General features: G+C 47.3%; 1 protein-coding gene across 1 annotated transcript; it reads left to right on the top strand.

The window, feature by feature from the left end:
- Positions 1–27,574: 27,574 nt before the first annotated feature.
- RBM38 (RNA binding motif protein 38) lies at positions 27,575–57,121 on the top strand. Its single transcript, XM_069651099.1, has 4 exons — positions 27,575–27,954; positions 29,698–29,821; positions 30,218–30,272; positions 55,493–57,121. Exons 1-4 carry the CDS (start codon positions 27,745–27,747, stop codon positions 55,800–55,802), a joined length of 699 nt encoding a protein of 232 aa, XP_069507200.1. The 5' UTR covers positions 27,575–27,744; the 3' UTR covers positions 55,803–57,121.
- Positions 57,122–72,089: the final 14,968 nt, after the last annotated feature.

Raw genomic sequence — 72,089 nt, 5'->3', positions numbered from 1 at the left:
AAAGAAACTGCAAAGTAGAAAAGAGATCTTAGAACTGCGGAAAATGGTGGAGGATATTGAGGACACCAATGAGTGTAAGTCCCAGTGTGACATCAGCACAGACTCGAGTGTAGCTAAATCAGCAGCACCTGAGGGAACACAGTCATCCCCACCTCAAATAGGGCTTTACCCAACCCTTCCCGCTACAGGATATATGAACCAAACATATGTACCCTCACCCGCCACAGCCCCGCCCCTACCAATACTGCCACCCCCATACCAAATAAAAACGAACACTACAGTGCCATCAGGTAGAAAACCCCACAAGGAATTAGAAGAAGCTTTACAGGCTGAGGAAGCGGATTTGGCATGGCTGAAAGCCCTACGGGAAGAAGGGAGTAAAAACGTGAGGTGGGCTGGATGAGTGGAGAGCAGGAGATATTTTGTTGAGGCTAGATAGCACGGCAATCAGGAATGTACATATCGAAAAGGAGAAGAGTGATGAGCAAGGAGCGAGGAGCGTAGGTTATGAAAAGTGAGGTCAGGTGGAGATACAAATACAGAGTTGCGGGAGGAAGAGTGGGACACAATGGATGTATTGGACGATGAGGAGGAGGTGCCAGCAGTTATCCCATGGGTAGAAAGCTTGTGGGGTCATTGTGGAACAGGTTTGAGCAAGCAGCAGCGGCCAGGAAAAAGGGAAGTGACAGCATGAAGAGAAGAAGTTGCCATTACTGCATAAAGGCCCAGAGAGGGCACAATATGTGCCCTGGGCTCCGATGGATAAAAACAATTTGATTAAATTGCTCCCCCCCCACCTCGGGGGCCAGGAAGTGGAAATACACTTTTGAAAAACAGACGGCGGGAATACCCTTAGCGGTGGGAGACATGAAACATTTGTTTATAGCAATTGTAGGAGAACAGGCAGGAGATGTTGGGGTTAAGACTGGATACTCGTGCATGAAAATAGATGACGCACATGATGGGGCACCTTTTAAAAATATTAGAGTACAGATATGGGATGCACTGCAGCAAGCGTATCCTGACACGCTGGATTTGCAGTCCATAATGCAATATGCAATATATGATGGGGGATGATGAAGACCCTGCTCAGTACATTTTAAATGTGCAGGCGATATGGCGAGACGAGATAGGAGACCAGTGGGACCAATCAGTTCTGCTTTTCTATTTTGTTATTAAAAGGGGATTACCCATGGAAGTACAGAAAGCTCTTGATAAGATTGCAGGCTTAGAAGCAAAAGGATGGGCCAAAATACAGACTATAATAATACACCATTGTAAACGAATAAAAAGAGAGAGAAAAGTAAACATCTGTTAGACATTCCCTCAGGCATCCACACGAACATCAGAACACAGCTAGCATTCCGACAACACCTCCCTCCTGTTCGCACACTACTCCCAGGTTACGAGACTCACGTGATTTGGTTGCCCCGCAGGACCGATTGCGCCGTACCAGGTGTAATGTTCGAACCCGGTTGCAGCCTTTCCTGCACTGGCAGTTACCATGGAGAGCACACGCCAGAAGGATCGGCAGAACGCTTCCGCATCGCGCAGTTGTCCGCTCACATGACCCATGGCGGCGTCCGTCACATGATGACAGAGCGCAATACGTGACTAACAAGCGCCCATTACAAAACTCTTGATGCGCAAAGCAGTCACCACTTCTCAGCTGTCTTGCGGACCCTGTTTGGCGCTACGTTTGGACTTTGCTTTTGTTGGTTTACCTTGACTTCGGATTACTCACCTGGACTCCCTCGGATTACCCTTTTGTCCTTCTGCTTGGAACTGCTTACTCGTCGCTGAACCTCGGACCGTCCTACGCTTGCATTTGGATTTACCCTTTGGAACTTTGTGTGTTTCCTCTACGTCCTTGTCTCTTGGGACTCACGCTACGCATCCAGTCCTTGGCTCAGGTGGGCCGACCTGCTTTCACGTGCGACTCTGGTCCCCGTTGATCTGGGGGCTACCTTTCATCTGAGTCTCGAACCTCCTGCACCTAGGTCTCCCGTATTTCCCTACCACCGGATAGGTAAGCTTTTCCAGACTTTGTGATTCGTGTTATACTGTCATTGCCTGGTACTTAACCTCGTTCTTTTTGCAGCAGCATGGGTGTTCTTGAGGTTCCGTGGATCCGGGAAGCGACATCTCCCACCTGTTGCCCCAAAGGTCGCACAGGGTGTTCTTCAGATTCCCCTGTGCGTCACTTGGGGACCGAGGTATCAACGGTCTACACGACACTCAAGTCAGAACAACAGCACAAAGGCTCCAGGGCAAGGAAGCAAAAACTGGTACAGAAAAAAATCACTAAAATGACAGGTGAAGGCTGGTTGCAGCAGTGACACAAACATATCCCACAGAACAAGCAGCAGTGCAAATGGGTACAAGAATAGCAGCGCTCTGGCCAGGTCGAGGACAGGGGCAATTGAGTGGTGAACCTCAGCTGCAGTATCTAGAGTCGTATCAAGGAGGTCAGCAACGTGGATGAGGGGGATTTCAAGGAGGTAGAGGGGTGGATTTAGAGTGAGGGGACCGAGAGGGGAAGCAGTACCAGTGCAGTGCTGGGGATGAGGGAAGTGGGGTCATTTTGTAAGGGAATGTAGAAGCAGAATGGGAGCAGGGTACAAACCCCCTCAGGCTCTGTTCAACAACAGCAGCACTTCCCTACACCCCAAAGCCCATGTCCAACCCATATGAGATACACCAAGCACACACAACTACCACCACGGCCCCCACAGGTGCAACTGCTGGCCCCACCCAGCGCCCCAGTACAAGTGGCACCACAGAACCAATCATACGGTGGTCCAATGTCCAGAAGTAATGCCATCCTGAATGGGACAGTGACACCTTTTTGGGGGGTGAGTGTCTTGGGAGGTAACCCTTTCATGTCCCCAGGTACCAATATGTACCCTGATTTAGATAGCCCACAGAAAGCTCTTGCATTCCTGGTCCTGTCCGTCAACACCCACCCTGATGAGGAACACTTGGTGGATGCTGAGATAGGAAACAAGCAATTAATCTTTATGGTCGACACAGGTGCCATTAAATCATGCTTTAGTGAGGGAGACTTCCCACCATCGGGTGAAACTCTCGACACACAATGCTTCTCTGGGGCGGTCGCCATGGTTCAGTACACGAAAGCGGTAGATGCAAAAATAGGAGGAAAAGTGGTGCGTGCCCTCTTATTGTATTCATAAACCTCCTAAGAAAATGTACTAAGGCATGACCTCCTGAGCAAATTGAACATGACCATCTCCTTCACAGATCGAGGAATATTATGTGCCACCCCAGGGATGTGTGCTATGAGGGCAATGGTGATAATACAGGCCAGAGGAGGGTAGGTGGTGGTTCATGGCATTTCTGTTGACATGTTTGTGTATGGGATTACAGTTCTACTTGATGCTGTTCCCCAAATTGGTTAGGCATGTTGGCGGGTACCATCCGATTTTATTTTTAGGCCCGCTATGACCCCAGAACTTGTGGCAGGGATGATACTATCACTGGATCTGTAGGGATTGGTGATTTCCACAAAAAGGATTGTTGTAGTTGGAACAGACTCAGATGGTTGTGAGTGGTGCACTGTATTGTGTATCGAGCGGACAGTACCCCTAAAAGAGGTAATAGATGCAGAATTTTTTGATGATCGGGCTGATGATGGAGAAATAGTGTGCCCTATTTGTATCCCCTGTGAGATTATGGTGCAAGATGCAGTGTTCCTTGATATCCCTTGTCACCTCATCCTCATTCACTGACAAAGACTTAGAGCAGGTCCCTGAGAGATTATGGACAATCAGTACCCATGATGTAGGGCTGTTGCAGGGAGTGGCACCCATAAGAATAACACTCAGACCAGGCGCAGTGTTGCCCCAAGTGAAACAATATCCACTCTCCAAAGAAGCAGAGGAGGGAATACGAGATACCATTACTGCACTCATAAATCAAGGGATTATTGTACCCTCCAATTTCCCATGCAACACAGCTATATATCTGATACAAAATTTAAAAGGCAGAGGGGGGGGGGAGTTGGGGAATGATTCAGGATCTCTGCCATCTGAATGATATTGCAGAAGTAGAATTTCCTGTAGTTCCCAACCCTTTGACCATTTTGTGCAGCATCCTGAAACAAGCAACACATTTCACCATGGTGGAGTCGAAAAATGCCTTCTTTTCCATTCCTCTGTATCCAGACTCAAGATATCCACTGCGTTCACGCCTGTCTGAATGTGGTTCAGGCACATGAGATTACCACAAGGGTACTACGACTCCCCTCTATCGCCCTCTTGCAGCTGTAAGCTTACAAATACAAGGTAGACAAAGCAACGTTACAATATTGCCTCCAGGAAGTACTTTACTTGGGCCAACTGATATCAGTCCATGGCAAGAAAATTATCCCAGAACATGCTGCATCTGTGCGCAGCGCTCCCCAGCCCAAAACTGTCAAGGAAATTAAGACGTTCCTCGGGTTGTGCAATTACTGTAGGGCATGGATTCTCGATTATGCAGCACAAACCAGGCCTTTGTTGCAGGCCCTTAAAGAGGCACAAAAAAAGGATTAAAAGATTTTTTGGACAGAGGACATGATCACCAGCTTTAATGAATTGGAAGAGGTTATTTCGACCACCCCATTGTTAGCAACCACTAGCTACACACAAGAGTTCTACTTGTTCTCCCATTCAAATGGCCAGATGATGACGGCAGTACTCACCCAAAAAAGCATGATGGGCCACAAGCCACTGGCCTATTACAGAGGGGTGTTGGATTCAGTAATGCAGGGACAATTCCGTTGCGAGCAGGCGCTTGCCACTGCTGCATTCATAATTGAAAAAAGCTCCATTATCACTCTGGGGTGCTCCATAACACTGTATTTGTATTTGTATGTATTTTATTTATAAAGCTCTCCTGGCCCTGCAGCATCTGGGCGCGTGTTTAGGAGAACAAAGTGTTACACGGCATATACAGTATTTACAAAGGTTACATAGTCTGGACAGGCAATACATAGTATTGAGTAGGGCAATACAGTATGTGGAGCATGCAGTGTTTGTCATTTTGGAGGGGTCAAAATCAACTCTGACCACTCAGCGGGCATCTGCACATGAGGCCGTTTTGTCCAGCCCAAACATTCATACAGTGAGGTGCAAGACAGTGAATCCCGCTACCTTCTTGACAGAAATGTGTACAGAAGAAGATCTGATTAAACATGACTGTGTGTCTTTTGAGGGAGAGGAGAACATACTGAAAACAAAAGACAGCCTGCTCGAAGGGGGGTGGGTCAGCAACTTTTGACAAGGGGACAGGCCTGAGACATACTGGTGCGGCAGTGATCCACCTGGTGGACGGAGAGTATGAGGTGGTGGTGCAAAAAATGTTGCCAATGAATTTTTCCACCCAGGCAGCAGAGCTCATAGTGCTCATTAAAGTGCTTTTTGCGTCCCAGGGGTGTCAAGTGACTATCTATTCTGACTCGGCCTATGTTATCACGACGGTGCATTCGGGCTTAGCACAGTGGAAAAGGAGAGGGTTCAGAAGAGCTGACGGTCCCCAGTACAACATGCAGCACTGTTGGATAAATTGATTGATGCACTTTCCCAGACTTCTATGACACTGGTGGTTAAATGCACTGCCCATACGAATGACACAGACACAGTTTCCCTCTGCAATGCTGCCACACATGCGGCAGCCAAGCTAGCTGTGTATCTTCCCTGGTCTGTCATTTCCGAGTACCCAGTAACACACAGAGAGGAACAGTTGCCAGCCCTGTACACTTCCCTCCCCATAGCACAAATAATTGAGTTACAGACACAGGCACCACATAAGGGAAAAGAGTTGAGGAGTAACAGAGGATGCATACAGTCACATACAGATTTTTTATGGTGGCAGGATAGCACAGGCAAAGTTGTTATGCCGCACTGACTTGTTGATCGCATTCGACCATTTTCACCATCCTGCACACTTGTCAAAACAACACATTGCTGCAGACATACAGGAGGCCTTGTTTGTTCCTAATCTCCAGGAGATTCTTTCTAATATGGTGATCAATTGAAAAACTTGCCAAACCCACAGCACAGGTCTCATGCTGAGAACTATACTAGGGACCTTTCCCCGCCCTACTGGGCCATTCAAAGAACTCCACATGGATTATGCAGATATTGTCACAATCACACTAACTGGAAGGAAGAGAGATCGACACTCTCCTCCGAACCACGGAAGCCGAATGAACTCGACCCTCCCTCCATGGTTGGCACAGGCACCTGATTTAGAAAACAGGTCGCCACGTGGCAGCCAATGGGGGGAAGAGGGGTTAGGGAGAGGTTGTGGATAGGGAGGGGAAGTTAGGAACACCGGAAAGAGGATAAGGAAACTCCTAATGTGGATGGGACTAGGGAAACACCAGGAAAAACCCTACTCTATCTAACATAGAATGAACAGAAATACCACCTGCACTATTAACATGTACCTGATTCCTGAATAGCACACCTTAGTATGTGTACTGAATCCTGCTCTGACATATCATGCTCTTACAACACATAAGCAAGCAATATGACCACACATAAGGGAAAGCTTCCCAAAATGATTAGACAATACACATGACCCTTTGGGCAGCGTTAGCATCATACGACATAAATGCATTTCCCTTAGTTCCTGGCACTAGTGAAATGTCGTTGTCCATATGCAGCACTTCCTGCATTAACCCAACACAAGGTTTGCAAAATTCCTGTAACATACGAGTAACAAACACACTTTGTTTTTTCCCACTGATTGAATTCAAAGAGATAAGGGCGTTACTTATCTCAGGTCTGGGGAGCCCGCAGGACTTCCCAGACAAATATTGAAACAGCGGTAAATCATTCCAAGTAGTTCAGAAATATATTGCCCCCACGAGTACTTATCTTGAGTCTGGGGAGCCCCGTGGGACTTCCCAGACGAAGAACAGCAAGCGTTGTCTCTGCCAGTTACTCAGCGCCCCCCCATGCTCCTTCCACACCATGAACACGAGAGATCAAGCGTTTATCCCCTGCAACTCTTTTCGTCGCACGCGGACGCCTTCCTCCTGTTGCCGAACGCGGCCGCCTGCCTCCTGCTCCAAAATCAACAATAAGCCACACCTGCCCGCAGCCGTTGCCTGCCTTTAAGCTGCCTTGATTCTTGATGCAGTACATCTGGCAAGGCGCGCACGGGCCAAACTACAAAATAACACAAAGGATGCTGGAAGCTGTAGTTTCCATGTCCTTCCAGCACATAATGTCTCAATAGGCGTATTTTAGCACTCCACGCCTGTGCCAACCCTGATTCCTGACATTACCTTCTCTTCCAGGGCTCCTCCCAGGATCTGGTTTACTTGGGTTGCGTAAATGAAATTGTTTCACTAACCTGGGAGCATGAACCTCTCTAGCTGGTTCCCAAGAACAATCCTCAGGGCCGTAACCTTCCCAGTGGATCAAATACCATAGTTGTCGATATCTTCTTCTGGAATCCACAATGCGTTTTACTTCGTATTCCATGTTCCCATCTTTCACTATGGCTGGGGGTTTCTTCGTAGTTGTCCCTGAAGCTGCGGGTTTAAGCAAAGAAACATGGAATACCGGGTGTATCTTTAGAGTTTTAGGCAAACGCAGTTTCATAGCTGTTGGTGAGACACCTGCAATCATTTCATAAGGTCCAATAAATCTAGGCATACATTTACGAGATCCAAATATGGAGAGGTTTCTGGTTCATAACCAAACCCTGTCTCCTGCTTTATAACGCGGACTCTCCTGTCTGTGTTTATCAGCATGTCTTTTATAGGCTTTCTTAGCCTGTTCCAAATTGGTGTGCGCATTCTGTCGGATCTTGAGAAGCAATTGTTTTCGATCTTGCAACACAGGTAGATTCTCCACTTCAGGTAAATGTTCTGGTATCATATTTTGCTCATACCCAAATAAGCATTTGTTAGGAGACATACCCAATGACGTGTGCAGTGTATTGTTATATGTAAATTCAGCCAACCAGAGTGCCTGTACCCAAGACTCCCGGCCATCACCTAAATAGCCTCTCAAATATTGTTGGAGTGTTTGGTTGACCCGTTCTGTCTGACCATCAGTTTGGGGGTGATAACTCGTAGAGAGAGCACAGTTGATTCCCAACATGCGACAGAAAGCTCGCCAAAACCGTGAAGTGAATTGAGGTCCTCTGTCCGAGACAATACTTTTTGGCAAACGATGTAGTCTAACCACATGTTGAAGAAACAACTCCGCTAACTTGCCTGCTCCAGGTATTCCTTCACAAGGAATGAAATGCGCTTGTTTGGACAAGAAATCCACCACTACCCAAATAGTGTCAAACTGCTTATCAGGTGGAAGGTCGGTAATGAAATCCATTGATATATGGGTCCATACCTTCTCAGGAGTGGGTAATGGTTGGAGTAACCCTCTTTTCTTTACATGATCTGCTTTGTTTCTCATACAATTCTCACATTTTAGTAGATATTTGCTCACATCCTATCTCAATGTAGGCCACCAAAAATACTTTTCTAGCATAGTTTGCATTTTCCTTTGACCAGCATGTCCCGCTAATGGAGAATTATGACACCAATATAATGCTTTTTTCTGTACTTCTTTAGTGGGTAGAAATAATCGGTCATGATGGTACGGCAACCCCTGCCGCACCTTTCTTTCTGGATGACTGTCCCGCCACTTCTGGAGTTGCCGAGGTGGTAATGCCCTCTTGACCTCCCCAATTAAGTTGGTGGTTATTGCTCCAATGACTTTCTCTGAGGGAATAATTGCTCTTACTTCACTCCCCACACTCTCCAAATTTTGCTGCCTAGACAGTGCATCTGCTTTGCCATTATTCTTTCCTGGCCTGAAGGTTACTACGAAATCAAATTCATTGAAATACTGAGACCAGCGGAGTTGTCTGGGACTACGTTTGTGAGCAGTCTTAAAGTATTGCAGGTTCTTGTGATCAGTCACCACTACTACCTGATGCTTAGCCCCCAATAGGTAATGCCTCCATTATAGAAAAGCTGATTGAATAGCTAACAACTCCTTTTCCGTGATGGAATAATTCTGTTAATAACCTGATAACTTTCTAGAATAAAATGCCACTGGATGCCACACTCCCTCCTTATCCTTCTGTGACAAAATAGCCCCCACCGCCAAGTTACTAGCGTCAGTCTCCACCTTGAAGGCTTGACTTGTGTCTGGATGTCTCAACACTGGTGCAGTGGTAAAAGCGACCTTTAAAGTCTGAAAAGCCTTTTCTGCTTCAGGACCCCAAACGAATGGTGTTGCCTTCTCAAGCAATCGTGCAATTGGCGTTACAATGGCTGAGAAATTACTAATAAAACGCTGATAGAAATTGGCAAATCCTAGAAATGATTGAACGTCCTTGATGCATTGAGGAGATGGCCAATCTGTTACAGTTTGTACTTTCTTTGCATCCATCACTACGCCCTCTGGAGTGGGAATAAACCCTAGAAACTCCACCTGCCTAGTGTGAAAAGAACATTTCTTCAATTTTACACAGAGCTGATACTCCTGCAACCTCTGAAACACTGCCCTCACATGCTGAACATGCTGTTCTGGTGAATCTGAATAAATCAAAATGTCGTCAATGTATACTATGACAAACACATCAATAAAATCCCTCAAAACTTCTTGCATAAAGAATTGAAATGCCACAGGAGCATTGCATAATCCAAATGGCATGACCAAGTATTCAAATAAACCAAACTTTGTCCGGAATGCCTTCTTCCACTCATCCCCCTCCCGCACTCTGATCAAGTGGTATGCCCCTCTTAAGTCCAACTTCGTGTATATTTTTTCCGCCCGCACCTGATCCAATAATACTGAAATTAGAGGTAAGGGAAACCTATTCTTAATGGTTACCTTATTCAATGCGCTGTAATCAATACAAGTTCGTAATGTCCCCTCTTTCTTCGGGACAAAAAACAAGGGAGAGGAAACAGGGGACGTGGAATGTCTAATGAACCCCTTCTGCAGCATTTCATCCAGATACCCTCTTAAATGTTCATTTTCCGTTTCTGTCAGGGCATAGATTCTGCTACAAGGCAACTTCGCCCCCTCCTCCAATTCAATGACACAATCATATGGTCTATGGGGTGGTAGTTGCTCTGCCCCAACTTTGTCAAATACTTTTGCGAACTCTCGGTATTGCAAGGGAATCCCTGCTCCCACTGCTCCTACCACCTGATCCTTTCCTTCTTGATCAACCAACCATCCCGAATGTTCCATCTCAGATATCATGTGTCCTTGACACTTCTGCTCCGTAAATTCTACAGTCTGCTTTTCCCAGTCAATCCTGGGATTATGTTGCACTAACCAGGGCATTCCTAAAATTAAACCAAACTGTGGGGCAGCTATTAAATCAAAAGCAATGTCTTCTCTGTGACCTGATGCAAATGTCATCTGTAAATTGTGCGTTTGTTGTTTGATAGGACCAGATACTAACGGAGAACCGTCCACTGATTGGACCCCTTCCACTCTTGGTTTATCTTGTACAGGTAGTCCTAACTGGTGGGCCAATGTAATGTCCACAAAATTACCTGTGGCCCCTGAATCCACCATAGCCAACACCACTTGCTTAGACATCGCCCAACATAACGTTACCAGAATATACAAATGAGATGTCTTGCTCCCAACTGTATTTGCCACTAATTTGTGGAACCTTGCTTCCTTCGGGCCTGTCACCTGAGTTCCCCCTAAGGTCGGCCCAACTCTTTTCCCGCTTCCTTCTTGCCTCGTTCCCCTCCAAGATTCTTCTGCGGAGTATTAGGACAGGTACGAATAAAATGACCTGCCTGTCCACAGTACAAACACAATTTATTAAGTTTTCGCTGTTCTTTTTCTGCCTCTGATAAAGGGCCTCTGATACTACCAATCTGCATTGGTTCTACATCGCTACTCCTTCCTCCTCTGCTCCTGTCCAATCTCAAAACGGGACTGCTTCTGGTTTCTTCTTGTCTCCCCTCTCTCATTCATTCTATGATCTAACCTAAGGGCTAGGCCTATCATCGCCGTACAAGTACTGGGTTGCGGTTCTACTTGCGCAATGGCATCTTTCATTTCCTCCCGTAGCCCTTGATAAAACAGTACCGTCTATTTTGCTTCTGGCCATTCAGTTTCAATCACTAATCTATTGAACTGTGTCACATATGTAACCAAATCTCGTGATCCCTGTCTTAACCCTAACAACTCCTTGTCTTGGGCCAATGAAACCTCCCGTCTATCAAACAGTCTACCAAATTCTCCTAGAAAATTATCCCAGTTATATAACAAGGGGTCATCTTTCTGTACTAAGGGCATCGCCCAGGCTGCTGCATCCCCTGTCAAATAGGATATTACAAAAGCGGTTCTGGCTTGTATGGTCTCAAACGCCACAGGTTTGCACAAGAAATGGAGTCTACATTGGGTAAGAAAGGTCATATATTTTCTAGCATCCCCTGAAAAACGTTCTGGTGCGGCCAATGGTACACTACTCGGTGGTTGGACAATGACCGTAGGATTGCCCCTAGTGGAGGTGCCCTCAGTAGTGGAGGTACTGGGCCCCTCCAAAGGGGTACCTTGCGCTACCAAACCTTGTACCTGCGCTTTCAGGGTGGTAGCTTCCTGCCTAGCATGTGCTAATTCCAACTGAATATCCTGTAAAACCTTTAGCACATCCGCTAAAGGTGGAGGTGTCGGGTCCATTTGGCTTAGGTGGTTGTGAGTATCCCAATTTGGGGGTGGCTTATTATGTCACAATCACACTAACTGGAAGGAAGAGAGATCGACACTCTCCCCCGAACCACGGAAGCCGAATGAACTCGACCCTCCCACCGTGGTTAGCACAGGAGCCTGATTTAGAAAACAGGTTGCCACGTGGCAGCCAATGGGGGGAAGAGGGGTTAGGGAGAGGTTGTGGATAGGGAGGGGAAGTTAGGAACACCGGAAAGTGGATAAGGAAACTCCTAATGTGGATGGGACTGGGGAAACACCAGGAAAAACCCTACTCTATCTAACATAGAATGAACAGAAATACCACCTGCACTATTAACATGTACCTGATTCCTGAATAGCACACCTTAGTACGTGTATTGAATCCTGCTCTGACATATCATGCTCTTACAACACATAAGCAAGCAATATGACCACACATAAGGGAAAGCTTCCCAAAATGATTAGACAATACACATGGCCCTTCGGGCAGCGTTAGCAACATACAACATAAATGCATTTCCCTTAGTTCCTGGCACTAGTGAAATGTCGTTGTCCATATGCAGTACTTCCTGCATTAACCCAACACAAGGTTTGCAAAGTTCCTGTAACATACGAGTAACAAACACACTTTCTTTTTTCCCACTGATTGAATTCAAAGAGATGAGGGCGTTACTTATCTCAGGTCTGGGGAGCCCGCAGGACTTCCCAGACAAATATTGAAACAGCAGTAAATCATTCCAAGCAGTTCAGAAATATATTGCCCCCACGAGTACTTATCTTGAGTCTGGGGAGCCCCATGGGACTTCCCAGACGAAGAACAGCAAGCGTTGTCTCTGCCGGCTACTCAGCGCCCCTCATGCTCCTTCCGCACCGTGAACGCGTGAGATCAAGCGTTTCTCCCCTGCATCTCTGTTCGTCGCATGCGGACGCCTTCCTCCTGTTGCCGAACGCGGCCGCCTGCCTCCTGCTCCAAAATCAACAATAAGCCACACCTGCCCGCAGCCGTTGCCTGCCTTTAAGCTGCCTTGATTCATGATGCAGTACATCTGGCAAGGCGCGCACGGGCCAAACTACAAAATAACACAAAGGATGCTGGGAACTGTAGTTTCCATGTCCTTCCAGCACATAATGTCTCAATAGGCGTATTTTAGCACTCCACGCCTGTGCCAACCCTGATTCCTGACAGATATGGGAGAGCGAAGTAATGGGTCAATGTATTTAATAGTTGTGGTATGTGCCTTTTCCCGATGGTTCAAGGCTGGTCCTTGTGCACATCCTGATGCTAAAAGCGCAGCCACATTTTTTGTGAGGGAGGTGTTCCCTCAGTGAGGTGTTTGCAATGTTTTGTGGTACAAACTAACGTATTGACTAAACCGAGCTCACCTGTGTACACATGTATACATGCTGTGACATATTTTGTATTATTTTGTTTTGATTACATGAGTAGCTCTGTGATATTTTAACAATGCTACGCACAAGTTGCATCTTTTTCCTCTCTCTCTCTTTCTCAGACACACACTTTCTCCCCCGTTATATCTTTCCCTTTAAGAGAAAAATGCCTCTGTATAAAAATATGTTTGGAGCACACTCGCACTCTAAATACTCTAAATATCGTGCCTACTCTATGATGACCACATTTTCTTCCACTTATATGTGTGTTAGGCATTGTGTAACTGGACTATTTGCATTATCTATGTTTATTTTGGGGATTTATTTGGGATGCAGTTTTATATGGGGTGGGCATATGAAAGGGGGAAAAGGGAAATGCTACCACTGTCAATATTTCATTTGCCTCTACCTCATTTGTCAATATGTTAGCTGATAAAGATAACACTAATGTCAGTAACATGAATACCACCCAAGGGCTAATGCACCTTTTACCAAACTTGCCATGTCACTACTGATCCCGAATGTGTTTTTTAACATGACGTACAACTTGAGTATTCACTCTGCTGCATCTCATGTTATTTCATCAAAGTGTTTTAAATGACAAGTGAAGAGAGCTAAATTTGACTTATATAGAGGTTTAGGATTAGATGTTATTGAAGATGTGCACCATCCAGAACTAAGCAATAGCTAGTACGCAGACATGAGCTGAGTGGGAAAACGGAGGGTAAATGGGAGTTGCTATATTTGTCCCTTGATACCCCCAGGCGTTGGGGGCCCCCAATGTTATTAATGCCACAAGAAATTCCACTTGTGGAGGCTCAATGTTTGGTACATCTGATATTATGCAGAATGCGAAGCACCTTACAAGCACGTGGCATACAACTCATGATGACGGATCTGGATGAATAGCAATGTGCCCCCAATCTCATACGCCTGCAGTGTCTACGAAGGACATACTTGAAGTTGGAAAGAGTAAAGTTTGTGTCGAACAGATGGCAGGAGATGGCAATGAGTTGCATGGGAGGAGGTCTCATAGGATTCAGCAAAGTAGTTATCCTAAAGTTGAATGATGTGTGCTGAGAGTACTGGAACGAGCATGTGGCAAAACTCGCATGGATTGAAGCGATGGAAAAAACAGTGAAGGTGGAGAAACAAGAAGAGTATGAACTGTGTTTCTACAATGAAGGAAGCATCTTTGTGGGAGCAAACAAGTGCAACAAGACATTATATATCCCAGGTTTCAAGAAAGGGACAGCTGCAATGATGGACAATTATTGCGTCTGTGACCAGCAGGCGTTCTTGCACCTCCCGCCACAATGGAGAGTGACATTATTTGCCTCATTGTTGTTACTGCCAGTGGTACAAGGGGCTGCCAATGCCAAATGGCTTCAAATGGTTTGCTGGGAAGTAATACAGCTGGCAAATTACACTGAACAGGGCATGAATGCGATAAAGGCTGACATGTGAGCAATAAGGTTGATGACACTGCAGAACCGCTACATGTTGCATTTGCTCCCTGCGATCTAGGGGGGGGGTTTCTGTAAACAAATCATTGATTCTTGCTGTACATACGTACCCACAAACTAGGCAGATAATGGGTCCCTTATGCACATATTAGAGGCACTGCACACTCACAGCACCCACATGCAAACTGAGGCCGGCATACAGAGAAGCGACTGGTTCGATGACCTGTTCTCATCAGCACCATCATCGATGGGAGCGTTAGTTAAACTACTGGTACCAGTGATGGTGTTTGTGTTGGTGATCTTCGGCACCTGCCAGTTGGGAATTCGATGCAATTATGATGGTTTCAATTGGGGTAAATGGGGCATCTCGCGAAACAAAAGACACAGAGTACAAACAGATGACCCAAGTAAGCCCTGCATGGTTAGATTAGAGCAATGTCTTCAACTGTCAGGATTCGTCCATGGAAGCTGTGGAGCTCATGGCGTCTCCAATAATAGTATACTTCGGTCTAGTCCTCACCCAACATGGCGTCGCTGGGCTATAAGACACAACCAGGCCCCCTTTCCGGCGCGTTGTATCTGTGTTTCCTTCAGACTCTTCAACGCTGCGAGCTACGGATCGTCCTTCCACAGTTCTTCTTAGAGTTTCCCGCTTAGCCCTTGGCTTCCCTTCCTTCAGTTCACTCTGTCCTTTATATCTTGTATTCTCTCCCTTCTCGCCTGTGTTCCAGTTTCTGCCTTCCCCTGTTATATTCTTTCTGTCCTGTCCGCTCGTTTCGCACATACTCGGTGTTTCTGCAGCGGTATTGTTTCTGTTTTCTTTCCTTGACCGCGGCACTGTTTTTCCCTTTTCATTTCACAGCGCCGCGGCACTCCCGTCTTGTTTGCGGTCGCGGAGCTGTTTATTTTGGCGTCCGCGATCACGACTTGGGTACCTTCACTCTCTGGGTTCTGCCAGAGCTCTCGGTAAGTGGGAACTGTTTCTATATATATATTCCCTTCTTCAGACTCCCATCGAAGTCCAAGCTTCCTTATACTGTTTTCCGCATCAACACCGGAAGTTGCTCAGAAAAGACTCCGATTTATCTACAGTCTTTGACTATCCATCTCAAGGAAGAAATACATCCTACCAGGGTTTTTTGTGCCTTTTTGGCTTTTTCCCTGCCATTGGAGGTTTGGCTCCTCGGGGTTCCCCTTGGGCAGGTGTTCCTTCCCTGTCAAGGTGGCCTCTGAGGGAGCCAGGCCTTATTTACGCGATAAGAAGAAGAAGACATCCCAAAGACAGTTGCCTGCCGAAGACAAGAAAGCTAGGAGAAGACCCACCACAGAAACCAAGGACAACATCTCAGAAGGGTCAGGTGAGGAGGAGGTTGGGAAAGGAGGTTACTCACCTGGTGAATTTGACAGCATACAACGCCCAAGGTCCCCCATGGCGTCCTCGGAGCAGTATCAGGAGTTGGTGGTGGCGATGCAGAACCTTACGGTTGAAGTACAGGCATTGAAAGCAGAGAATGTAGCTTTAAGACAGCAGGTAGTCCTGCACAGAGATGACCGGGGAGATCTACCCCCTATGGCCCTGTCGTTTGGGAAATATGATGGGCATCCTGGAGGTCTCAAGGAGTTCTTGGATGCCTGCCAGGTGTATTTCGCATTCCGTCCCTATGCCTACCAGACAGCCCGGGCCAGAGTGGGATTCATCATAGCTAACCTGATTGGTAACGCCCTGGCTTGGGCCACTCCGTTGGTCACAAATAATGACCATGCGCTACAGGATTACGACCGCTTCACACAACTGTTCAAGGAGAGATTCGATCGCCCGGAGGTCCTGTACACTTCTTTTGAGGCCATTTTGGATGTGATACAGGGCACTACAGATGTCCAAACCTACTTATCCCGTTTTATCCGGCTTGCCACAAAGGCAGACTGGCCGGACTCTGCCAAACAGACTATATTCCGAAGAGGTCTTCATGAGGATATCAAGGACGAGCTGGCTCGGATTGCTCGCCCGTCGTCTTTTCAGGAACTCACTACTATAGCCTTACAGATTGAATTCCGTCTTAACGAACGACGAAAAGAAAGGAGAAGACCTCGTCCACTGACTACCCCACCTCTTTTCCAACCTTCCCGAGAAAACACCGAAAGGGATGAACCCATGCAGATCGGAACAACCAGGGGGCCTTTAACTCCAGAAGAACGAAGAAGACGTCGCGAAGCAGGACTGTGTATGTACTGTGGCTCTTCTAAGCATCTACTTCGCAACTGTCCAGAAGTACCACCTCGTCGAAAGGAAAACTCCAGCCCTCGAACCTATGCAAGGGAGGTGTCGGGGGAACCAGCTACAGCCCTTGCTTCATTACAAGACCAATAACAGGGGGCGAAGACAATAGACTCATGGTATTCAAGGTCCAACTCTGGATAACGAGTCCTGAGCCCATCGAGGTGTTGGCCATGCTGGACTGCGGGGCCGCAGGGAATTTTATTGACATAGACTGGGCCAGGAAGAACAAGGTGCCCGAGCGCCTCAAGAATAAACCTATTCCAGTGGAAGGAGTGGACGGTACTCCTCTGTCCTCAGGGCCCATAGTCAAGGAGTCCGTTCCCTTACGGATGAAGATGGAACAGCATACCGAAGACATGGTATTTGATATGATTAAGGCGGCACACTTTCCGTTGGTCATCGGAATTCCCTGGCTTCGAAGGCACAACCCTTCAATTGACTGGTACACTAACAAGGTGTGTTTTGATTCGGATTATTGTCAAGTACATTGCATGGAGGTCCCTAACCTCCAGATTGGAGTAGAAGTGTTAAGCAATCCAATAAAGAAGACAGTTTCTTCTATCCCACTCCAGTACCAGGAATACGCTGAAGTCTTCAAGGATATATTGCCAAGAGTACTTCCTCCCCACAGGTCGGAAGATTGCGCCATCAACATCGAGCCTTCCTCTCAAGTTCCGTTTGGTCGGATGTACCCTTTGTCTTTGCCTGAAAAGAAGGCTTTAAGAGATTACCTAGACGCTCACCTCCAGAACGGCCTTATCCAAGAATCCAGGTCATCTTGCAGAGCTTCATTGTTCTTTATACCAAAAAAGGACTCAGCAGAACTCAGACCCTGCATAGATTACCGGGGGCTTAATCAGGTAACGGTTAGAGACCGCTACCCCATGCCCTTGATAAGGGACGTTCTGGAAGCAGTTCAAGGAGCACAATTCTATACCAAATTGGATCTCAGAGGAGCCTATCATCTTTTGAGGATCCGTAAGGGTGATGAGTGGAAGACTGCATTTCGGACCCCTTTAGGTCTCTTCGAATATAGGGTGATGCCGTTCGGGCTTGTGAATGCTCCCGCCATATTCCAGCGGTTTATGGACAGGATATTTTCAGACTTATTGTTTGTGTCAGTAGTGGTTTACTTGGATGACATTTTGGTGTACTCACGCAGCCTTCCAGAACACAGGGATCAGGTCAAGGAAGTATTATTCCGTTTACAGGCCAACCAACTATTAGTCAAGCCCGAGAAGTGTACTTTTGAAGCCAGGTCAGTATCTTATCTGGGCTTTATTCTCTCTGCAGCAGGAGTACAGATGGACTCAAGTAAGATACGTGCTATCCAAGACTGGAAAGAACCCCAAAATGTCAAGGAGATACAGAGATTCCTAGGGTTGGCGAACTTTTATAGACAATTCATTCCAAATTTTTCCCAGCTAGTACAACCCATCACTCATTTGCTTAAGAAGGGCGTCAAGTTTTCATTTGATCAAGACCAGAGGGAGGCCTTCAAGCGTTTAAAGGAACATTTCTCTACAGCCCCTATTCTAGTCCAGCCAGATCAGAACCGACCCTTTGTCCTTGAGACTGATGCCTCAGCTGGAGCAGTAGGAGCGGTGCTATTACAAGAGGCAGAGGACGGACTGGAACATCCAGTTGCCTACTATTCAAAAACGTTGTCTAGCAGTGAGCAGAACTACTCAGTCCTCGAAAAGGAACTATTGGCCATGAAGCTGGCATGTCAAGAATGGCGCCATTTGCTGCAAGGGGCAAACCATAAGTTCCTTATTCGCACTGACCACAGGAATTTAAAGGTACTCCAACAAATGGAATGCACCAATTCCCGCCATGCCCGCTGGGCATATTATTTCTTACAGTTCGATTTTTGTCTTACCTACATACCTGGTACCGAAAATCATGTTGCCGATGCCCTATCCCGAAGCCAAGGTGAAGAACCCACCAAGATCCAGGGTCATGAATTACTGCTTTCTAAGGCACTGGGAGTGTCCACCGTGATCCCTTTCTTGCATGAACTTATGGAGCAATATAAAGAGGAAGAAGCACTGCCCCGATCAGTCATTCAAGACCCGAACGGTTTGTACTACCTAGGGAAGGCTCTCTATATCCCTTCTAAGACCCTGCAGAGCCAGATACTCAAGTGGTGCCATGACTCTCAGTTGTCGGGTCATCCTGGCATACGCAAGACACGGGATCTCATATGTCGACAATTTTGGTGGCCCACTCTCCGCAAGGACGTAGACAAATACGTCTCTTCGTGCCCGGTGTGTGCCAGTAGCAAAAATCCTACAGGGAGACCAATTGGCTTGCTACAACAGCCAAAAGTACCAGGAAGGGCTTGGGAACATATCTCCACAGACTTTATCGTGGAGCTACCCTTCTCAAAGGGAATGAATACCATCATGGTAACTATCGATTCCTTTAGCAAACTGGCACATTTTTCAGCCTTATCCCATCTACCATCGGCTCCAGAGATGGCAGCAGTATTCCTAAGGGACATTGTCAGACTACATGGCCTGCCTAGGACTATAGTCTCGGACAGAGGATCCCAATACACCTCTAGATTCTGGACCACCTTATGCCAACAGCTAGGCATCGACAAAGCGTTGTCATCAGGTTACCATCCACAGAGCAATGGTCAGACCGAGAGGCTAAACTCTACTCTTGAACAGTACCTTTGATGTTTTTGTTCTAATAAGCAAGAAGATTGGGTTTCCTTTCTCCCTCAGGCGAAATTCGCCTATAACAATGCTCTTCATACATCCATCAAAATGAGCCCATTCCTCTGTACTTACGGGTACCATCCTAACCCCTTGCCATGGTTAGGTTTGCCTTCCACCAGGACACCTGCTATTGATAGCTTGTTGGTGGAGCTCCTAGAAGTTCAGAAGACTGCCAAAAGGGCCCTGGAGTCCAGCAGACAGATGCACAAGAAATGGGCAGACCGGAGGAGAAGTAGTAATCCGGCCTGGAAGCCCAACCAGTTAGTCTGGTTGTCCACAAGGTTTTTGCCAAAATGGGTCCATGCTGGCAAATTTGCACCACGATATATAGGGCCTTTCTCCATTCTCGCTCAGATTAACCCGGTGGCTTACAGACTTAAACTACCGGACAGACTCCGAAGGGTGCATCCAGTCTTCCATACCTCTTTGCTCAAAGAATACCAGACGGACCCGTATGCACGAAGACTGTCTAACAAGAAACCTTTACACCCACCTGTTCAAGAGGAGTATGAGGTGGCTTATCTGGTGGACTCACGATACCGTAAGGGAAGACTTCAATATCTGGTACACTGGAAGGGTTATCCTCCGGAAGAGAGAACGTGGGAACCTAGAGGTCATCTCCATGCTCCTAGGCTCATTCAACGTTTCCAACGCCTCCACCCGGGGAAGCCCGGAGGGCCCCCGAAGGGAAAGGGGTATACTGTCAGGATTCGTCCATGGAAGCTGTGGAGCTCATGGCGTCTCCAATAATAGTATACTTCGTCTAGTCCTCACCCAACATGGCGTCGCTGGGCTATAAGACACAACCAGGCCCCCTTTCCGGCGCGTTGTATCTGTGTTTCCTTCAGACTCTTCAACGCTGCGAGCTACGGATCGTCCTTCCACAGTTCTTCTTAGAGTTTCCCGCTTAGCCCTTGGCTTCCCTTCCTTCAGTTCACTCTGTCCTTCATATCTTGTATTCTCTCCCTTCTCGCCTGTGTTCCAGTTTCTGCCTTCCCCTGTTATATTCTTTCTGTCCTGTCCGCTCGTTTCGCACGTACTCGATGTTTCTGCAGCGGTATTGTTTCTGTTTTCTTTCCTTGACCGCGGCACTGTTTTTCCCTTTTCATTTCACAGCGCCGCGGCACCCCCGTCTTGTTTGCGGTCGCGGAGCTGTTTATTTTGGCGTCCGCGATCACGACTTGGGTATCTTCACTCTCTGGGTTCTGCCAGAGCTCTCGGTAAGTGGGAACTGTTTCTATATATATATTCCCTTCTTCAGACTCCCATCGAAGTCCAAGCTTCCTTATACTGTTTTCCGCATCAACACCGGAAGTTGCTCAGAAAAGACTCCGATTTATCTACAGTCTTTGACTATCCATCTCAAGGAAGAAATACATCCGACCAGGGTTTTTTGTGCCTTTTTGGCTTTTTCCCTGCCATTGGAGGTTTGGCTCCTCGGGGTTCCCCTTGGGCAGGTGTTCCTTCCCTGTCAAGGTGGCCTCTGAGGGAGCCAGGCCTTATTTACGCGATAAGAAGAAGAAGACATCCCAAAGACAGTTGCCTGCCGAAGACAAGAAAGCTAGGAGAAGACCCACCACAGAAACCAAGGACAACATCTCAGAAGGGTCAGGTGAGGAGGAGGTTGGGAAAGGAGGTTACTCACCTGGTGAATTTGACATCAACCCCCAGGCATGGTCACTATTCCCCCACCAGACCCCAATAATTATGACATACACTGGCTTGACTTAGATGCAGACGATGGCTGCATATATATGACATGCACCCCTGAGCAATATCTGCAAGCTTGGGAGCGCTTGCGGTCTGTGTGCAAAGCGTGGGTGTCCAAGAAAGGGACACTGCCATATTTAGAAGCTGAGAGGTTGGAAAGGGAAAGAATGGAGAATGGAGAAAGACGATAGAGAGCAAATGGCATGGGAGTTCATTAACATAGATTTAACAAAAGGGGGGAATGTTAGGGAGCAGGGACGATCGTCCAGGCCCCCAAGAGGTTTCGGGTGAGGCGAAGGCATAAGAGTGTGTTGTGGGTACTTGGGAACGTCTTAGGGGTGAGGGGGTGCCGCTGGAAACTGCATTTTGGGTAGCATAGTATATGTTTGAGTGTAGATTGTGCTGGGACGGAGACGCCATCTGAGAAAGCAGAAGCATTTTGAAATTGAGGCCTAGCACCGTGCTGCAGCCAGGACAGTAGGTTCGGGCCCAGAATATCAAAATCAGTGTAGGCACGACAGTTTGGGTTGCAGCGTAGACAGCAGTGATAATGACCAAATCCGTGGAGGTTTATAAGCCACTCATTGATTCATATTGTTAGCAAGTGTATGCCAGAAAAAATGCACCCTGCAAGACCATCAGGGGGCCGAGAGCTCCCTGGGAGAAGTTATCCCACAAGAAGGAGGGCACAGGCCTCCGACCTTCACCAGTCCAAATCCTAAGTTATAGTGGCCAGCTACCCCCATTCAGAGACCCTCACATTACAGTGTACCAACCAGGCTCAGTCCAGCAACCAAAAAACGGTTAGCATATCAATCTATCAGAAAGATCACAGCAGTAAGAAGAATTTGCCCAAACTGGGTCTCTGTGATTTGTGCTGAGAGGTGACAGAGGGGGAAGGTAACAAATCTAAAACCAGGGTGGGAAGAGTTGGAATGGCGCCGACGTGTCTGCGATTGAGCTGGGGTTTGTAAGTAATTGTGCCCATATCTGCAGTACCAGGTGCACATTAGGCCTTAGATAGAGAATGCAATGCTGTGTGCCTAATTGGTAATTAGGAACTTCTCACCTGGTGACGCACGGAGAAGAACCCCATTTGTATGAAGATGAGCAGATGGAGCTGGAACCAATGACCTGGCATCCTGTATGGAGCAGGATGCCAGGGTCGCACCAACCAACTATGTGGATTTGTACCGTATACAGTGTACATCAGCTGTGATGCTTTTTACCAACTAATGCTTGTACTAATTTTGCCAGAGCGCTCCGTGGCAGGAGAGTACTTTGCTATTGCGTACCTATTTTTATGAGAATACACCTTGTTCTCCTTGCAAGAGGTGTGCTGGGCCTTTTTCCCCAGTGGGTTTGTATTTTTTCTGGTGTGAGCATTTAGTGGCTTCTTTACACATGGCTGGCCAAAGAAGCCAATGAGGTGCATTATATGTGTATATTAAATAAGAATGGCGATACCTGCAAGCCCTCGGCCAATACACAAGACAAAGAATATCGCATTTGGAGGTAGGCCCAAGACCTAACCCCTAATGTTCCAAAAATGATAAAAACATTTAAGTGCATCTGGAGCCACAACCAAAACCTCTGACAAGCAAGGGAATAGGATGAAAGTATCAATTGAGTTGAAGGCCGCTGATAGATATAACAGCATCGATAAACACACAGTCTCCATGTCAGCCACATCCAGTTTATTGTCGCAGGCCTCCCCAATGAAGAGTCTGTTCAATGGCAGGACCTGAACTCTTAATGGGTATAAAAAATCAAATCCTCAAGATGTCTTTGTAACTGTCTCACAACCTGTGCCCAATATTTTATCAAGAGGTGGCAGTTAGGACATTGGGGATAGTTGATGTGGACAACAGCACACAAGGTTGCATTTATTTTACCAACAATCTTGTATGCTCTTTTTTATTAACCTAGAACCACTCCCTCTCATGGTGAGCTATTACAAATCCTCATTATGGAGGGGGATAACTCTTCTGCTCTAGCCTTCAGAATGCAACCTCAAACACTACCTGACTCAGTCGGTTTTAAGGACCACGACAACTGGGGGCAGGGGGGTAGAATCAAAATGTACATTAGAAGGCAGTACATTTGGGGCAGCATATGGGCTTAACAATCATACTGATATCATACTGATACATTCCTTTATAGCGACAATTATCTGAATAACTTGACTAGGATTTGGCACAGGGTGAGCAAGAGGGGGAAGAGGTACCTTACTGAGGCTAGAAGTAAGACACATTTGCATCACTTGACATTATTTCTGAGGGTGATAGTCATCTTTCAAGATTACTTTTTGCCAAAAGGAGTGTTTAGCTCTTCAGGTGGCTTGCTTTGTGGCATTTTTTCAACGTGGTGCTAACACCTGATCTGACGGGCCGGATCGGCTGTTATCAACCAGGGACCAGAGTTAAAGGCCTGAGTGGAGCGAGGGCCTTGGAAGAGGGTCTCTGGGCCGATAACACCCGAACCGGCACTCCGGAGAGGGTGTTCAGACCATTAGCACCCCTGGTTACCAAAGCAGTAACTCAGGGGGTTTAAAAAATAAAGGCATCTTCATTCATTGAGCGGGAAGCCGTACGCGCCCCGTTCAATGAATGAAAATACTGTCCCAAGATGGTTGCCATGAATATTGGAGGCGGAGCTCCATATGGAGCCCCTCTTCCATTTCCATGGCGGACATGGATCCGAAGCAGTAGTGCGGCAGAGGGGTTGCCGCCGCCGCCGAAGAGAACAGGTAAGTGAGGTGGATGGAACATAAAAAAATAACGTTAAGGGATGGTGGGGGAATGATGGTGCTGCAGGCAGGGGAACCAGCCTTCAGGTTCAATGGAACGCGGGCTGAGATTTATGGTTTCAGCCAGCGATCAAAGGAACCTGATTGGCTGCTCCCCACACCCCGGGTGCTAAAGCAGCTTTAAAGATATTTTTAAGTCGGTTGTCAAAGTTTTCTCTCCATTTCCGTTCAGCCTATTTACATGGGTGTTTCAGAGGGTATGTTATGTTGCAAAAATTGTATACTGTGCCTATCACCAACAAAGTGGTCAATTAGGGGTAAACCCAGAGGATGTATGGTTTTAACAGGTTCTTTTATTTCTTATTAAAATGTTTTGTTTGCTTTTACAAACTTTTCATTTATATTCTCAAACAGGTGCTTTTATCTTAAATGAGCAGTTTTATTAGCCGCAGTAGTTACAATATTGATGAGAAAATCCTGATGTCTACAACACTCTTCTGTAGGCCATCTCTCCTCCAAAATTCGATGGAGATCTTGTGTGAGGTCACTTATTGTCCACAAATGGGTCAGGGCCTAAATATGTATTTAAAACTGTGCCTGGTGTGTGCTCCGTTTCAATTGAGTTGGTCCACTCACTGGGCTCCTCTGCAAAAGAGAGGAGTGACGTTAGCATGGTCTGCCCTTCAGATCGACTTTCCCCTTTTGCAATTTTTATTTCCCACATCTTGGTCATTACCTCACTGGTTTTGAGGGAGGCGGAACTAAGAAAAGATGTGGTTGAGCTAATGACCAAGATGTGTGAAATTCTCAGAATTAAGAGGAAGTTGCATTTTGCCTCCCACCCAGCTTCCAGCTGAGCGAGTGTATCTCTACGATTTCCAAAGGAACCAATCAAAAGTGTGCAATTCCTACTGGTAAGGGACTTTTGATGTCACAGATAAGATATCTCCTGTTACCAGTAAAATAAAATTTGCAAAAGGGGAACAGACAGAGGAAAGACGGGTCCACGTGAACCGCTGAAGACCTGTCATCCACGGAATGCTGTTCAACGGATTGAGAACTCAGTTCATCCTCCAGATGAGACGGCTTCTGAATGAAAAGGAATCTGTGAAAAATGGCAAGCATGAATGTTTAGAAGAATGGGTGAATGTTTGTGTAATGATTAAAACAAAACGAAAATTATGTTAAGTAATATTTGTGGAATTCTATGTAAAGTTTAGAATAGGAGATAGGAAGCGTAAGGAAATATGTAAAATGAAAACTCTACCCGGGGTCCACTGCTTAAACAAATAGTGTAATCTTACTGTGACTTAACTGCAGAAAGTGGGGTCATTAAAGTGACTGGGTTCACGCTATTTGAAAAAAAGTCTGCCTTACAATGGGGCAGATTTCACGATTTTAGAGACAAAATATTGCCTTCTTGTGCTCCTCTATTAGTGGCCGCCCGCGGCTGCCATCTAGAATTACGTTATTGTTGTTGTGACTCTGCCTCTGTTTCCAAATCACTTTGTTTGTCAGGCAGATCTACAGTCTCAACAGCCAGCCACTGCATCGTAGATTACAGTGTAGCAGACTAACATTAATTTCCTGCCCTGTTGCTACCAGTCACAGAAGTTGCCTTACCAAATGAGAGAACTAGCCGGTAAGATAGCTCAGCGGGTTGAGCGCTTGCTGCTGAGATCTGAGTGGAATCTGCAGGTTTGAATCCAGGCAAGGCCAAATCAGTCTTTCATCCTTCCAATGTCAATAAATGAGTATCAATTTCGGTTGGGTGATATTGTATGTAGATATGTGCTCTCTAAAGCACTTTGGATTAAGGTGCTATATAAATAAACACATTATCATTAACACATCATTACTATCCCAAATGAATTAAACTGTTTAATTTGCTTGGTTATCATGGGTTATTGAGTCTTGCATAACACATCTCCCCTTTTCACTCTTTCTTGGTGCTTCAGTATCTGTAAGCAGTGGGCTAGGGGACTGGCAGGTCAGGACAAGAATGCTTTGTTGCAATGTTGATGTGTGCAGATCTGAAAAGGTAAGGCTGTCTGTGGTGAGCAAGATTTAGCTATTTTGTAATTTGTCTAGAACAGTAGTCCATTTGCACCCCAGGTTGCTAACATAAATTGTTTGTGTGGTTGACTGTGGTATCTAATGAGTGTGGTGAGTTGAATTGCTGTGTATTTGGTGGATTAGCGGGTTGTTAAGGGAAATTTAGTGTAGCCCTTTATCTTTGGTCGGTGTATATTTCATTGTGTAACCTATGTTGTTTTGCTGCTGGAGTTGTGTGGTGAGATATGTTGTTAGACTAAGGGATACTTTCTCAGGTGACACTATACCATAACACAGGTTTAGGGCACACAGTATCTAGTCAGTTTCCTCAGACGTCCCTTCTCACTGCCCACTGACACCTCAAAGATACTGCAACTGTAGTGCCAATTAGACTTACACAGGAGTATGATACAATGCAGCTAGATAAGCATCAAGAACTACCAACTGAGAATTCCAGCATTGAACCATATCACAACCACAGCAATACCATTCTGGAAGTTTTCATCACCATGTGCATTTCGTGTTCAAAACCGAACATGTTTTCGCGCAATCTCACTGGTTGAATAGCCATTAAATTGCACCATTGGTTGCTAATTTGACACTAGTTCCCAAAAATATTCCCTTGGCACTTTGGGAATGGGGCAACATTCAAGATGTGCATTTTAAGTGTAACAATGTGGAGCTAAGGATCTTGGCAAGAACGCATGCTGGACTGCAAATTACTTAGCATTTTGTCAGTGGTGGTTTTGCTGTACGTATGTTATCTGCCCATCAACATCCGAAAACCAAAATCCCTACTCTGCCTACTACAAGCGGGTGGTATATATTTACTTGGATTCCAGAAATAAACGTAATAAAAGAATAAGCTGTTCACAGGCGTGTATGCTATTTCTATGACTGCTTGTTTGCTTGTTCTGTGACTGCTTGTTTCCTTGTAATGCAAGGAAGTGAAATTGGCCCACTGGGCTAATTTCACTTCCTGACAGTTACACCTTCATCTACTAAAAGAGTTGCCACTGCCTTGCTGCCAGTTCACGTCCGCTGACGCCATTTCCTATTCTATAGCAATTCAATATGCTGCCCTCCCCTCCCCCACTTTACTGTTGGGGGCGTGTTCTCTGCCCCCCAAACCCCCCGCATGAATACTCATTTGCCTTCAGATATTTTCCCCTAGTCTGTTCGCCTCTCTAATATTTTCCCGTAGCCCTCGACCGTTAATGCATTAATTTCTTAATTCAGAAAACTCATTCCTAATCAGGCGTTTGCGGGTTGCAGCCCTTTTTTGCGCTCGCCTCTTATTTACTCTCAGTCCCGGTTCTCTCGAGCAGTTCCTCATTGCTCTGGCTCTGGGCAATGCCATGCATGGTCTTCCTCTCTGAACTACAACTCCCGTGCAGCGCGTGCGTCGGCGGGGCTCGCCGTTCATTGGCTGCCTGCACAGGTGGTGGGCGGGGCTGGCCCGGGAGAGGCGCGGCTCAGTTCAGTACAAAGCTTGTTGTGGTCTTGCGACTGCATACTGGTTTACGGTGGCGGCAGGAGCTGTGCTGTTACGCGCATGGGTATTCGCGCTTTTTGAGGATTACTTCCAGCGGGTGACTCTCCCCTGCCCGGCCGGAGCCCGCTTCCCCCTGCCTGCACAGAGTGCCCGCTCCCGGGACTCCCCGGGCTCTGTCTCATGCTCCTCCAGCGGCTGCCGCTGCACAGCCCCCCCGCCACCATGCACACGCTGCAGAAGGACACCACCCTGACCAAGATCTTCGTGGGCGGCCTCCCCTACCACACCACCGACGCCTCGCTCAGGAAGTACTTCGAGGTGTTTGGGGACATCGAGGAGGCCGTGGTCATCACCGACCGGCAGACCGGAAAGTCCCGGGGCTACGGCTTTGTAAGTGCAAGACCCCGGCGCAGCCCTTGGGATATGGCACTGTGGATGCATGGCTTGGGATGGACTGGGCAGACTTGTGGCGCTGCATAGCGCGCAGTATGCAACTGCGGGTGACGAGGACTATTGCTCTGGCGGTGGCACCCAGGGAGACGTTTCAACTTGGACAAAGGCTTGCGTTTTGAACTGTAGATGGCACATTGGTTCTGCTCCCGTGCCCACAAGGCACTTTTGACATGGAAGCGTGGCTGGGGGAGGGGTTCTAAATAGTCATGGCATGTTCTTTGTGCACCATGGGGGGGGGACTTTCAGCACTGGATTTCCAATGTCAGTACTGTAGCGCCCCTTCCCCCCCCCCTATAAGCTCCAAAGAGCACCGGTCCTAGACAGTCGCCGTTTACTAATTTACAGTGGGGCAGCTCCTATACGCTCCAAGGCAACCTCTTGTGTCCCTCAGGCCACATTGCCCGGGGGTCGGTAATACCCACTTGACATTCTATGTTGCGAGGATCACCCAGATGCGCCGTCATGTTTCCGGCCCCCCTCGTGCGTTCTGCTCCTGGGTTCCGGTATGACTCGTGTGGTCCTTTTTAGGTTCTAGATGTACCTTCATTTCACCCCTCCTGGGGTTTAAACAGTTGGAAATTAAGTAAACTGGCATGTGTTGCGCATGATGCAGCAGTCGCCACCTCTGCGTGCCCGGTATCAGTTCGCTGGGGGCGCTGGTTCCCCTTCTTTGTGCCTAGTCTATCTCCGCCCCTCCCCCACTACCTATTGTTTGAATGTTACTCGGTCTCCGCGCACAAAATAATAAATGGCTTCTCGATGGACTCTCCCTCCACCTCTACTCGCCGGGGTTTCCTGGGGAATTGTGTTCAGGCTGCGGAAGCGTGCACTGGGGGGCCGACATGGTGCTGTGCTGTGGGGGAGGGGGGCATGGTGCCAAGACAAAGAGGTTGTCATTACGCGTAGGACCCGTGCGCGGCTGCTCCTGGGTGAGGGCGTTCGTTTACGGGGGGGGGCTTTTTTATTCTTCGCGTCGCTGGCCCCCGGGCGCACTTGCGCAGCGCGGAAACAAAGAACTGATAGTCGGCGGGGCCTAGGATGCACCTGCCGCCTCCATGGCGCGCCTCTGCTGCTGTTCGTGTGTCATTCGCATGTCGGACGCCTGCTAACCCTGGGTACCCGTATCACTCATTTCCCCCTCAGACGGCCCTGCAGGCGAGGACCTTGGTCTTGAAATATGCGTGTGTCGGTAAACCACCCCCACTCCCCCCTACACCTTAACTGCGAATGGCAGATTAGGTTGCACGCGTGCAACATTACTTTCTATTTGCCTTATACTATATCAAGTTTTGTTTTTCCCGCTCGTTTAAGTATAAATTATCTTCCTAGAAATGTGTAGTAATATTCCAAATAAGCCGCTTAAATCGGATACTTTGTAAGCTCTTACATTTCGAGTAGTTGCACGTGGGTACAGACATGTCAAATCTAATTGTATTTAAACGCCACACACCTCCCAAATGGAACAACCCCTTCCTTGACGCGCGCGGGCCCTGCACCCCAACTGAATAGCGCGCCTTTCATCTACACTCGGAGTTTAAAAGCAGTCACCTGTTCTGTTCATTGTTTCAGGCTTGTGTGGCACGTTGCGCATGCATTCAGTGAACGCCCCCCCCGGTCCCTTTCAAACTGATGTTGGTTAAGAATCATTGAATACGTGGCTAATGTCGCCTTCTCTCTCAGGTGACCATGGTGGACCGAGCTGCAGCGGACCGGGCTTGCAAAGACCCCAACCCCATTATCGACGGACGGAAAGCAAACGTCAACCTTGCTTACTTGGGAGCCAAACCAAGGAACATCCAGAGCGGTGAGAACTGTGAGGGCCTCGTCATCATGTAGGCGAAATGTACACATCCGTGACTGCCTCCTGCGGGGGGCGGTGGTGGTGGGCTTGCCTCTTAAGAAAAGTACACATGGATAAATTGTCTGTAGCCGGGAGAACGCGTAATGTTAGCCACTGGAGTCCCCGCAGTTCTTATCATGAAAATAAATGTGTGTGTGCGCGCGCGCGCATTGCAGAGTCGTTTGCGACGCAGCAGTGGGGCACTAAGCTACATCTAAAGTGCGGGTGAATGAGGTTCACTTGGTCACCATGCGTTTCACTCATGGCGCGAAATCTACGCACTTTTCAAAATTATCCTTGCTTGACATCTCGACACAATGTGTATATGCTCTAAACGGACCTATTTTTCTGTTTTTAAAGGATTTACTATAGGCGTTCAGCAAATACATCCTGCCTTTCTACAGAGACCCTATGGGTAAGTGTTACATGTGTTGTGTGCATGTGCTGATCCTCTTAGCCGAATTGCCCCTCTTCAGTGAATGTGTAAATGTAATGCACGTGCCTCTCATGTTTATTCTACCGAGGTATATATTAATATTCAGGCTACTTCCGACCCAAATATTAGCCCATTTGAACAGGTGGGGAAGCATAACAATGTTAAAGTTTCGCGGCCTCCGCCTTTTTCACATGTGAGGGTGGGTGTCCGTGGAGGCTGCCCTCCACTCTTAAAAGGCCGAAGTTGCGCCTAAGGTAAGAGGCAAACTAGAACGGGGGCAGATGCATAGTGCTTGGGTAGTGTGCAAAAAGTGGCCTATTGTCCGCCTGTTTCTATGGCTTTATCCGTCCTCGTTTGCTCCCAGTCCTCTTTTTATGCCGCTAATGCGACCTGGCAGCTGTTCTGGAAAAGGCTAGTGGACCCCGGGCAGACAATGGGGGGCCTGTCAATGCGCTCCTCTGCTTTTGTGATTCCCGCAGTTGTGACTCATCGTTTCAGGAGTCTAATTACTTGGCGAAATATTGTTTTTTTTAAATGGGCAGGGCAAAAGGGATGGCAAATACAAATTGTTTTTTCGCCCTTAACCCAAGAACTGTTGGCACCTTTCTTCTGCGAGTTGTTATCCCAAGCCTTGTCGCTGACTTGCACTGCCGGATTCACTTTCTTTTGGTCCTGTGATCAGTGTACACAGTTTTGCCTATGCTAAGCCGGACTGTTGCCATAATACGTAGGTCTGTGTGCAGTTGACACACTGACTGTAGGCACTGCGTTGGTTCACCTGACAACTGGGCTGCTTTGCATGGGACCTGCATATGTTTCCAATGCGGACTCTTCCGAGCACTACACTGTCTCCTGGACACATTGAGGGTGCTGTGTGGGAGATGTCTTTGGTTTTTCACGCTGTGTTCTAAGCCTTTATATCAGTGTCGCCGTGTTTGTGAATGGGTGCTGCGGCCTCCACACATTGCTGGGAGCTACTTTGCCATTTTCGCAACATCGACTTGATGAGCATTCAAACTTGTCTTCGTTATGCACTTTATCACGAGGGTTACTTTGCCCAAACGATGCAAAGTGTAGTACAAACACAAGGGTCCATTAATGGGAAGACGTGGTGGCGACTCGGGTACTCTCTCGGCTGTGTAGTTAGTTATCCTCGCCACTTGCTCTTCATTGGAAGGTTTGGAAAGTGGTATGCAAAGCTCTCAGCATGGGGTGGTTTTTCCTGTGAATGATCGTTCATGTGCGCCCTCCGCCGGCCTGTCCTTTGAAGTCTGTGCTAATAAAAGCCTCTACACCCTCAACTGGGACAGGGCGGCCCAAACGTACTGTTAAAATATGAATGGCTCGGGCATTTGAATAAATTGGAGAGCCTGGTTTGATTGGCAGGCAAAGGGCGCTAGATGAAGGATGCATTGCTTGGCTGGGAGCAGGGCACACAGACCAGGGTGTGGAGTTGTGTTACACATTGTGCCACAAGTATCGGGTAACATAGGGTTTCAGTGTTTCCAAGTGGCCTGCTATTCGGACAATCCTTTAATTGCAGGAAGTGTGCTTGGCACCTGGCACACGTCGCTTGGCGAGAGGGCGTCCACGTGCACCGCTTTTTTTCTAACCTACATAAAGCAAGCTGTGGCTTTTTGTGCATTAGATTGACAGTAATTAAGTCGAAAGCGTGTCTGGAGAAGGTGAAGACGTGTGTGTCTTCATTGTCAACCTTTGGTGTTAATTATACCTCCACAGAAGGATGAATGAATGGTGTTTGTGCTATTTGTCAGGTTGTGCAGTAGGCACACACTACACCGAACTTGCTTACCGTTGTTTTGCAGTGTTAGTGAGATGTATGCAGATCTAGAACTGTGCAGCACCTGATCCATGAAATGGGCATGGCCGGGCGTGCTAGTGACCACCGGGGCCTCGGTGCTGCTTGGAAGACGGGCGTTAGTAGACACCGACGCTGGATACCTTGACGAGCCGGAAATCTACACTTTCCTCTTGCCTAGTTACCACTTTGATGGCTGAAGAGCCGTCCTTTACTTTTGTGTCCAATGCACCCTAGACTGAACATTGCTGTGCCTTGCAAGTTAAAGTATGAAACTGGCGGCTTGCTTTTCAGGGGTTCATGTCGAGGAAATGTCAAGCGAATAGTGTGCCTGGCTTTTTGCTTTATCCTGATCCAACTAAGCAAGAGTCACGCTAAATTGGCCTAAAAAGAAATTTGTGGCATAGTTGTGAGGTATTGCTGTAGCCAAAGCAGTGTGTATGGAATGTAAAGTTTACTCTGACAGCGGAGGTTAAGAGTGGTCTGATTACTTGGAAATTTCGCCTTGCTGGCTGGCTTTACAGATCGTGCTCCACAACAGATAATCCGGTGGGACATTGTTATTTTTCTAAGTATACACCCACAAGAACAGTCTGTCGGAAGAGGTCCGTGCAGTTGTCCTCACTAACTTTATGTAGAAGCAATCTCGTGGTTTCACAATGTATCCCAAACTGCATCCCACTCCAGGTGCTTTTATGTTGGGAATCTGAGGTACGGTTTTGTCGCTTCATTTGATATACATTTGTAATTGGCCCTATGGTTTCTTTTGTCCCTAGTGAGTTCTGTATTTTAGAATAATGCATGTACATTCTGCTGGATGGATGTATTAATGTGCATATTGTATGGTTGAACTTGTCTGTCTTTTTATGGGCGTTCTCTTGTTTTGGCAATTTGACGCTCAACAAGTTATGACGTCTCCCTCGTCTGTTTTGTGGTACCACCCTGCAGAACTAGCTTCAAGGCATTGTGGTGGCTGAACAAGGTGTGGGTGGGTTAAACTGGATACCCCACCCACATCCAGCTTCAGATTAACGAAGCGCACAGCTATGAAAGTTCCTACATTTCTAATTGCCATCTGACTCAGTAATGGCCACTCTGTTGGGAATATCTCGTGGATGGACGGGTCCTTACAGAGACTGTGCCACTGCATGTTGGTTAATTCTCTGCATTGAGTAAGTTTGTGTCCCTCATGCTTGCTACTCCCAAACACTTATGATTTAATGACTGGCTTCACACAGTGGCTGTGACTTGGGGCCATCTGGCTCAGAGTGGAGCCCTTTGTCTGTGTGACACCTCCAGCCACAGGTTCATATCTCTGCAGGGCCAACTAGTCCTTCAGCCTTCCAAAGTTGATATTGAGAAACCTTTTGTCGACCAATGCATGCTACCAGTCGTTAATATGTAGTGCTTGAGGGCTCGAAATATTTCTTAATACACCGTTTCCATGTCGGGGTAGTAGCTTGTCTGTCATTGTTGCCACCACCCACAACTGCCTCCCCCCTCCTGTGTCAATTTATTTGGGGTGGCTTCTATAATCCCACTGAATCATTCAGGTTGATAGGTGCACTACCCATTGCAGATGTGCGATTGACAAATGTCAATCAAAGTAACTTTTTGTCTTAATGTGGGCACGCTACTGTCGACAGGCTGATCTATCCTCAGAACATGGGGCAAATGTGCAATTCCTGTGGTTCTATGCAATGGAGGAATGCAGCCCAGCAATCCTTGCTGAGCTGGGGCTTGCATGTCAGTGCAGCAGGATCTTCCTTTGTAGTTTGGCAAATGCGGCAGTGGCCTTTTCCTAGCTTGGCCCTTGTGCTGTTACTGACTGGTGTCTGTCAGTTTGTCCCCTGTGCCACGTGCCCCTCAAATGGCTAGTGGATCCTATGTTTTTAACGAACAATGTTTGCACTGGTATGCCACACGCTCACTGAAACCATGAGCTAAGTATCCAAGACTATTGCAACAGCGCCTCGGTGCCCTTGGGCTGTTAGTGCATTTTACACATCTAAAATAAAAATCTGCCCCACCCTCACACACACCCCACTCCGGTCTTTCTGTAAAATGCAGAGGGAGACCCCAGCATCAGCCCCACGCTCCATCCAATATTGCTAAACCAGAACTTAACATCTTTTGTAGGGACAATGCGATAAAAGAAATCTTAAAAAATGTTTGAATATTAAACTGGATACCTGGCTACTGGCAGCAAAGTCTTGGGTGTATTTAACACCCAGTTGGCAGAATGGCGTGCACCTCATGCTGTCTACACAGCAGAAGACACATGGGCATAGCAGTGCGTGTAACTGGGTGGCACCTCCGAGTCCGAGATGCGTGTGCTGCACCACGAACACTGCCAAATCGGCATGATCGCCTGTCGGCAGAACTGCTTGCTTGCTGCTAGTAACCTCATCTGCTTTGTTGGCTGCCTCCCACCTTGCTGCAGCAGGGCCGGGTTGAAGCTGTGCAGGCAGGCTGGCGCAGTGTGCAGGCAGACTGGCGCAGTGTGCAGGCATGGCCAGCGAGTGACTCATCCTGGCTCATGAATAACGAGCCAGGCGTGGGTGAAGACGGGCTGATGCCGATGCACACTGTTGCTTGTTAATTTGACTAAGTTGCCACACCAGTCTGAGGAAAGTGTTGGTGCTCATAAATGAGTGGTAGGTTTCTCTGCAACACCACTACAAGCTGTGAATGATTGACCTGGCCATCTAGATCCTGTGCCAGCCCCTCCTCCCTCCTACCCATGCATGTGGTGGATGGTTGATCAGGACATGGAGTAGCTGGGCACATTTGTATGGTCTGTTTTCCTACCTGTGTATGCAGCTGTGTAGCACTTGGGAGTCTCTTGGCACCTGTTTTTATTTGGGATAGCCTTAAATGCTCGAGTTTGGCCATATTCATTTTTTTTTCTTCTACAAATAGAGGTGGCCTGTATGGCTTTACGCTTTCTAATGCTTGCGGCCAAACCTCTCGAAGTGTGGGTTACGAGTAGCCTTGGCCTGTCCATTGGAGCAACATGTCCGAGACTTGTCCAACCATTTAAATTTACAGCTTTAACAATTTGCAAATAGGCATGGTGAGTCGAATGCAATATCTAATCGTTCGCACGACCCCTTTCACCGTTTGTGGCTAAAATGGCCGGTATAGCCCATGGTAATTGCAGGGCTTTGAGGCCCGCCGTCTTTGTACAAATACCACAGCAACCTTCTTTGACCTGTATCAATGGTCTAGCTTTGTCTAATGGGGCAACATGTTGATGACCGATTACTTACTGGTAATTATAATTACTCAGTCTAGGTCTTCTTCGTTAGCCGTGACATCCCTCTTGGGGCTCATGGAAGACCCATAAGGAGGACCTGGGTTCGTTCTTGCACTCCAGCGTGACTTTATGCCAGATGTCACCTGAAGGCAGCTACCAGAGGTGTTGCCACATCCACCCTCCACGGGAAATTATATTGGGGTCCATACCCCCCGCCCCCATTTGCTGTGGAAGCTGCAAGTGGGCGTTCCTTTTTTGCAGCTGTCTTGCTTACCCGTGCAATAATAGGCCGTGAGCTTAAAAACGAAACCAAAGGTCTTCTGGTGGTTGTTGTAAGACGATGCTTGGCCTGTTGAGAAAGGGGCGGTGGCAGACACCAACTTCCTCAAAACTCCTACACTTGCGTTCACCTTGGTTTCATTTCCTCTTTTAACCAACTCGCGTAGGGGCGGGGTGCTGCCACAGACATCTGGCTGGCTCCTGCTTGGACACTATAGACTTGTGCAAGCAAGAGTTGTAATCTGAGACCGGTAGGACTGGTTCTGCCCCAGGCATGCTGGCCTCTGTGGCACTGCTGGTCCGGTAATGCCAAGTTCTACCAGGGTGTATGAGTTTGTGGTGTTAAGGGCCTTTGAAATACTCCCAACTCCTTTCCAGTAAATGTGGCCTAGCGCTGGGAGCCGTGCGTTGCGTGGGGTTCTGCTCTTGGGTCCATGTGATTTCAAGTTGGATTTTTGGCATGCCAGCGAGGCGGGACTTTCGCGAGCTCTGAAAGCCCGCCTTCTCGTGAGCGGTCTTGCATGGCTGTCAAAAGAGCATGACTAACCCCTCTTGGGCATATGTAAAACACGCGAGGAAGCCTCTCGGGCCGCTGCAGACGACCTCCATTGGCTGGAGAAAACACGTGACAGCCATTGAGCTAATGTGGAGATAGTCTGAATTCACTGTGAATACCGCGCACGTTTGGCATCGTCGTGGACACTCGGCTAAGTCTTGTGGCATGCTGTAGTTTCTGCAAATGCAAGGAGACCCTGTGGGCCCAGCTACCTCTGTACACAAAGTGCCCATCTGGCTGTGCAAAGATCTCCTTAGTGTCTGACACTGCTCCATCCACTCAATTTTACATTGAGCAGGAATGACACATAGAAGTCTGACCCATTCTAATATCTCTGCAAATGGCTGAAACGCCGTTCGGGGCACACGCTGGTTCTTATTTGAGTTATGTTTTTTTTTACATCATACTCTGATCCTGTTCTAAAACATATGGGTAAGGATGGCTCATTATTTTATATTTTTATTCTTTTTTTCCCGCATATACTCTTGGTTGGCTTGGCAGATGTCCAAATGAGCAATGTGCAGCATCTGTAGATTTCAAAACCAAAAGAAACATTTTTGGGATGTCCAACGCATTAAAAAAAATCTAAAACATCTGTATTTCCTGGCTTCCCCCACAATGGGGGCAGCGCCAGTGTCGACCCTTAACCTACGAACAAGTTGCTTAGGCTTCCATGAAAGAGGTGGCTAAGCCATTGATTTCATGTTAAAGTGCTGGCGGTGGCGGTGCCATTCAGCTAACCGTTTTCCTGGCCCCTTATTAAGTATTCGCTCGGGTGTCATTATGCCTCTGATTGGGCTGCCGAGGAGTTCTATGAGAAACACAAAACCCAATCTCATTTGAAACCTTTTGTCAAAAGGTAACGGTACAGGCCTTGTATTGGCTGCACCATGAAGCTCAACTCGGAGGTGCTACATCTCCACTCGTGAGGAGGTGCTACATCTCCACCTCGTGAGGAGGTGCTACATCTCCACCTCGTGAGGAGGTGCTACATCTCCACTCGTGACCCTAAACTAACCTGCTGGGAAGAGATGGTTACTGGTGGGCCAGATGTGTTCCTGAACCAGGACATGTCTGCCAGGTCCACCATGGCCCATATTTAGCCAGACACTGGACTCCATTGTGAACATTTGTAGTCAGTGGCGATGGTGACGTAACGTTCACGTTTACACACCCTAACAATTGCCTGCCTTTGGTATTAGACACACTTGTGTGTTGGCAGCTCTGGGTGTCCCTGATGTGTGGTTGGTGTCTCAAAATAAATGTTAGCGTAAAATGCTGGTGTCGCCTGCTTTTTGGGAGTCAAGTTCTCTTGAATCTGTTTTTCTTTTCTGCTAAAAATCCATCAGCTGGACTTCTGAAGGTGAGGGCCCGCTTGGACAAAGGTCGCAGCTATGTATAGCAGAGAGGAAGGGCCTCTACCATAGAACTAACCCACTGTGTAGGGTAGATTCATGGAAGGATTGCTGATATGAAGGAGCCTCGCGTTTGTTTAAAATGGGAGTTCGTCTCTGGTATTTGTTATAACCACTTGATCCGAAGCCGGGCAGTGCTTACGAGGTGGAATATCGTAAACGGGCACGGATAGAATAGCTCAGTGGCAACGCGCTCGTTTTGAAAGCAGGGGGCACAGAGCAACACAGGTTCGAATCCGGGTTCGCGTTTAGAAACTCAAACAATTCTAAACTCATGGAGGAATTTGCTGATGCCATGTAGGAGACAAATGAGCGCATTGTTCAGTGTAGTATTGCTGTTGTATTGAAGTAATGAGCAACGTCCATACTGTGCTATACTTGATACTCTTCACGCCATCTAATTGACTTTGGCGTCATTGTATATGGCGATAGAAAAGGGACACCCGAGACAGCATCCTAAAGGATCGGCGTGGCTGAAGGTGGCCAGTTGCTTATTGCTCCTGTTGCAGGAGCTTTTCAGGTTTCTGATGGCTGTCTGCAGAACACTGCTGCGTAGTGGGAGCGCTGGGTGTATTTCATCTTATTCCCCTCAACCGTGAACCTATCCCTGGGTTTACTAGCTTCTGTTGTTTGTTTTCATTTCCTTTGCTCTTCTATAGTCTTACTTGTCCATCTTCTATGATCTTGTCCATCTTAGTTGCTGTCCCTCCGGGTGGAGCTTGACTTGTGTTCGCGCGACCTTTAACATAACTATTCGGTATTTTATTTCAGAAGCTTGCTAGAACCGGACGACATGGTTTGAAAAACTGGGGCTCCAATGGCAACTGCAGTCAGGGCTCCAGATAAGGTTTTGAACTGTAGTATCGTACCCCACTGTTTTCTTTTCTACATTAGTTGTCCATACAGATCAGACCGTAATGCAGCCCTGATTTCGGGCACTCTTCTAGATGCCTGTCTGTGGAGCTGCAAATATGGTTTCTGTGGAGAAGACTCCTGTCGGTAGTTTCTCGCGTTGTAAAAATACTGCAACACGTTTTCTCCCTGCCCACATGTTGCTCTAATCTTGAATTGTGGGCCTGGGTGGCTTGTTGCTCAGTGTGAAACAGAACTTCAGCACTTAAAAAAAAAAAACTTGCAAAAATCTTGGTGCAATATAATTTTTGAGACCCCAGTGCCCATCAATAAGAGAATGTTTGCTCAATTTTAGGTGTACACTAATGGAAATTCACATTTATCACATGGATCTAAAGCAATTACTGGACACCTTAATTGGCAGTCCTCCGCAGTGCTGGTGCCCATACCAGTGACTGGTGTCATGGTAGATTTCGGTTTTACCATTTTGCAGGTCTGGGCACAGTGGGGAGTATTGTCGCTTGGTTTATCATGCACTGCAGAATGCGTTCCTTTTAGTGCGCAACGAGTAGAGGCATACTTGGAAATATCTACACATGAAGCGGGTGTCTGTGTCAGTGGCGACAAGGAGGCACCCATGTCTAGTGCCCCTTTGCACTTTCCAGCTGTCGGAGTACATTTCTGCCACTCGCCTGTGTGGATGGTGCGAGCAAACTCACTTCAATAAGTTTGTAGAGACCCCAAACCTCTGTAGCGCATAAACAGCCCCGTGCTTTCTACAGATCAAAAGGCCCCTGCATTCTGATCGTGATCCTCTTTCAGCTTACCAGATATTAAAGATGGTAACCTTTATTCCTGATGGAAAACTGGCATCATCCACCGCTGGTTCAGATGATCGCGCCCTTCGTCTGCCAGCTAGAATTTGCATCGATGTTGAGCAGAGAGGGTGGTTTAGAGTTTATGTTCGGTCTACTCTTTTTCAGACTTTAGGTAAAGGGACTTGCTTTTAAGCAGATGGCAATTATTTGCCAAAATGCCTAAAGGAGAGAGTGCAAATTGCCAAGTGAGAAATGGCGAGAATTCGGGTGGGGGGTGAGTGATGTGTTTATGCCTGAATGATAGTTTGCAACTCCAAATGTATACCCCTGCTTACAATTTTTGCAGTCACCCTGGCGATACCAGCGAGCAGAGTCGTGTGGTATGTGGAGTGCTTGTCCTATGGAAACACGTGAAGCTTTCTTTAGTCTCACTTGATGCAGGGTTTTCTTGGGCATACATTCCAGCATAAAGGCGCTACATGCGAAGCAATGGTGCTTCTGCAATTGTGGCATGAGTAATGAGATTAACCAGCCTCTTTCCATTCTGAAGGAGGGGTGGGGGGGGCTCCTTTCTGGAAACTCATTCTGGTGTACACTTGTTATAAATCTTCGACAGTGCCGTAGAAGACGTCCTGCACAGCGTCCAGAATGAATGTGGCTGCTCCGGTTGGCGGTAGATTGGATTGGGGTTTCCGAGTAGCAGAACTGTTCACCGGGCAGTTGGGTGCTTGGAAACGGATGTGTACGAAAAAAGAAAAGGGGTTCTGCAAACATTTGTGCATGGGCCCATTTCCATTATCCACAGTATTTAGTACCACCTGGTTGGCCCATGGACACCCTTGCTCTTCTGTACTAAAGCCCTTTGGGCTAAACTGCACAAAATACCCACACTCGCCATTAGTGCAAAAGGCTGCTTTAATGTGAGGGGCCATGGCTTACAAACGACACTAGCCTGGCCCCTCGGCCTTACAGACTGAACAAAACGTTAAACGTGTAGGTAAACCCACTTCCGCCCTCCTTCAACTCCCCCACATCTTTCCAATCTTTGTCCTCTACCCGAGCCACTGCCCGTCTTCTCTACCTCTTGCCCTCTCTTCTAACTCTGGGCTAGCCTGTCCTTCCAAAGAGCACTAACCACCCCCTTACCGCGATAATCCTTCAGACAACCATCATTTAGCCAACCTGTGTCCCTGGCACTCGGAATACTTCTCCCCAGAGGTGTTCTTTCTCACCCCCCCATTATCTTCCTATTACTCCTTTGTTTAATTATTCACTCACTTTTTTAAACATCGCCCCACCCGACATGAAATACTCCTTCCTGTAACTCCAACCCACCCCTTCACATTTCTCAAAATGCCACTCTAAACATTCCTATGCCCTTCCCTCTTACCCGTTGATAGTGTTCCTATCCAACCCTATCCTTGAAGGCCAACCCCCTACCGTCTCAAAAGCCCCTTTGTAACTTCATAACTTCATATCGAACAGTTTACCTAAACAGTTAACCTCTGACCGCCAGGGCCACCCTACCTACAAACACAATCATAATGGCCATCATCTCGTTGCGTCCCCACCAACAAAATTCATCTGGGAAAACACTGTACCCCAACTGCACTAAAACCTTTACAACCCCACATCAATATACTCCCTCCATAGAGCAACCAGTCCCTTATTCTCCAAACACCACGTCCTGCCTCATCTGTGAAAGAAGAGCCCGACCCACCTTACTGCACTCTGCTACTCCTCTTCCCTCACTATAACTCGCCCCCATTCCTTCCTTGTACTTTAATCCCTGCTAAAGTTCCCACTCTTGTAACCCCCACCCCTGTAATGTAACCCCAACAAAATGCTCTCCACCTGTGCTGCTCATGCTCTCGTACATCCCAACACATTTCACCGGTGTCCCTTTTTCCTCCACCCCTGACATGATAAACCAGCACCTGGTCTTTACGTGTCTGCCATGTTTGTTTTTTGAACACATCTTCAACAAATCCACAATGAAACCACCATAAACCTGCGGTCCTCCTTGGGTGGCGCCCACCAGCCCTGCTAGCTGCCCGCACGCCCACTAGGAAACTTGGGGCCGTACTGAGCCAGCTGTCAACATTATGTCTGCTACCCCTGTGGTCCCACTCAGGTGGCACGCACACTGGCATGCCCCACTAGCTGCCCATCACACACTCCCCATTGCTACCCCCCCCTCAAACTCCTCTCTGGTGCCCCATGGAAACCCACCAACAAAGCCAGTCTAAGAATGACAATTAGTGCAACATTGCAATGCCCAAACGACCAGCCCAAGTGTGGCCCTTTATTTATTTATTTATTTATTTATAGGGGAAACGTGTTGTGATAGTGAGCCAGCGTGGCCAGTTACACCACTTGGCAGCTAGCGGCTTTGACCTCACATTACTGACACATATGCTTCAAACTGCAGCACTGCATGTTTACATATTACCAAAAACCCTTTCATGGCTGTTGGAAAGCATGGGAGCGGGAGGAAGGCTGCCTTTTATATTCTGCTCCGAACAAATAGATGCGACACTTGGAAAACGAGCACCGATGCCTGCAAGATCTGTCAGCCCAATCCTAGCCCCACACACCTGCGGTGCGCCTCCTTTATCTGATGGCTATTCTCCCTCCCCCTCCTACCCCTCTCCCCCTCCAACTACTAGCATCCACGTCGCAACATGGGCACCATCCCCTCCCTCGAGCGCCCACCGCCATGCTCAAACTTATTGCTATTCCCTGCAGGTCTCTGCCCATCCCGCTCAAATGGATCCTGTTTGGCCTCTTAAAGCAGCATGTCACAAAACTGTCCTCGCGCTGCCTGCTGACGGCTCATTGCTGGCATGATTTACGGCTGACCGTGAGCGAAGGATGGCATCAGGGCAGCAACGTGGGGAGATAAAACGGCACACCCGCGAAGTCCTCGCTTCTGACCCACCTGAAGCAGCACTGGGATCCCTGCAACAGGCTACCAATTAAACGCGTGCTCCATTTACTTGTGCGCCGCTAATCTGGCCTTGCTGACAATGGTGGGCCCTGCATGTATGTCGGCAGGGGAGTTGCTAGGTCTGGAAAAGACTCGGGGCTAAACTTATGTCAGAACTGTTGGGACTGGGGGCTAGCTAGTCTTTTGGCTGTAGCTCCTGAAATTCTATCCGGGGCTACAACCAAAAGATCAGGGGCTATAGCCCCCTTAGCCCCCCCCTAGCAACGCCCCTGTATGTCGGTGCCCCTCAGCTGTCCCGCCTAGTGACGTGAAGATGTATCGGCTGCACGGCGGGGCTGCCCTCTTCCTGGGGGGCAACCGCCCCCGAACTTTTGTTTTCTATTATACCTGACCCAAACTGGGACATCCCTCTCGTCCTGCCCTAGCCCCACCGTGACTGCTCACATGTGCCCCCTACGCCGCCACAGGCTACCACAAGTGTTGCTGGCTAAAGGTCCAGGCAACACGGAACAGCGATTCTCTCGGCCTACTGTGACAAGACCACACAGACCAAGAAAAATACAAACCCAGGACTACATACTCCACCCGAGAAGATGGAGTAATGAGGCTCAAGCCTCGGTATCCAAAAATCACAGCTGATGGATAAAAATGTATCAGCAAGAAGCGCTCTACCCACTGCGGGCTCGCTGGCCGGGGTGCAGTGCCCAAAACCTCCCCACGGAGCAACACATACCATCTGCTCTCCAGGGTCCCTCTTGCTTACAAGAGCGACTTCAGACTGGACTAAACTGTGGGGTGTTTATTTTTTTTCTTCTTGGCTGAGGTCTAGAAAGTTGGCTTGTGTTGTATGTTCATTATGGTTATTTTTTTTACCTACTTGGTCAACTGTTCATTTAATGTACCATCTCCCTTCACACCCAAAACGACTTCTCTTGTATGTCCGCTTGCAGCGTTTGCTTTCCCTCATACTTCAAATTTTTGTCTGCGCTTGTGAAATGTACACCCGAGTTAATTGAATGTTATTTGTTTGGTGTGGCTGTGAACGCACTAGATCCGTGACCAGTTGCGTTACTGCCTTTACCCAATGACCTATGGGTTTTTTCACATGGCTGATTTTAGAATTGTTTTTTTTGGTCCTGGGGAGTGGGCGTATTGTGGGTCTGGCCCCCAAAAAGTGGGCCCATTGATCTCAGCAGAGGGGTGGGTGGGGGTTTGTAACCAGGCCTATCCCAAGAGTGGTTGAAGGGGCATACATGAAGGTGTGAAAAATGAACAGGACCTACAATCCTCTAGAAACCAGCTGTCTATACCCAAGGAGAAGGAAGTAATCGGGTGTATAATGGGTTTCAATAGAGCAGCCAAGGATGTGAAAGATTCTGCACAAACATTGGCACATCTTATTGCTGGATAAGAACATAGCACCCTTAATGCATTAGTTATCGTAGATCATTTCGATCAAAGATATGTTGAGATCCAGCTACATGAGTTGTGAAACTGGAATGGTTGGCAGCAAGTGGCTGGAAGCATCTGGAATGGGCTTTCGCAAATGTACTAAATGTAAAGTCTGTACATTTGCTCAAGACACCCAATTTGTAGTATATGCATTGATATGCCAGTACGAATTGTAAACTAAAGATTTGTATTCTCCAACATGTTAGAGTGATTAAGTAAAAACAATGATCTGGCATACCCTATGACGATAAATGCATCAGACTTTGAGACCCAATATCCACAACATTGACGAACTGTACACTTTTTCTAGGAGCATAATTTTATTTAACTTGCTGTGCATCCTGCGGTCCTTCTGATTGTTAGTGCTAACTGCCAGGCTATTATGCAAGTCAATGCAAAAGGTACGAGCATACTTGGCCTTGGCACTTAAGGTGTTAACGGCCTGAATTCATAACTCATTGTCTTAGTTGGTGTAAGAAGCAAGCACGGCTCCATGTAATTGAAATGGATATCAAACACTTGTGTACGAGCGCGATATCAATAAAATATTTCATTCCCATGAGAGTCTTGGGTGTTGAATATTGGAGCACGAGTGTGGTCCAAGACACTTCGGAGTGTCTACATTTTGAAAATATATATATATATATATATATATATATATGCTGGAGCCGAATTTCTAGTGGCCGATATGATATATTAACTGTGAAGTATGGTGGCAGTGGGATAACACGAACCATAGTAAGGTGGTGTTTTTAAGGTTTTCACATAAGGTAGGTCATTGGAAGCATCTTTTACACTTGTGGTTCCTCTTTTAAGCATTTTTGAAGCAAGACCAAGTGGGGAAGGACTCTTGTCAAAAGTTCTAGTGGTGCTGATGTTGCAGGGGGGAATGCGGGGTCGGGGTGGTAAAGAGAAGGGTGTAGGATTGAAATCAAAGGTAGGCTAGGAACAAAGGTTGAGTAAAACGTGTTTGCAGAGTGTGTATGGGCAGGTGAGTTGAGTGCTATAGATGGAGTTGGACCAATGTGTTAGTGGAGCTCCTGGATAGACTTGAAGTCTTGGAGGCCTTTAGCTCATGAACTGCTGCCCCACACGTGGGCGAGTCCTGGTGGTGGCTGAAGAGAAGCACCTTGTTGAGTGTGCTTGGGAATGTAAATGCAGTCCTGCGGGAAGGCTAGAGCGGTGATGCCTATGGGAGGGGAGGGCACAGGGTGGGGGCGTCTTAGCTGAGTAGTGTGTCTGACTTAAGTTGAGCCTGGCAGCCCTAGAGGTTTGTTTATTGTTTATTTTATTTGTATAGTGCTCCAGACCCAAGGGTAGAAGGGCGCTTCAGATGGTTAAAACATTGAGAAGTATCTTGGAGTTGCATACTTCGTACATACTTATAATACATATATAATAAAATGGTTTCCAGTTTGAATAGAATACACTTATCAATATACTGTTTCAATGAACAGTCATATACATATGCATGAGCCAGTTACCGAGCAGGGATGTGAGGTCGGGTGTTAGTGGAGCTACTCTTTGTTTAGGAGCCAACTGATGACCTGCTTCCTGAAGCTCTGGAAGGACTCGATAGTTTTCATGTTGAGAGGTAGGGTGTTCCAGAGTTGGGAGGCAAGTACTGTGAAGCTGGCCCCTCCAGCTCTTTTTAGGTGGAATCTGGGCACTGTCAAGCATAGTGTCGGAGGATCTGGTGGTTCTGGTGCAGGTTTCATGGTAAATTTGTTAGCTAGATATGGTGGTGCTAGGTGATTGAGGAACTTGTACGTGAGGCAGATTCTTTTTAAATCAATTTTCTGGCGTATGGAGAGCCATCTGTAGGCTTTCCTAGTAGTGGAAATATGCTCTCGTCTGGGAATGTTGAAGGCTGCCACTGCTTATACTGATCAGGGTGGCATTTGCCAGCCAGGGTCCGGACCAGCGTCCAAGAGGAGGAAGGTTGCACCTGCAGTACAGGCTGGGACCCCAGGCACAGCTACGGCCTCCTGCACATTGAGGAAGAAGCCTTTCTGCAAGCAGGAACTGGACTACCTCGTGGACTACGTGCGGGACCACAACCGTGACATGCTAGTGGGGACGAATTGTCAGACTACAGCTGCCCATCGTGATACCCACTGGAAGCAAGTTGCGGAAGATGTGAGTGCATTCGGCCATGAGGTGCGCACACCCCAAGAGTGCAAAAAGCGTTGGAATGACTGCAAACGCAGCGCTAAGGCGAAGCGTGCCTCAAATTACAACATGACTCTGGTTTTGTAGTACCTGTAGTTTGTGGAGTACGGATTGGTTGGCACCTAGGTACAGGCTGTTGCAGTAGTCCAGTCTAGATTGTATGAGGGCTCTGGCGAGGCAGCTGTTGGGTGATAGGAAAGGTCTGCTGGCCCTAATGAGCTTGCCGGTGTAGGCAGAGGCTGAGGCGATCATATTGGTTTGTTTGGAAAGGTTGGTGTTGGCATCCAGATAGAACTCGAGGGTTTTCACGCTTTTGGCAATAGGAATGGTGTGACCATCGATCGTGATGTTATTGTAGCTGGGATTGAGTTTAGTTAGGGTGTTAGGGGAGCCGACAATAAGGAGCTCTGTCTTCTCATCGTTCAGGCAGAGGCCATGCGAGGCCATCCATGCCTGAATGATGGAGAATATTTTGTTGATCCGGGTGACGTCTGCTTGGTAATTGCCTGTGATTTTGAGGAGTATCTGGGTGTCATCGTAATTTGTGTAGATGACACCCAGATGGTCCAGTTGGTCAAATAGGCTTTGTAAATATATTGTGAAAGTGGGGGATACACAGGATCCCTGTGGGACTCCATGTGATGGGGATGGGGTCTGCTGCAGATGTTGAGAACACCTGCATGGTTCTGTTTGCCAGGAAGTATTGTATCCATGTGATTGTAGATGAGAAGTGGGCTGCGGTGGCTTGGTGACTACAGAGGATTTTGTGGCTGACCAGGACAAAGGCCGATGAGAGGTCTAGGAGTAGAATTGCGGCATTGCCTTTATCTTTGATCAGGCTTTTGAGATCATCAAGGACAGTTTCTGTTCCGTGTTAAGGTCTGAAGCCAGATTGACGTATTCCTAGCAATTGGTTGGATTCCAGGTATTCCTGAATTTGGATGTAGGCGACTCTGTCCAGGATTTTTAGGATGAATGGCACCATGGTGATGGGCCTGTAGTTGGTGGGTATGGCTGGATCAAGGGATTGTTTTTTCAAGAGTGGGAGAACCCATGATTGTTTTAGGTTGCTGGGTATAGAATTATTGGTGAAGGATAGGTTAATAAGTTTGGTAATAAAGGGGAAAAGCTGTCTAGCTGCATCTTTTATGATCTGGTCGGGGCAGCTGTCTCCTTTGCAGTTTGAAGGTTTTAAGGAGGTGATGATTTTCTGAAATTCCGTAGTGGTAACTTAAACGTGAAGCCCGAACTAATGTAGTTGGGCGTGGGTGGGCTGGGGTTGGTGATCTTGTTGGCGTTTGTCCTCAATTTTGGTTTGGAGTCTGAGATTTTGTTGAGGGCGTTTTGGATGCTGGTGTACTAGGATTTGTCTTTCAAACAGGTGTCTGGAGGTGAAATAGGGTCTTCTAGTTCCTTCAGAATTTGAAATAATTCTTTGGTGGAGGATCCTACCTGAGCAATCCTGGTGTTGTATATATCCTTTTTTGGTGGAGGATCCTGCCTGAGCAATCCTGGTGTTGCATACATCTTTTTTGGTGCGAATTATTTCCCTTTTGTAAAGTGAGGATAAGTTTGAGGTTGGATTTGTTTTCCGCGGTGGGGTTTGTTTTCCAGGTGTTGTGCCTTGGCTTTCTTCTGATTAATTTGAGCTCAGGGGTGTACCACGAGTTCAAATGAGCTTTGGGTTTGTCTTTGCGTAGTTTCAGGGGGGCAACGGTATCCATTGCACTAGCCATGGAGTTATTGAAGGTGTCAATCAGTAATTTAAGTCAGCGTTGGCTGGGAGCATTGAGGGAGGGTAGGATCAGTGGTGGTAGGGCTTCAGCAGTGATGTTACGTTTATTCCTAGTGGGACAGGCTGGTGCCGGGGGGTAATTATTGGGCAGTCCCTGCTTAGTGTTGATCTCAAGAGGAATCATGTGGTGATCAGTACATGCCAAAGGTTGGGGGTCCTTGCAGGTTGTATTGCAATTGTAAGTTGCTACCCAGTCGAGGGTTCTGCCCTTTAGGTGGGTGGGTAGGTAGTACAATGAGTTGTGTGAAGTCATGATCTGTTAGGACATTGGCTACGGATGCAGCATGTGCATCGTGCAGGTCCTGGTAACCAAGGTTGAAGTCCCCGAGGATCATGATTTGTGCTGATGGTTTGGAATTTTCAGTGATGATAGATGTGATGTCTTCAAAGACCCTGGGGGTACCTGGGGGTCTGTATATGAGGTGGAGGGTGATCGTGGATGTGGGGGAGGTTTGCAGTTTGGCTGTGAGTATCTCGCAGGATGTGAATGAGACTGTAGAGGCTAATCTGAGGTCTAGGGAGGATTTGGAAATGATCGCTACACATCCACCGTTAGGTCTATCAGCTCTGAGGATGATTTGTCCGGGATGGCTAACGATAAATGTGGTTTGGACGCCTCATGAAGCCAAGTTTCTGTTAGGGCTAGGAAGTTCAGGTCTTTGGTAAGAATGTCTGCAATTTCTGTGGGGTGGGCAGCCAGGGATCTGACATTGAGTAGGACACCATTTAATGGGGGGAGGTATGGGCTTATTTGGCGCATTGTGCTTAGTAGTGGTTTTGGTGTTAGGTTTGGAGTTGGGCCTAGTAGTTGTAGTGGGGAGCCTGGTGCCTAGTCTGTTGCGGGTTGTGAGGTTGGGAGTGAGGGAGTGGGGGGTTAGGCCGGGAGGCTTGGAACAGGTGGGATGTTTGATATTCAGTTTAGTTTTGTTGGATTTAGCGATAGGGCTGGGGTGGCTGTGCGTTGTTGGCTGGGGGGCGTAGGTTGACATGGGAAGTATGAGGGTGAGTGGGAGGGAAGGGGGATGCGCAGAGGGTAGGAACAGTGTGGGGGAGGGATGGGGTGGTGTCTAGGGCACCCTAGTTTAGCCAGGCCGTCCTGGTGGGCTATGTAGCTGTTACTGCTACAGCGTACATTGTCCAGCGTTATGCAGAAAGGGAACATGATTAGGGCAAGCCAGAAGATCATGGTCTGGCAACAGCGATGTGTGGTGCTGGAGGCTGATAGCCTTAGTTTGGCCCACTCCCCCAACTAGTGCGATAGTGGCTAGTTTAAACTGGGTAGGGTATTTATTTATTTTAGTTCTTGTAATGCGCCAACATGCCCGTAGGCCTCGGGGCGCACATAAAACTGAACAAAACAAACACACATGGCAAAGAAAGAAGGGGGGGTCAAAAGAGTTATTCCAGATTGAAGAAGTGGGTTTTTACAGCACGTTTGAATACAGTATAGTCCTGGATAGAGGCTAGAGGGCAGTAACTGGTTTGTGAGTAATTGCACTCGAGCTAAGGTGCAGCAGTTTTCTGTCAGGGAGTGGGAATTTAAACTAAAGGGCGGAGGGGGCAGCTTTTAGCTTCAAGATAACACATTAGCTAGAAAAACAACCAGATTCAATGGTGCAATTGGTCAAAGTGCACTTTAAAGTTCTGTAATAACTTTGGCTGCACAAACACCTAGATTCGAAATTACACATGGGGTCACGCTATACCTAGGTTTAGGATTTGGCTAGTGATGCATTCAGATCCAATAGCACAGTTGATCAAAGTGCACCTCAGAGCACAAAGTAGACAGACATATGGATGAGCAGGGTACACAGTGAACAGTACACATGAGCATGCCCCACAATGAGCTTGGCACAGCAGCGGTAGGTGAGCAGATACATAGGTGGTGATGTTGGGATGCTTTGCAGGGGGGCAGGCTGAGTTGTGGATAAGCGCAGGGTGGCAAATAGTCACAGAAAGGTGCTTATTGGTTGCAGATGTTGTGGTGGCTGACTAGTAGCCTCAGGTTGCAAGCCATTTGGGATGTTTGGGTCAAGTGGCGGCAGAGAAGTCAGGTGGTGAGTGTTGGTTTTGGTGGATTGAACATTCAACAGCTGAGTGCCACCTAGTGATTTAATGGCTTTCAAGCAGTCAGTGCCAAACAAAAGCTCTGGGGTAAACTAAGATTTGGGTGTTGGCAAAGGTACAGGGACCAAGTAGATGTCCAGGAGTGAGGGTTAGTCTGGTAGTGGGTTTACAGTGATGTTCAGTATTTTGGGGTGGAGCAAGAAACGTGGCAGCATTTGTGGCAAAGGTTGCATTTTAAGGTGTATTGCACAGCATGAAATATATTCCTGGTGCGCAGAGTGCTGGGTAATCAAGCTGAACTTTGCGATCTGAATAACACCTGGCCTAGTAGGATTGTTCTGTCCTCCCTTTGTTCCCCCTCCCTTGCCTCGTCGCGCCTTGAAACACTTGTGTATAGGCGCATTATAAATGCCATCATATAACTTGCCAGTGGGCCTTTTGAGTATTGTCCTTTAGATAAGTCAAGCCTCTGTGCTGGTGGGTTAGGGAAACTGCACCCATTGGTTCCCAGGTAGTGGTGCGATGTTGAGCCGATCTTCCTTACTGTGCCTTTGTGGAAGTGTGAGCACTGGTAGAGGAACGCTGTTTGTGCAATAGATATCGTCTTTGTGTACCATTTGGCTCTGCTGTGTTCATCACTATAGTAAAGGTAATGGCTGGAAAGTTTAGGATTCAATCTTCAGTTTCATCCCTTCTGCACGAGACCACAAGCAACCTCATTTCTGGTTGGATTGCCCCTTTGGGGCAATTTGCATATGGTCTCTCCTTTCTGTAGTGGGTTGGTAGGCTAAAGAACGATGGTTTTAGTAGGTTTCCCAGTGCGATGCCAGAGGTGAAGATTATTTCTAAAGCTTCTATACACGTTGTTTTTGCTTTAGTGTTCTTCTGATCACTACCTTGGACATCCCTATGATCTAAGTCTAGTTAACTTGCAATGCTAGCTTGTAGTTTTTGTGGAGATTTAATTTCTGATGGCCTAATCTAGGTTTTCTGAGCTCTTGTCATTCTTCTATTGGAAGTTTACAGTTTCCATTTTGGGCCCCTTGGCTGACTGGTGATCTACGGGTGTTTTGGAAGCCAGCTATTTTCCGGTAGTGGGATCGATCGGGGTTTTGTGTGTATTAGTCAGTAGTAAAATGTTTGTTTCTGAGCGTTAAGGAGCGGAGGTGTGAAGTTACTTTGACGATCATACATTTGGTTATGCGGCGGTAGTTCGGATTTCGTGGTTTTCCTCCTCGACTGATCTGGAGACCCATCACAATTTACCAAGTGTCGCTCTTTAAGAACATTTCTTGCTAGAGAATTGGCTTAATTCCTTAGTTGGTTACAATTCTTTAATGGGACCACTGAAAACGCTGCGGACCACCATGGCTAAGGGCTTATTTTTTTATTTAGATTTATTTTCAGTTAAACTACTTGACACCGGCGCACTATCGCTCAATATCATGAAACCTTTCCCTCGACCACTAGCAGGTGAAGTGGGGGCGAGGGGGGTTGCACTTTATTCTCTATCGGGCACTGGCAGGTGTGCCGCAAGCACACATTCAAGGCCTTTGTCTGCGGCCCCCTGATAGACGCCCTCTTGAGAAATGCTATAATTTTGTCTCGAATACAAAATGTACTTCTAGTCACTGCCGGTAACCAAAGGGAGGAGGGGGATGGGTAGGCGAGGAGTGCAGCGTTGGCATGACAACTGAAGGGTTGGAGGGCATTTACGCGAGGGAAAACAAACAGGGCGGCTGCCATGTTTAGCAACAAGCCTCGCAGCCAATGCCAAGAGCCTGCTGCTGAGCGACTTGGCTGACTCTGCTAGGCGCAGAAACTAGTCCAGATCCTTCCTATTCGGAAACATCATTATTATTTTGTTTTTACAACCCTCTTTTTGAATCTGCTTTCCCTGGATTCCTGGTGCACTGTGTACTTCTCGTTTTAGGGTGCTTCAGAGACCTACGCCGTCTGCGTTAACCACATCTGTAGCTTTAAATTGAGGAAAATCTGGAAATCGCACCTTGTCGAGGCAGAATTGAGCTTCATTGATTTTGCTGGGGTGCTCCGTGTATTCTGCTCTAGCAGGTGAAGGAATGAGCACGTGCCCCTGTTTTGTTTGGCGGGGTCTGCCTCACTACAACCCTTCCTTAACCCATGGTATACTATCGCCAAAGTAGGTGGATCTTGGTTTCGAGCTGTGTCACCAGTTTATAGTCGGGAATGTAGCTTTAGAAGGCAGAATACCGTGCAAGTTAAAAGAAATCTTACTCTTTGTAAAAGAGCTCCCATCGAGCTCTGCCCTCTGCGTTTCTCCGGCTTACCGCTGGTGTGCTTCCCAATCGTCTGTTCTCCCGGCACCAGGCATAGCCTGCAGGGTCATCGTGGCCCCACATAGCGAGAACTGTATGCCCAGCTGACGCCACATCACCCCTTGCCCCTACACCATGATGTAGATGAAAGGCGAAAACCTACAAAACTGCTATTAAGCAACCTAACATCACTAATCTTAAATAATTGCTTCCAAAACGACGTGAGGTAGATGTGCAAACTGCTTGAATCCCCAACCAGTAGTCTTGGGTGTCTTTGAATTTGTATTCCTGCATAGCTGTTTGTACATAAGTGGTCCTTGGACTCGTGACAAGTTTCTGATTGTGTAGCCGCCTCATAGCTCCCCTTAGAAAAAAATATGCTTATAAGTCAGTTACAAGAACTTGTGAGAAACTGGTGGGATTTTGAGAACAATAAATCTATTATAATTTGTCATACAGTCTACCACCGGTTAAATCTTGGACTTTTTTTTTCTCTTTTACTTTATATTATTAGGAGTAGAATTTTACTTGATATTGGGAGTAATCTACCACAACAACCCCCGCACCCAACATGATTGCATCCCTGTGGCGCCAAGTTGTCCCACAAATATGCAGGGGTGACGGAGCCAAACGAACTAAATGCTAAATGTTTGTGGGTGGAGGTTGTGGGTGCTTATTGGGGCACTGGGCCCTAGCCCATTGACCAAAACCGGAAATTAACTTTCTGCAACAGAATGCTCTTGGGTGAGTGGCTGTAGGCTATGGGTAAAGATCTTTACATTGCAAGGCATGAAGTCACTTGCCACCTCAATTCTCCACCTACACGGAGCACACCATTTCTTACTTGCCAAGAGTCAAATTTCCTGCCAATTTTAAGCCCTGGTTTAGGCATCTAGTGTTGCTCTGAAGACGCAGAAACCTGTTTACAGAATCCCATTGGTGGACTGATTCGGGCAGCAGAGGGGGTGGAGGGGCTCCAGAAAGTACAGTGGTACCCCCTTTTTTTTTTATGGCAACCTGACGAATGCGTGGGTTGGCCTGGGTTTGAAAAGTTCACATATTTGTGGATTTTGTTTTTTGGGCATGCTGCACACAGCTAGGACATAGTTTTCAGTGCCTTATTCATTGACGATCAGTCAGTATCTTCATGTCTTTGTGCTGCTGGGCCAGGGCCTGGGCCTACCACTCTGGTGCAGTTTACAAAATGCCCGTCATGAGTCTGGCTGGTGTGCCATCACTGGACACCAGAGCAGTGCACGTTTTCTTGTCTAGTTTATACAATAAACTGAGCCGTGGCTATAGCCTTGCTAGTGACTAGGTTTATTAGTCCTGGTAGTGCCTTGAAGCCCGAATTTTCTAAGCTGCTCACATTCTTACATAGCCCACTATGTGCATCATCGAAGATGTACAGGTGGTTTGATGTTAATCAAGCATCCTTTCCTCTTTGCGTTGTCCACAAGGCTTTCTGGGGGCCGGGGCAGCAACACATTCAACGCTTTTTTCCAAAATGCCTTCCTTCTCGAGCCCTTTGCTCAGTTACTTCTAACTCTGATGGTTAGACTCTTCTCCAGGTAGACAGTGGGGGGGTAGATCTCGCTCCCTGCAGGTGCCTCCCTCTGGAATGGCCTCCCTGCCCCTCTCAACTTGAACCAGACCACTTGAAGCTCAGAAAGCAGCTCAAAACGTTCCTCTTTGCCTCTCCTTTCTCTCCCTCCCCTGCTGGACCTACCTGTCTGCTGTACCGACTGGTTGCTTGGCTTCCCTCATTCTCACTGGGTACCAGACTGCCCTACCACGCACTTAGGGGGCTGTAACTGTAAACCTACAGTTCTTGTTCTTCTTGCACCACCCAGATCCGCGCTGCTCTGGCTTTCCCCCTCCCATCTCCCTTGCCCTTTCCTCTTACACTTTTTGTTCTCGCGCTAAGTTGTCTTGTCCTCCCTCTGTCTTGCCTCCCTTGTCTTGTTGCACCTAGAAACACTTGTGTACAGGCGCGTTACAAATTACTTGTCATATCCATCTCTGGTGGGACTGCAAACTGCACCATTCGTGATTTCTGGCTTGTGACAGTGGAACTGTACTCACTTGGCACTACTGGCATGCACACTAGAATACAATTTCTGCATGCTAGCGTGCTTTTTCCCTATAAAAATGTACATGTCAGGAGAATGCACCCTTTTAGCAATATCTCACCGCAAGCTATTTGAAACTCCTGTAGCATATATATTTTACATTTGCTGACCTGTGGTTTTTGATGTCGGAATGCTTGGTAATGGTAGTGTGCTTAACCAAGCAAACAGTATATTCAACGGATGAGTGCGATCTGTCCGTCACTGAATTCTGTGACTGAAATGATTGTTTCTTGAGGTTACGCTCCGACCCAATAGCCTCCAGAAAGTTTTCCCCTCGGACCACGGTCCCTTTGTAGTGAAAGGCAGTATATTGCACTAAAGTAAAACCAGAGGTGGTGGTTTGAATTGATCTGAACCTCAGGCATTGCTCTGGACAACCTTCCAGACCATCGTTCACCTGCCAAGCCATTACAGAAAGGGGAAAGACCATATGCAAATCAGACTTGGTCCCATCCCAAAAGGGGCAGTATAGCCCAAACTGCTTGGTCACATCCCTTCTGCACGAGACCACAAGCAACTCCATGGATGCGGTTGTGTGTTTCGTGTAGAGGGGACCTAGCCTAGCGGTTCAGGCTGGGCTGCTTATTGGTGGCAGTACCTGACTAATTTGCATATGGCTGGATCCCTTTTGCAATAGCGCAGAGTTGCTATAAAACGGTGTGAAAGGTTACTTGCAGTGGTTCAGATTTATTCAAAAGCGTGCATCAATGTTTTTGGTTATATCAAACCTTACTTTCCTGGAAAGTTTTTTTCACCACACTAAGATGGGTATACCAGCAACCATGGGCTACCACCACAAAAATCAAGAGAACGCTAGGTGTTCAGATCTCTTCCAGACGATGCTAGTAGAGTAACCCGCGAGAATGCCCCCTAACGAGCGCTGGTGAAGTGTGTGAATACGATCATGTGGCCTCCCCAATCCCCCTCAAAACTAAGGCTGCTCTTCTCCCCTTACTGTTTCCAAATAAAACTGAATGTTTAAATGGACCTCCTGACACTTGTGAAAGCTTTGGGAACCAGTTGTCAAGACTAATGCCTAGCTTAAGCTGTAGAACAGGTGGTTTACTCATTGTGAACCCTCCCCAACAAACACCTTCTAAAAGGCTCTGCTGCCTCCTGTCAATTATGTGCTAGACGGAATGACCCCAGTAACTGGCAATGCACACTGGAATTGGACTCTTCTGAACCTGTTAAAGAATTGGCTTTTATGAGCACTTGATCATTTGTTTTTGGGGACGGGGTTGAATTTTGGGCTGGGTGGACATGTATTTTTTTTGTGGTTTTTAATTTTTTTTTTTAGTTCTGAAATAGCCTAACTATTTTTCTACTCCCACAGGCTCGCCCCGCAGTACATCTATCCACAAGCCCTTGTGCAGCCCAGCATGGTTATTCCTACGCCAGTCCAGTCGTTGTCTTCACCGTACATTGACTACACGACCGCTGCGCAGGCCTATGCACAGTACACCACTGCGGCCTATGAGCAGTATCCCTACGCTGCTTCTCCTGTGGCCGGGTTCATGGGCTACAGCTACCCCAGCACTGCTCAGCAGCCCATTGCAGCGACCACCCCAGCAGCAGCAGCCGCCACCACTGCAGCATTCCTCCATTATCCACCTCAGCAGCTGCAGCCTGACCGCATGCAATGATTGCACGCTGAACCGGAAGTTTCCTCCCACTTTATATTGGAAGGCTACAATATAAAGGAAACAAACTTGAGGGGGGCAAGAAACTTTAGGTGCATATTTATACCTAAGCTATTTATAGTATTGAGGGGCAGTAACCCTTAAATCTGACTACACTTGTAAATGCAAGCAAACACTTTCTGTTCAACTTTTCTACTGGGAGATGCGATGTCTTGAAGGTGGACTTGACTGAACCTCTACAAGTTCCTGCACACAAGTCAACCCGCTTCCCGAATTTCTTTTTTTAATTATTTTTCAATTCGTATTAATCGACAAACTACAATACGCTATGAGGTACTCTGAGGACAGAGGGGGAAAAACAGCAATCTTATTATTTTTTGGTTGTACAAAAACTTTGTAACACTCGAGATGCCTTACAGAAATAACTATTTTTGAATATTTATTGCGATTTTTATTCGCATGAGCTGTGAATTGCAGAAAGGAGTTTAGTAAGTATCTACCTTGTCGTTCTCATTTTACTAAATTATTGTACTTCGATAAGTTGAACAATGCTGAGAATCATTTCAATATGCAAAAAAAGGGAATATTGACTTTCAAGGACAGCAATATTTCTTTAGTCAAAGGCACTGTAACATTTTCTTGTAACTGTTTCGATCCTCAAATTTAGATATATTTTTAAAAAATAGTAAAAAATTGAGTCTTCAGCAACTGCAAGACGGGGGAGGGGCCCGTTTCAGTATTTATGTAGGCGCTATGGTACAAGCCCATTGGACTGCGGATGGGGCAGGGGCATATATTTAGGGGGTGGGAATAGTACAGATTTTGGAGAAAATGGCGTTGAGCGGCAGTAGTGTATAGTTGAATGCCTCATTTTACTTGGATAGCAATACACTTCAGATGAACTCTGTGGGTCCCTGTAGTGAAATGAGGTTTGACTGTTCAAACCACATGGTGAAGTTGGCTTCATGTTCAACTTGTGTACTTAAAAAAAAAAAAAAAAAAAAAAATCAAGTTGGTACCTTTTTTGTCCGTGTAAGAGACCACCTGTTTACAACAATGATCAAAGCTATCGGCATTTCTAGCCCAATGGGGACATTTACAGATTTGACTGAACTGCCCCTTCCCCCATTCCACGGTGGACCCTTTGGGCGTAGGAAGGTGAAATCCACTCAGCTTCAACTCCCCCCTTGGGATTGGGGTTATTTCAGATTACCACTCACCTGACAAGATTTACCCCCCTTTTTTGGTTCTCAATATTCACTTAAAACAAACGTATAATAAGTCAAGCAATGTTTTAAAATAAAATGACCGTATTTAAGAAACTGATGCTTTATTTCCTTTTTGTAATGCGAACCCCCTCCTTCGTTTACAAAGATATGCATGGGGCGGTTTTTTTCTGTCTTGTGTTGTGACAATTGTCTTAATGATCCTTTCCTTTTGGACAGGGCAGGGGTGTAAGTATATTGACACTTTTTTTGACGCCAGGCACCTCCTCTTTGGCGGTACTTTGAAATGTGCACTTCCTCAACTTAAAGTAGTGCAGGTATGTAGAAATATAACGGGCATGACGACTGCCAGGGGTGGACTGGGAACAAAGAGCCCCTGGAAATCTTTTTAATTTCAAATTGCCCCCATGCATGCAAGAGGGTGAGGGTGCATGGGCCTACCAGGAGATCGTGTGCCCTATAGGCCAGTCCGCCCCTGGTGACCACATTGCAGGAAAGGCTAGGCTCCTGGCATGCTGGTTGTATTCGGTTAGAATCTGGCATGGTGTTAGAGACGGGTCCCAACCATCCAAAATAATGGAAAGGCTCCATGCACGGATTCCTCAATGAAGCATTTATTCCTGAGGGATGTGCTGGGCAGAACATTGCTCCTTGATTAAGGAGGGTGTTTTGTAAGGAGACAGTTGCCTGGTCCCACGTGTGCATGGTGATCCTAGCATTTGGTTGAAGATCGCCTAAGGAATCGGACGCATTTACATGCAATTGTTTTATATTGGTTGCAGATTCTGAAGTATGTTAAGCGAGTTATTGGCCTCTGCTGCTGATTAAAGGGTTGCACGGATTGGCTCATACCTGAATTGCTGGATATTGTAAACTTTGGTGGCTGTCCAGTGGTGGTCATAATGGGCAGTAAAACTGTGGGTCGGGAGGAGGATGCTTTGTGGGGGTTGGTAGCAGACTGACCTTGCTAGTGGTTGAGTCCTTTCGAGGCCCGTAGCACAGTAACCCACTTGGGGTGTAGACACGTGCGTGCTAGGCTCTAGCTATGAGAAACCTAGCTGGGTTGCAAGGGAGTGTTTTGTGGAGGTCGGGTGCAGGGGCCAGTGGGGGCTGCTCTTATAGATGGGTGGAATGGGGGGAGGGGCGGGCAGTGGTGTGGTGGCCACCAGAGAGGGAGAACTAATGTTCTGAAGCAATTGGCATGGTCTTGCACTTCCTATTGTGGAGGGGTTTGCTCGTTCTGTGGGACTGGACTGACTGCCTTCCTTTTCCTTAGTGGTGGCTGAGTTAATGTGGCTCACCAAGCACATGCACTTGACAATTGGCTGGCTTTAACCAATCCGGTCTTTGCACAACACTAACATTTGCTTACGTGCTACACGTTCATTCATCTAAAGTATGCATTAAAGGAACTGGGCAGAGGGCTGATGTTTGCTTAGTGTCTACTCTAAAAAGCATTATGTATGAGGCGTTGCACAGCACAAATATCCCGCAGGAAGACTTCAGCATTGTATAACTTATAGGGGCTGGGGTAATATTGATGGAATTGGAAGCCGTGACTGAAAAACGGTTTCTTCTGCGTTGATGAGCAGTTGATGGGTTTCTAAATGTTTTGCTGGTGCCGCCTTCTGTGCGCTGCAGTAGCTGGAGCCACCCGTTTATGCTCCATTTAACTTTTCAATGGGGTTCTCCAAATTCAAACGCACTGCTGCAAGGGCATGAACACACGGGTTTCCTGGCAGAGTTTATACGCTCTGATTGAGCAAGTCATCGAATCCTACTTTTAATATCTTCAGTCTGGGTTTTTTAGGGCTGAGGGGATGCAACTAGCAGGACCCGATTTCTAAAATATAATTGGGCAAGCCACCAACCTAACAGTAGGACTGCAGGCTGGCTGGACACGACTCCGTAGAGGGCCTGTACTGCAGATATTTAGCGGGGTCTTGGTACACCAGTTAGTCTAGCGAATTAGGATTGACATGTATTATGATTGCGCATTGAATATTGACAGTTGGTTATTCAAAAGTGGTTATGTCAAGCGGGTTCAAACCTCAAATGACACAAAATTTAAGTTGACCAATTTGAGGATTTAACAATATTAAGCACTATCTATACATAGCTATGAGCGGAGTGCCTCAAATAGACTATAACTGGTGTACAAAGACTATATATATACTTTGCATTTATATTTTTGAAGTTATGAAATAAATCTTAATCTTTTATACCACTTTGTGCATACGAATCAATCTGCTCTAATTTAATTCAGGAATGTCCAGTGACATGCAATGCAGCATCCAGGTCTACCTGAAAAATATATTACACTGTCCTATTCTAAACCTGCACCAAAAAAACATTCTGCTTTTGATCAGGTCGCGATTTGAGGTCTTGCTGTGGAGACTATTCTTCAAGCAGTTTGTGTGCCACAATGGGTTAATGCATGTCTCCTAACTGCAAGGTTGGTGGTTCGAGAATGCCCAGCGGTGGTAATATTGCCTTAAGTGGAACCCTTGCAGAACTTACTTTTGGGGGTTGTGGGAACTGTCGCTTTGTTGGTAAACGAGCGAATGAGAGGAAGATGTATACCCTGGCAGCTGGGAGTCCTGCAGAAAAACAGGACTGGGTTTTGAAATTAAGACAACTGAGTGACGCTGGGTGTCTGGTCACCTAAAGGAACACAAGATTCTCCTAATAAAGATTGGATTATTTGACCTATAGGAATGGTTTGAAGGAAACTTGATGGTTCAGCTGAATACCCCATGCACTGCACTGCCTGCCCTCCCACCTGATGCTTTTACTCCGGATTCTGTTCTCGTCCTGAGGTTGCTTTGACAACCAAGCTCTTGTTAGCGCTGTTCCCAATGAAGCGTTCCCTGGGCTTGGGTGCGTTGCTTCTCCGCTGCTTGGCCTTCTGGCTCGGCCTGTGTGTACTGAGGCATGTAACTTATGATGATTGATTATGCGAAAGCATGCCATAATGTAGGAGGCACCCTCACCGCCTCATCTTCGTGGGACCCCGTGACATGTAAGTGAACCAAATGCCTTGGACTCAAAATGTAATGGTGCACGAAGCCTTGAAAATGGGGAAGCTCCCTCTGTAAGATGTCAAAAACAGATAGTGCAGAGTGTCTCTAGCATCACACTATTTGAGGGCTTATGACTTTTAGCACCTTGTAGTCTGCCAAACAAAGGCACACACAATCCCCGCACATGGGGGGGATACTGTACCTCTACAGGTGTAGCTGAAATAGCCAAGTGGATGCAACCATATTAACCTGAGGGGGCTCTTATTACCTTGCATTCAATCTCCAGGCTTTTGGTCGCTGTGCTGGAGTAGGATATGGGCCAAGTAAAGAGGCCAAAAATGGGACACTGCAGAGTTTAAGAACCACCAAAAACGATTGCCTTGGCTAAATTAAGGCAGACGGGTCACCAAGTGTGGAATAACTTGATCTGTTCGGTCTTGTATGGCAGGGGTTTCCTCCAGCCCCTGTTCAAGCAGTTGCTTCGCACGCGCATGTATAAAACAAGAACCCACGGGCCACCATAGCTGTCATGGTTTGCACAGAGAAGCTAAGGATTGAGAATTTGCAGAAGCCTGTGACCTGCTAAAGACATAATCTAACGGAGCTGACCACCACACCTCTTGTCAAACAAAACCGCGGGGCTTATGTGACAAGCTGCTGCTGGGTCTAACAGAACGGAGTGCCCGGCACGGCTCTCTGGATTACATCCAGCGCAGTTAACTGTACGGAGTCTGAAGCCCCCCTGACCCAGTGTGCAGCCTGGCCTGGCCTGGATAGGATGCAGTATTTGAGGTTGTTTGATGAAATTCGGAATCCTGGAGTGGTCATCCAACAAACTCCAGCAAGGATACTGTGTGACTGTGCTTGGTTGGGGTGCTTTCTTTAAATGTGGGGGCTAGGGGGTGGGGGTCGAAATAGACCTCCTGTTAATCATATATTCATGTGTTTCCATGACTTACTTGAATGATTGAGCGCTCACCTGCATCGTTTATCCATGTATGTTAATGGCTTTCATCCTATTTAGACAAAAGTACAACTGTGGGGTGAGGGGATCCGTCTTCCTACATCTAGTGAGCACTGCATGCCTGCACATTGCAACAAAAATCACAAACTCCGAAGCAACCTTACACGCGCGTCCCTGACAAATGCCAGACATAAAAAGATGGCTTTCTAAGAGCCTCTGAAATAAACGACAGAAGCTGCAAGGCCAAATTTGGCTGTGCCTTGGGTTTTCCCCCCTCTGGAATGAGGCATCCGCTGCCTGAGAGCAAAACAAACTTGTGTTGGTGCTTCCCTAATGGATGAGCCTGTGTTTAGCCCAGCGCCTACCTCGAGGTCAGTAATCAATTAAAATGTAGTCTGTGCGGATGCCCGGCATGTTGGCCTTTGATTGTCAGTAACACATTGTTTTAGTCCAATGTCTGAGTGTGACCTTGGCAGCAAAGTACCTTCGTTCTAGGAGTGCCCGTGAAGAAAAATGTGTCATTGAGAAGCACGTGAGGGTGTGGACTAAGATCTGAAGTAGGAACACTCTTAGATTTTGGTGAAGGTGTATGCGGGTACCTGATTTCCAACCATCCCCTGTGTTTTCCACTTTCCATTACCTGCCTAAATTGGACCAGACTGCCATGTATCATCTTAATTTAGCGCGGATCTGATTTAGAGTTCGAGTTTGGGAAATGCCTCTAGTTTCTCCCAGTGCAAGCCTGTTGCAGCTGCTTGTTTAAGTATTGAAAACCTTTCTGAAAAGGTGTGTGCTAGCTTGGGGAGGAGGATATTTATGCATGCTTGTTCACTTACAATACACTGCTACACCTAAGGTATATGCTTTCCTGCTCCCTCCCCAACCAATGCCTCCTAGCGCCGTGGGCAAAAGGGATGGTCTTCTAGCAACTCGCTCCCCTGTACCTCGGACAAATGACATCTAGAAACAATCCCCCATGCAGGGTTCCAGGTACTTTCGGGCCTATCTGCACACGCCGTAGATGACTAGCATTTTACTTCCCTGTCACCTAAACTCCTTTAGACCATGCAACGGCAGTGGTGTGCTTTCTAAATCTCATTAACACGACACTTGTCTGCTTAATCTGGAAAAGGTTGGAGGCACCTGCAGATGGATAGACTGGTCCATGATTCAACATGAAATGGGAGAGGTGGGGACATTCGTGCAGGAGTGTGGCTCTAAACAAGGGATTATGAACTAGTGTAAAGTGTGAGTAGAGGGGGGAGGGGAGGTATCAAACTGCATTTTGGCAAAACGTGGAACACGGTTTTCCTGTTGGAGTGAAGACCAACCTGGTTTAAGTGTTGGGTTAAATGGGTGCAGGAATGGGAGCACTAGATGGGTGAGGGGGGGGTCTTTCAATCAGTAAAATGCAGAACAATGGACTTAACAGAGTATGAAGCATGTTTATACTCTAACGGAAATACTTGGTAGAAATGTCTGCAGAACATTGGTGGAACCCAAAAGACAATGGAGGTAAACACCAAAAAAAATGAAATGAGTATTCATAGAGTCGCATTAACTTTATACATCCATATCACCCCTAAAACGAATCTCTTCTAATTCATGAATCCCATAAAACCGTAAAAGTCAACCATACAATCAAATGATTAGCCATGTTAAATCTTTTAAAATCCCTGTCACATAACTTATAAAAAATCAGATTACAATCATTTCCTTCTAACCCTCCAACACTCTTGCATATTCTGCCAGCTGGATGACAATATTGCTTCAGGGAATGTTTGTTTGACCTCTACATTATGTAGAGGACTGCTTTACACTTCTATCCAGTCCCTCTTAGTGTGTTTTGTTTTATTTGTTTGGGCATGGAAATCTGCGTGCACCTGGGGTTCTGTGCTCTTCTACACCTAATCATTAAAACCCAGGAGCACCGGCTCTTATTTTCTCGGCGTTGCTGGTGCCCCCTGTTAAAAACCATTGCAAATTCCAGCTGCAACGACATGGTAGATGCCATTACACGAATCCTAATTGATCCTACATCGTTATTGCACAGCCTCTCCAGCCTTTCAACATGTATTGCATGTGAGAATGGATTTGCTGCATGTAGCGGATAGCAAACCGGATGCAGCCTTCATACACAGCTGCTCAGCTCTATGCAGCACATTAAAAAACATTGCATGGTTCATAATTTACTGGGGGGCATGGTAATTACAAACGGCTCTCCTCCACACCCCCGAGCTTCAAAATGGGTCTCCATTGTGTTTTAGTTGGAGATCGAGTGACTGATGATGGTGTAGACGAGCGGAGCATGGAAAAAAGCAAATGATGCTGTGGGGAAATTAACTGGATCCTCAACGAACAACATTCTTTGAGAGTCTAGGAGGAGGAGGATGATGATGATGATGAGATTACATTTTGAGTCAGGATGCCAACAAAGGGACTTCTGCTAGGTGATGGAGTGAGGGTAGTAGTGCTGCCCAAGAAGGACTCTGCTGAAGGAAGTTGAAGAAAGAAGTCAGTCTGAAATGGGTGGGGAGGGGGCCTTGGCGTGAGCCTTGAATGATGCCCAGTAGTGGACTCGTAAGGCTCAGGTTACATAAAATATCTGCTTTGGAAAGGGAATATAAAATCATATATAACTTGGTGGGTGATGGTGCAGGGGGAGGCAGAGTTAAGACTGTAAAGCCATGAGTAAATGTAGTGAAGGGCTGACATTTGAGGGAATCTTGAGTGACTGGCAAAACCAAATGAGATTCTGACCAATCTGGGTAATATGGAGGTTACGGTGGCTTGGGATCTTTGGCCTCACCCAGTATAAGGTGAGTAAGAACATGTTCAGTACCGGACAACTGTGTAAGTGGGTGTGAAAAATGATCATGAAATGGGGTTCAAGAGTTCTGAAGTAATGGGGTTGGAGGAGCATATAGTCACCACAATGTCAAAATCGTAAGAGGCGTTCAGTTGTGTGGTAAGGAAAATGACGGAAGAGTAGTTTGGATTATAGTTATTGGCAAAAAAAGGTGGGTGGACCAGTTGAGTACGATATTTACAATCCACCATTTTTTTGAGGAATACATCTATATCAGTTCATACAGTTTGAAGTGGGGCCCCCTTCCCACTTGATTCTGGAAGGCCATGCTTTGAATGTCCTTGAGCAACTGTTTCCTGAGGCTGAAAAGCCACTGTGTACCTGCAACACCCTGCAGGGTACTTGGGATCTCCAGAGATGTTCATAAGAAGCTGTAAATGATTTTCACGGGCTTCGTACATGCTACTGGCATGTGGCTGTGATTTGGCATTTACTTCTGGGGCTGGGGAGCACATAAGCTTTCAGAGCTGTGCCAGATTTCTCTCTCTGCTGTGCCTGAAGTCGCCGGCATGGCTGTACATTGTGAAAAATGAGTGTCTTGCTGATGATTTTACTTTGGAGGCAGTTACGTTAATGGCATTTTTTTAACTGATGTGTTATTTTATTTGGGCATGTTGCGGTGCTTAGTTTAGAATGAGCAATGTTTGCTGCCTATTAATTCACCGAAACACTAAGTTTATGCTATAACCAACATTAAATATCTATATTTTGTGTCTATACCTTGATTACTTTTGAGTTGGTCAATTTGCCTATCTTAATGTTCACTCCATCTATGGAGTCTTAAAAGGAGAAAGAATGGCCAGCTAGGTCCTCTGGCTAGGTCCTCTCAGGAAGCGCACGCTGCGGATGAGTTGGTCAATGCCCCAGTTTTGTTGCTAGGATTTCTACTCTGTTCCTATTTTTGTGGTTAAATTGCAAGCAGGAAAAGGCAAGATAATGTAGTGTGTGGACAGGAAGTAACTACCCTGTGCCTATTCCTAAAGTGCTCTCTGTCGAGAGCAGAGAGGTATTCGTGTCTAGAGAGAGGTCTTGTTTGCAAGTGTTGGAATGTATTAATTTCCACTGTGATATGTAGGTTGGTTATACAGATGTGGTGTTCTGTTGAAAGGCATATACAATTTCTGTGGGCAAGCAGCTTAGTTGGTAGATCTAGGTTTTGGAGTTTAGAAGTTTTTGAGTGTTTTCGAATGGGAAGGAGTCGGTGGAGACCTTGATGGGCCTTTTGGTCCATCTGTCCGCCTTGGCCGTGCTGACGTCCTGGTAGTGGTCCACCTGGAGTAGGGTAATTAGGCGTAAGGCACCCGGTAGAAGGCATCAGTAGGTCTCGTCAACACTGTAGTGAAATCGTGCTCCAATGAAAAACACCATATGGGTACATAGGAGAAAATTAACATTGGGGTAGAATCGCAGCGCAGTTCCTAGGGGAACCATTCAGTGGGCAATGTGGGAGAAACTGAGTAGGATACCTGGGAGAAGTATAATGTAAGATAGAATGGTGAGCAAGCTAGTGAGCACGCACAAATGAGAATCCACAGCTAGGAAAGCATAACTTGGCTCAGTAATAAGTGGTCTCTCCAGGGCAAAGTGTTAAAGCATGAAGTCTTCTATCGAAGCAAGAAAAGGCCCAAGAAGGCACTCCTACTGGTAGCCTCTGTTTCACTTTGCCACTGTCAAGTTCTCACAAGCACCAGGGAATTGTCAGATGATTGGAGGAGGCTGGTTGGCTACTCCACTGATAAGTGCAAAGTAAGGTTTATGTGAAACGTGACCTTTTTGTTTTATAGAATGAGCTGATGAAAATCTGGAAACCCTGTACTTTGATTTTCCTTCGTTTGTTGGTTCACAGGCTGGTAGTTGCCTCAAACCTAGCTCAACACTTTCTCAGCAGCTGAGTTCAGTGGGGCCTGCTAGAACTGTCGCTTGTCAGGGCAAGGCCTTTCTGGCAAAGATAGGTGTTTGATCACAGCACAGGCTAGAATCCATGATTGTTTCTTCTTGTGTCTACAACATTCCTTAAAATCCCTTCTATTGCACACACTACCACAGGCCATAAATGAATCTCTGCCCTGATTGACCTGTTATTGAAGCAGCATCCTAACCTTTTCAAAATGTTTCTGAAACGTTGCCTGGTGCTCCCTCACAGGTAGGGGATGAGATGAGCAGAAAGGGTAACTGGTGGATTGTGGGTAACTTGTGGCACAAGAAGCTGTGTCCACCAGGCCTTGGCTTAACAGGGGTGCTGTGGCTGCAGGAAGGGGACAATGAGTAAGTTGCGAAGAAAATGTTATAAGCCTGAGTGTGTGAGAGGTAGATACATGTGCCTCAATGTAATGTATAATTTCTTTTTGGAAATATAAATGCTGTTTTTAAGTCTTTATGTATGCTTGAAATTAAAGGGGTAATTCATGGAATCAAGCGCAGAAGTGGCACACGGGGCTGGCACACAGAGTGCGCGTGTGGCAGCTTACGCCAGCCGTGTGCGTCAAAACCCATTTTGATGCACAGCGTATTCATGGATTTCCCAACCCATTTTGAGCCGTGGCGCAGTGGCGGAATGACCCTGCAGCAGCACCAGTTACGCCCCTGCCCCGTGCGCCAAAAACATTGCACAAATCCCCTACATGGTGCAAAGGCCAGTGGACCAGTATACAGGCCCCCTCCAACCACGAAAATGTGCTAAAAATGGCACACAGCCCTCACGCGCTTGCGAAATCGTGTGTAAAACTCCACACGCACCCTTTGGAATATGTATATCTGCTCGCGCCAGCAAAATTGCGTGTAAAACTCCCTGTGCACCCCTGGAATACACGTACCCCGCTCACGCCAGGTAAATTGTGTGGAAAAAGTCCCCCCTGCGTTGTGGGCTGCCTGTGGGGCATGGTCTGGGGTGATGGGCTGCCTGCGGGGCATGGGGAGGGTGGATGGGCTGCTTGCGTGTATTCAAGGGGTGCGTGGGGAGTTTCACACGTGATTTCGCTGGTGCGAGCGGAGTACGCGTATTTCAGGGGTGTGTGGGGAGTTTCACATGCGATTTTGTTGGCGCAAGTGGGATACACTTATTCTGAGGGGTGCGCGTTGAGTTTTAGGTGCGATTTTGTTGGTGCGAGAGGGGTACGCGTATTCCAAGGGTGCGTGTGGAGTTTCACATGCAATTTGGCAGTGTGGGCCCTCCCAGGTGTTCCCCTCCCCATGCCCCGCAGGCAGCCCACACCACAGGGGACCACCCTACACCCCTGGGCATGCCCCGCAGGCAGCCCATCAACCCAGACCATGCCCCGCAGATGGCAGATGTGCAGGCACCAAATGGCAGGGCACGGTGGCAGCAGGCAGGCAAGCGGCAGCAGATGGCTCGTGGGAGGCAGCTCGGGGCTCTGGGGGGGCAGTAATTCGGCCTTCTGGACAGGAGCGTGGTCTTCCGTGTGTTCTCACGTGGCCACCTTGATACGGAGTGATTTGGCACGTGAAAAACAGCACGTTTGTGTGAATTCTGAGAAAAGGCCCTTATTGCGTAAGCGCGTAGGTGACTTAACGTGCACACAGGCATTTCCCTCAGCATGGGTTCAAGGTCCCACGTGGGTTTCCATCGCTCTGTACGTGCTTTTCGTAGAGAGTGGTGTGTGTGTTTCCAGATTTTGGGTTCACACGCGATTACTAAACAGCGGCTACAGTGCATACTTCTTTTGGCGGGGCTGCTGCTTGTGCGTTCTTCTACACGTAAGGCAGACAGTGAGTTGCGCATGCTATTTTTCCCACTGCGGGTGTCCCTGTTTTCCGGTCATACTAGCCCGTGTGTTGATCACGTACGCATTTTTTGTGTTCCTGGCTGGCACAGTGTAGTGTTTTTTTTTTTTCATACTTTTTTGGGATGCCTGAGCGTTGCGTGACCTGTCATTTTTCCTAAGGGGCCACAGGCAGCCTTGCATGAGCACAGGGGTGAAGTTTGCATCACGTACCTTGCCCCCCCCTCACCCAAGTTACCCAGGACAATTTTTGTGTGCGCCTCCCACTGGTGCTAGTACATCTGTCATGGTTGGGAGGCCACAAAAGGTGAGGGGTGCCTCGGTTGGGCGGCCTCTACATGCCTTTTCCCCCTCCCATGCGCAGTGCGCCTGTGTGTGTGGTTGGGTATGTGGGGGCACCACCATGTCCACCGGTACGCCCCGCCATGTTGCAACATTGTGCAGGACACATGCTGCCACAATGATCCTGCACACTACTGGGGGTGCATAGAGTAGCTGCCCGCCAGAGCGGTCAAGGGAGCAGAAGTGTGACTTGAGCACTCCAAATGTGCGCTCCGCTATGGCCCAGGTTGCAATATGGGCTGCGTTGTGTCTTACCTGGGGTGGGGTTCTGTATTGGCGTCGTCATGTGGGTGCTCAGGGGGTAGACACTGTCCAGTGGGGTGGTAATAATGGTTTTCATTAGTTTGGTTTGTGTATTTATCTGTGTGTGACATGCATGTGCACAGGCATTTGTACTCACCAATTAGCCATGTGTCACCGCCATGTGTCACCATGCTTCACAGCTTCCTGGTCCCGTCTCGGACCGGACATTCTGTATATGAAACTGTCATGGGTGGACCGAGGATAGTTAGCATTGACAGAGGTGATGATCCCCTCTGCATCGCATACTACCTGCACGCTGATGGTATGCCAGTGCTTGCGGTTGCGGTGGATATTCTCTGTGGCCCTAGGCGGACATGGGGCCACATGGGTGAAATCTAGGGCACCGGGCACTTTGGGTAAGTGTGCCATCCTGTAAAAGTCCTGGACCATGGCCTGCCTTTCTGAGGGAGTTCTGGGCATGTATATGTGCCTGCGGACTGAGGGTCGCACAGTCCTGATTGCCAACACCTGGTGTAGGCAGCATGACTGCGTGGGCTGTGAGACCTCCTCCCACCCCTCTACTATGGCAGTGGTTCACTGAAATGACCCAGTGGCCAAGAAATGCAGTACATTGAGCACCCTTTCCAAGGGGCTCAGTGCTTGGGAGCACAAGGTGGGCGATGTGAGGTCATCCTCCCACTCAGTGACCAACTCTAGGATGATACGAGGTGAAAAATAAATAAAATAATAAGAAAAATCTGGTCATCAGGCATCCCGAAGAGGCTGGTCCTGGGCAAAAAAAATGCGGGGCCTGGCTATACTCCTCCTGCGGTGTCCCATGATCAGTGCTGCGAGAAATGGGACATTCAGTGTAGCTGTATGTATGTGTTTGTTGTTTGCGCGCATCTTTATACTGCGTGAGGACGCTACCGCCTGCCTTCGTGTGGCGGATGTGTTGAGGCCTGTGCATGTTTTCTGGCGTGCGTTTCCCCTATTCAATTCCATGAATACATGTAGTTCACGTGTGTGTGGGCATTCTGTGTACTGCCCAGCAGTACTTGCCCAGTTACGCCCTTATTTTCACATGTTGTTCCCCATTCTGCATGTTCCGCCCCCTTTTTGGTATGTGCATTAATGTTGGGCATTTTTGTTGTGCGCATCGCGCACAGCGTTCGGGATGTTGCAGTGATGTGTCACACATCCCGGGGGAAAACACACGCAGGGTCTTCCATGAATCGCACGCATGCGCTTGCTTTTTCACGCTTGCGCCACGAATTTCGGCGCACATTTATTCCATGAATCGGGCTCCTAAATCTGAGCCCTAGCAGAGTTGGTGGGTTGATAATGTGTCACCCAGGGAGCAACCCATAAGTGCACAGCTGAAGTACAGCACTGATGCTGTTGGCCTTGACACCATGTGGACCACAGGTGAAAAGTGTCTGAATGTGATGTCATTTTACAACACATGTTTTGGTGCATGTATGCATAGGTTTGCTAGAGCTGTGTGCCTGGGGAGTGACTCATGGGATGGGTGGCTGGTGTGTAGGTGTATTTTTTTTTTCTCTGCTGTAGAAAATTGAAAGATGTGGAACTTCTCAAAACGACCAGTAATGACAAGAGCAGGCAATAAAGATACAAAGAGAAAAAAGCGAGAAGGATCAAAGATAACGCCCAGGTTGCGTGCAGATGGTGAGAAAGGAAGAGAAGATGGAGGTGAGGGAGGGGAAAGGGCAGGGAGAAATGGAGTCAGGAAAGAACAGGACCTCTGTTCTGGAGGGATTGAGAATTTGGAAATGACATTGCATCCAGTTTTGAAGGGCAGAAAGAGGTAAAATGCATATCCTGCTGAGCAGCAGTAGAAATAGTCGTCTGGGGACAGTACCATGCAGACTTTGATACTGTTGTGCCTTTGTTAATGTTAATTCAACTGTTGGCTATACTCTGATGCTGTGAGGAATTCTACCACCCACACGGTGGTTGTGTGCTTGCCTGGGGATTTAAAAAAAAAATAATAATTTGAATAAAGGTAGGCAAATGTGTGTGGCTAATCTGTACACATTTTCACATGCTCACCGAACGACATACATATAGACTTGTGTACTCTGTGTGGACATAGCCTACAGGTGCCATCCTCCCCTCCGCCCCCTGTCATATTTAGTTGGGATAGACAGCCAAGAGTACATCTAGGCTTCTCAGAAGGGGAGGGCAAAACCTTCCTCCTGCCGTGGCCAGCCTAATTAACTAACACAAGCTCCATGGATCCACCCTGTCCTTTGTTGGCTAAGCTGATGGCACCTTTGCATACTACTCAGAGTTAATTCAAATGGGCCCATATAGGGCCTGGCTGCAGGACTAACAAAGGAGACAGGAAAACAACAACAACCTTTGATCTGCATCTGTGTCAACCTGCAGCCAGCTCCTGCCTCTTAGTATCAAGAACAGTGAAATGTCATGTCTAGGACAGCTGTTTACAATAGTCATCCCTGCAGGAGGACCCGATTCAGAAGGTACAAGAATGTGGTTTGGCGAAGTCAAAGCCTGGCCTCATCATAGCCTCAAGGGAGACCTGCTGTTTTAATCAGGAACCACACAGCTCAATTACCCAGAGACCCTTTGATCTCCAATAGACAGCAAGATAGGTGTGACTTGGTATTACATGTTTTCACCCCTTTACCTTTTCTGTTGCAAAGCACCTGATTATGTCCTCAGGCATACAGGAGATTGTTGGTGGGGATTCAGGATTGCTTCATTAAGGTAGGCTTAGCCTACACCAATCACTGTGGCCCATTTGGCTTTAAAAGAGGGCCGAGCCCCTCTTTTGGGCAGATCTGAAGACTTTGCAAGGAGTAACAAGAATAACTCTGCATTGGACCCTGACTGTAGCTACAGTCTACCTTACAGCTTCCGCCAGTGAAGGAAGGTCAGGATTTACAAGAGGGGGACGCAAGATCCCTCCCCTATACATCTCCCAGGGAACAGAGGGAGATACTGAATTCAGAGGACCATCCAGCAGCTCCAGAATGTGTACCCAGCCAGCGCACATGCCCTGAAGCAAGCTTTCTATGTGGGAAGTGCCAGAAAGTGTCTGAAACAAACCAAGGACAATTGCCTGCAACACTCCCCTCGGCTTTGGGCTGTCCGCCTTAAAGGATGCCACAAGCCCAGGGAAGAAGCTCGGAGCAGTGCATTGACAAGCACTCGCCAAAGTCTGCCATAAAGGACCTTTTTGAGCCAGTCTAGCCCCTCAAGCTGCAACTGACTGCACCGCTGACTGCTAGGCCTCAGTCACGAACAGCATCAAACGCCTCGACCAGTACTTCAGACCTGACAACCAGCAGTGAGACAGATTCCTGACCCTGAGCTGCCGTGTAGGCCAGCCTGCAGCAGTCCATCCAGCCACGCTTGATGAGCTCCCTGCTGCCTGATGCCCGCAGCTGTCTCCCGTCTTGAACTCTGATGCAGAAGCTGCAAAGCACCCTAAAGCTGACTCTACACTGTCGAGCACCAAGAACCTCTACAAGCACAAGCTGCATTGTGGTTGTGTCGCGTAGTCCTCCAAAAGCCACCAGTGACATTTTATGACCCATTGCTCCCTTTGTGTTGAAACCAAGTATCCTTGAACTATTGCAATTAATTCCAATACCGACTAGCCTCCTGTCAGTATCCAGAGTGTATCCCTTTTCCTTCTTTGAAACTGTCCTCTGCATTCTTTTACAGGGTGAGTTGTATTTTGTAGTGTGCTAGAACGGTCAGTTGTGATTTTAAAAAAAAATTAGATATTTGTATGCAACTATGACTGGACATTCCCGTTTATCATTGGGTGATAATTGAGTTTTCGCTGTGTTGCAACTAACGATCCACGACCCTGCGGAGATGAGCCTTC

The sequence above is a fragment of the Ambystoma mexicanum genome, chromosome 3p (genome assembly GCF_040938575.1).
Source record: "Ambystoma mexicanum isolate Mex_15411 chromosome 3p, UKY_AmexF1_1, whole genome shotgun sequence".
Classification (NCBI taxonomy): domain Eukaryota; kingdom Metazoa; phylum Chordata; class Amphibia; order Caudata; family Ambystomatidae; genus Ambystoma; species Ambystoma mexicanum.
This window is presented reverse-complemented; position numbering and strand designations above follow the sequence as displayed.

What these genes read in the sequence shown, in the direction of transcription:
- RBM38 (XM_069651099.1), top strand. Translation starts at nt 27,745, where the DNA reads ATGCTCCTCCAGCGGCTGCCGCTGCACAGCCCCCCCGCCACCATGCAC. An exon ending in AGTCCCGGGGCTACGGCTTT is followed by an intron (nt 27,955 to 29,697) that starts GTAAGTGCAAGA and finishes CTTCTCTCTCAG; the next exon opens with GTGACCATGGTGGACCGAGC. An exon ending in TTTCTACAGAGACCCTATGG is followed by an intron (nt 30,273 to 55,492) that starts GTAAGTGTTACA and finishes CTACTCCCACAG; the next exon opens with GCTCGCCCCGCAGTACATCT.